Consider the following 62363-nt stretch of genomic DNA (forward strand, 5'->3'; position numbering starts at 1 on the left):
CATCCACCGTCCCCTCATTCTCTATCACCTGCCGCCGCCCCATCCTCATCTCCTACCACCGCCACCGCTTCCCCTCCATAGGATTGTTGCCGCTGCCCCGACCGCTTTGTTCTTGCAATTTGGGAGGAGGGGCTAGGCTAGGCGTTGAGATTATTGATTTTTCAACCCGTCTTGGTGTCGGTGTTTTCGAACCATCGACGAGTAAATTTGTATTTACGCGTCTGGCTCGGATGATGTGCTCGGAGGACACAAGGGTTTATACCGGTTCGGGCGAAACGTCCCTACGTCTAGTTCGCTGCTGCTCGTGTTAACGGTACTTGGTTTGTTGTAGGGGTTATAAACAGACGAGATAGGAAGAGGATCCCAAGTCTCTAGCGGAAGGAGTGAACGGGTGCTGAGAGCTCGCTTGTCGCTCAACCGTGTGCTCATGACGTGCTCTTGTGTTTAGACCTCTTTGTTAAGATCTCGATCTGCTTTTATGGGGCGCCCTGCTTCCCCTTTTATCGGCGAAGGCAAAGCGCAGGTTATAGAGGAGAAAAATGAGAAGAACGAGAGAGAGAACAAGGCTTCCAGGGTTGTCGGGTCCTTCTCCTTCATGCGGGTCCTGCCGATCCTGTAGATGTCAACAGGGACGGCTCCATGTTGTGGCCATGTTCGTCGCTGGCGCCATGCGCAGGCGTCATATGCCGGTTATGGCGTTCCACTTCGTCCCAACGGACGTCGTGGTGAACTGACGCGCATGTCAGCGTCTGTACGAGGATCAGGCAGAACAGCACCGGCACGTCCGACACTGTTCTTGATTTGAATCCCCAGGTATGGCCCGTCATGACAACGTGTTACATCTACTCGTGCCAACCTCTTCTCTGGCGTCAGAGTTTTGACCCAGGCCCATACGCTTGGACCTGGAGTGGTTGGCGACGGTATGGGTCCCCATCGGACAAGACAGAACCCGTGTCCTCGAGGTCGAGTGAGATGGAGGCCGTGACCTTGGGCGAGACGAAAACTATGGTAGAACCACCCGAAATAACACACCATCGGAGGCGCTCATCTTCCACCAGACACTAAGCACCCCGATAGCAAGCTACATCCGGCGGGTTTCATCGAGCACACCCCAAGGGAAAGCCCAAATAATCCACATTTATCTCTCAGGATCCAATAATGAGAACGAGTTTACATTACTTAGTCTATTTCAAACATCCAGTGTTCTTAGAAATATATTATTATAGGACCAAATTTAGAGTGCGGAAATTAACAATGGAATGAAAAGAAACATCTATCAATAATATATAAGGATCTGTCTGTGCCCACCAGAAGAATCCTTCACACAATGGCTACTCCTCAAGCAGTACCTGCAACAGGGGTAAATAAACCCTGAGTACACAATATACTCGCAAGACTTATCTGACTGGTGGGAATAATTTCCCGACTCCAAGGAATATGATAAGCTTTATGGTTTGTTGGTTTCCTTTTTGCAGGAAGCAATACTAATAGTGCATCCTTATGTAAATTTATTATTAGCAGTCATGATTATTTCATTATCTAGCCATTCTATGTAAGCACATGTTCTACTTTCAAGCAAGAGTTGAGCAAACAGTTTCATTTCACCACCTTTCTCCTTTCAGTTCTTACTACGGTGCTAGAGTGTAGACAAGTCGTACCAGATCGCTCGGCGATTCACGAATCAATGTGCCCAGCTGGGTACCCCAAAACATACGCCCCGCTTGTACTCCAGGCACAAGTAGGACCAACCCACCACTCTCCTATCATGGGGTCTTAGTCCCCGTCCAAACTTGGACTCCAAGCCCCCACTCCTGAGTCTCAGACTCAGTGCGGTGCTTAGACCTCTACCATCCCCGCCTCCAATCAGTCGGTCCAAAAAGAGCCAGAACCCACAACAAGAGAGCAATAAGCCTTCCCTACGCCCATACACAAGTATGTTCTCGGGATAATAAGTCTGTGACTTACCTAGAGTCCAATGCAATGGCTGGTCCTTAACCGACATAGACAGGGAAAAAGTGTAACCAAGCTATGCCCTGTTGGCCGCATGACACAACCTCTTACACCCACTAATATCCAAACCATATTCCTGCCCGGTCTCTATTTTTTCTTTCCACCATTTTATCATGAGTGATCTTAATAATCACCTTTTGTGAGTAACGACAGGTTACTCACGCTATCGAAATCCTGAGCATAGCAGCTACTCGACCTATACTAGTAGGACTCATAGGTAGATATATCTATGCATGTAGTTTTCATAAAATGCCAATAACGTAAATGCACATCATATATATATTCAGTGATCATTCAAAATAAGGGTTATGCACCGGGGCTTGCCTTGGGTAGGCGGAGTGTCAACAAAGTCAGCAACTGAAGTCTCTGGGGCTCCCTCCTATATGAGAATCTCCTCCTCGTACTCCTCAATGATCTCCTCGTATTCCTGCTCATCCACAGGCATGAACTCTACCAACTCGTTATCTACATGCATGAAATGATGATGCAACACTTAGTAATACGGCAACAGCAACTCTTAAAATAAGAATGCATCTATCAAGCTACTAAGCTACCACTACCGACTAAGACGCTAAGTTGGCTATCATTTCCACTAAGCAGGTATGAAAAATTTCATGTATTAACTTAGCAACTAAAAGCATTCTCACTCTTAACACCGATTTACTATATATATAATAAAACAAGGAGTATTAGCTACCCTATTTATCAACATATTCTAAGGCTACAAAAATTACAGTGAGCATATAATAATACAATGAACCTACTGTAAAAATTTTATGGTCAAAGTTATTACCAATTTGCCATAAAAATTCCTATAAATATTAAGCTAAATAATGCTAAGCTTTCCTAAATGAATTAATGAGTCTATCATTATCATAGATAACTGTAAACCAACTACAACAGATAGATCACATTTTTGTGAACCTAACAAATTTTATTTCACTAGTTTTGGACACCTACAGAATTTACTATAATTTTTCAAAGATCAGCTCAAAACTAAATTGAATAATCCTTTACTAATTCACTGGAAAAAGGAAAACTGAATTCAACCCACGCGGCCTGCGAGTGAGCGGCGTGGCCCACTCCTATGCATCACGCGTGCGCACGCGCGATCCACTGACACGGCCCACGCGGGCGCAGCCCAATAGCGCGGCGACGGCCCGCAACAGGGAGGCCCACGCGCGCCGGTCAATTTGCGAAAACACCCTCGGGCTACCCCGTAATAGCGCGAGCACTAAGCGCACTATTCCTTCAGTCGGGGACTACGCAAAACGGCCCTTGCAACAATTTGTCTTCACATCGGGGGGTCCCTGACCTGGCCGCGCACGTCGGCGCGGCGACCGATGGCACCGACGACCCCTATCAGGCAACCGGGACCCACCCAGCCCTATCTAAGGAGTTGGTACTTGCCTAGGCGCGAACGTGAAACGCTGGGCGATGAAAACACGAGCCGAGACGCCATAGTAAAATCGGACCACGATGGCGGAGCTCCTACAGCAAAAGCGGTGAGGTGCCAGTGAGCTACAACAACGCCGGAGCAGTAGGGGTAGCGCGTGAGCTCAAGGAACTCACCACAGACCCAGTTGAGGTGGTGGTTGGGCCGGAGGCGCCCCGAGCCAAGCTGGCCGCGTGCGCACGGACGGTGCGGTGGTACACCGCAACGACAAGACCACGTCAGGGGCATATAGGAGGTGGTAGCAACTCGACAAAGGTGCGCTAGGTGATGGATAGGTGGAGGCGAGGCTGGCGGTGCAATAGATCGATAGCAAGCAGCTCTAGAGTGGGGGCTTTGCCAGCGACGCATGTCGATACGGTCTTATCAACCTGGCGGAAAGAAAGCTCCAAATTAGAGCATGGCACGGCAAGGATCAATGTAAGATGGGGTCGAGTGGCTGGCTGACTACACAGTGAAGTCATGGGCAAGGTTAATTAGACTGAGGTGACTCCACCATGCCGAATTGAAGGTGCGGTTTTGACGACCATGGCGGCAAAGGAAACAGGGGAAAGAGCAGACATGGCTTGGCTCATTGTTGCTGTGGCAGGACATGGCTGTCAACTCGTAGTTCAAGCGCGCACGTGCTACAGGCCATTGGGGGATCAGTGAAACATGCTCAGGAACGGTTGGCCGCATTGCCATAAATATAAGCCGACGGCGGCTCGACCATGTGTGCCGCAGTGGCTAGCACCGGACTAGGGGAAGGCAGCTCGGATGTGACGGCAATGGGCAGGCGGGGCAAGCCCACGCGCGTGCAGACGTGAAAGATTGGTAGTAGAAGTGACTGTGCGACAGCGGTGATCGGAGCATAGCGTGACCGTGGATGCAGCACAACACGACAGCGAGTAGCTGCGGCACCGTGCGGTAGCAGCCAGGATCGGCCAAGCCATAGGCTAGCCATGGCTAGGCCGAGGACGGCCCTGACACCGACAACGCGACCATGCGCTCGTGGCTTGACTTGAAATTTCTGGATCATTGTATACAGGTCAGGAGAGTGAGTACTGTGAAGATGAGGAGGTTATTAGCAAGGTACCAAGTCTTCTAAGCATATGTTTGTTTATCCTTTATTGTTTCTTATTATGTGTCAGTATGCTATTTAGCAAATTTGGTGTCAATTCTGCTTGTATTTTTGCCTAACGAGGCTTTCAGGTTGCTAATGCTGCACATATAAAGAATCCAACAACGTCGGGAACACCTCTGTTAGAGGAACAAAAGCATCTAAGAGAGTGGTGGTACCTCAGGAACAAGATGTGCCTAACAGAGTCACTAGGTAGAAAACAAGGTATCTAGCCTTGGCTTCAAGTCCAGACCCACAACAAGTGATCAACTTAGGCCTGCCAAATGCCACACCCACACATGATGTGTTGTTTCTAGCAGTGATCCCTCCGTGCAACAGGACTTGGTTGACATTATAGATGAAGGCAAGTGATTGTATCTACCTTGTGCAAACAAATCACTTTTCATTATTTGCAAATTTCAATGCTAAATATGTATGCCATTGTCATAAATTTACCACCTTCTAAATTTAGTAGTACTTCTAAATAGTTTTTCTTTATTCTCATCTATTCATATCCATAACCTTTGAATTGTACATGAATTGACTAGTTAAAAAATTGCAGTCTGAATCTATGCTGTATTCATGCAGTCATTTAGTATATACATGAGTTGCATGTGTACTGCAAATAGCAACTACGAGATTAACACTAATATTATATTGTTGTTTGGTGCACTTGCTGCAAGAAAAGATCCAGATAGGATAAGAGGAAGAAGCGCAGGTAGAGAACTAGATAGGCTAAGTAGAGGATTATGCATGAAGTTGGCAATCCATGTTTCTGAAGGGAACAGACGGCCAGAGGTGCCTATCCAAGCTGCCAAGCTTGCATTAGAGGGTGGGATCACACTTAGGCAGCACATACCAATCCTTACACACTGGAAGGAGTACAAGAAAAATGAGTCACATCTTGAAAACTACATTGGAAAAATTGGTGTAAGTTAAATTCAATTTTGCTGATTTCATGAAAGTTCAATCTATCCTTTGCATTCGCAAATTCTAATTTGCATGCTCTTTACTAGGCCCAATTCACCATTGACACCAAGAGTGAAGCAATCCAATATGCATGTGCTGATTTGCTTAAGCGTGGACAATGTCAGATGAGGCACAAGCTGAAAAAAAGTACTTTGATGGGGTACCTGCAAGTCAAGTGAGGACTACATCGCCGGTGAATCATATGAACTGACAATGAATGGCAGGCCTTAGTGCAAATGTGGCCAAACCCAAAGCACAAGGTGCGACAAACCTCCAAATTTCCTGAACCTGAACTTAGATACAGTAAAATAGGAATTAAGATGGCAAGCTGACACTTGTCTTGATCTATTGCTGGTTTTGTAAATCATCTTATCTAAACCTGAACCTTTAGCTAATTTCTATGCTAGGAAAATTTTTAATCAGGTAGTTGTGACATCCGCATGTGACCGCTTTTGCATTCAGTTTGAGGTCAATGTTGTCCCTCTGCTCCTATTTTAGGGACCATTAGAAGGGTAGGCCTAGGTGCAGTGGTGAGAGCTGTCTCACTGAGTCACCAGGTCACGGGTTCGAAGCAGCCTCTCCATAGATTTTGCGGGGGAGGCTTGCCTCAGGTTTTTTCCCTTCACCTTCCCCACTCAGGTGGGAGCCTCCGGCACTAGGTCTACCCTTTTTTTACTCTGTGGTCTTAGGTTCTAGCGATTTTCTCCTAGAACCTCTAAGAAGCAGGACATATCTATTAGTTGACATATGCTTTGAACTTATGTTTATTGTTTTACTGTAACTTCACTTCTGTATTTGTCCTATGTGTAGAAACACTTAATCAAATGTTTCATGTACAGGAAAGGTGCTTGAAAAAACCAACAAAATCAAGAGAAGGTACATTTACTATATTGTAACAGGATCTCGGTGTTACATTGCACAAGCCCATCTCATGGTAAGAAACTAAACAATCAATGATAAGTAATGGATATATATTGATTTTTATATCAGCCTAATTGTTTGTATTTCTTTGCAAATAATTTAGAGACAAGCGAAATACAAAGATGTACAACCTACTGCTATTGATCTTTTCAAGGACTTCCACTGCAGCAAGAACAAAGGATTCAGTGAGACTATCAAGAAAGCTATTGTGAGTGACTGATTCCCTTTTCTTCTCTGTTCCCATAGTTTTGCGTATATGTTGCAGATTGCTTCCTTCTTTGCTACATGATGTACATCTGAAAAAATAAACTGCACACAAGATTTAAGTCTCTATTGTAATTTTTTTGCTAGGACTGATATGGAAGCGATCATGGCCTGAACCAGTACAAGATGAAGAGCAACCAAAGTCAGTGAACCATGTTGTTTCTCAAGTTGTGAAATCAACTACATTTCTTCAAGTTGCATGAATTCAACCAAACTCCAACAATAGCTCTAAAGGTGGCACTTCCTCAAAGGTACAAGTGCAGTCAAGTCCCTACCATGCATGCTCTGAAATTATTTTCTTTATAGATTTGTGCTTCATCAAGACATAGACCAGATTTGTGCCTCATCAAGATATATACCTAGTTGTGATTTAGGAATAAATACCTAGTTGTTTAGTTTGATTCTACTAGTACCTAGCTGTCCTACTCTTGCACATGAATTGTTGTCCCTTAGTTGGGCATTTACATTTGACTTAGGAATAAATACCTAGTTATTCAGTTTAAATCAACTTGTACCTTGCTATCCTACACATGAAAGCAGTAAACTCAATTTGAACCTACTTGTACTTAGATGTTCAGTTTGCACATAATAATGTCCAGTAAACAAATATTTTGCCTTGCTGCCTTAAGTGGTTATTGCTTCTAAGAGAATAATAGATGGTTTATTTCATAGTAAAGCCACCGACATATTTATGGTGTTTATGCACAGGTGCAACAGCTTCGGGCTGAGCTTGAAATTGAAAAAAAAAATCAAAAGAAGACCTTAGGCATGAGTTCGAAGCCATGAAGAAAGAATTAGAAATGGCAATGGAGACTTTAAAGAAAGAGTCAGAAATGGCAAGGGCAAAACCGGCTGAGGAGATCGAAAAAATAAAAAAGGCATCACAAGAAACCATGTCCTTCCTTCGTCAAATGCTTGGTCCTAGGGATGGTTGAACTTGGTTTGGTTGATGGTTGTTTGCCCCTAGTATTAGTAGCTCTAACTTTTGAACCATGCTGCTGGTTTCATTGTTTTGCAACCCCTCTGAGAAGTATTGTGTGACCTTTAAACTTTGAAAATTGTGGCTGCTATAATTTTGCTCAGGTGCATCATATGGTTTGTGAGATGTATTGTGGCCTGTGAACAAAACTAGTATTGTTGCTTGCTGTTGTTGTCAGTGGATATGATCATTGAAACATGTATTGTATGACCTGCTACTGTAACTTTGGTTGGTGAGTTTGAACTTTAATTAATTAACTGTTCAATGATATGATTAATTTGTGACCTACATTGTATTATGTATTTGCTTATATTGATCTGTGTATTATGTATTGGCTTATATTGATCTTGCCACGTGGCATCATGGCACTTAATAGTTAGCGACAATTCTTCCTAAAACAATGACAATAGCCATTGTCGCAAATTTAGTGACCAAGCAGTATTGTTGAAAGTTTAGCGACAAAAAAAAAACTTGTGTTCGTCACCAAAGGTATTTAAACACGTCAGATAGGCGACAAATGAGAATTCGTCGCGCTCATGTCACCAAATCCGTAACTTGACGTAAATTTAGTCTTCAACGACAATAGTTGATTGTCGTAGAAGGTCAAGTGTGTTGTAGTGTACTTGCTCGCTAGCGCTTCATCTACGGCCAATAGAATTGCAGCTGAGCTAGCTATTTGATCCCCATTGGGGACGCCCTTACTACTCTCCTCTAGCTCTGAGCATATCGACAATGCTAGTGTCATGGCAAGTCACCACATGAGGTTGTTTGTTGAGGCGACCGTCCTCATTGAGTCGTCGTGCAAGTTTGTCAGAGGAAAGACCCTGCTCGTGGCAATGGACCAACAAAGCAGGTGGAAGGTGTTTGGCTACGAGATCGAAACTCAGTCGACAAAGCAACCGTCCACCTCCCTTACCCACCTACGGAGCACCAGCTTTGGCCTCACCTCCTCCACTGTTGTGGATACCATGTGGCCCTCGAGGTCTATTTGGACATACTCCATCTGTCTTGAATATATAAATTTCTATAGTTTTCCTAAAGTCGAACTTTTCAAGTTTAACCGAATTTATAGAAAAGAGCGGCAAGATTTATGACACCAAATAAGAGTGTCATTAGAGACATCATAAACTATAGTTTCATAATATGCTTATTTGGTATTATAAATATTTATACCTTTTCCTATAAATCCTGCCTGAACATAAAAAAAAGTATAACTTATACGGCTCTCTATGAATTGATTTATTCATGGACTACCGAATGAATGGAGTAGATGACACCATGTAACGAGTTTAGTGACCTGAAATGATATTAATTTTAAGAGTCAGGGACCTTAATATTGATGCCCCCGACAAGTTCTAGACATACCTACCAAAATCACGAATTCGCAATACTATACCGCGCACCTGGCCAGTGATGATTGATGAAAACGACAGATGCGTGAATAAGCTTTTATATTATATACACCCTTCTAAAGTGTGATAAATGTGAATGAAAGAGAAAAAGAAAAGGACTCTGCTAACAAAGGATAAATCCTTCTTCGGCCTTATTTAGATGCCATCCAAATTCCAAGTTTTTACACTCTCTTTATCATATTAATTTTTAGCCGTTTATATGGAGTATTAAATGTAAGTAAAAAAAATAATTAATTACACAGTTTAGTTAGAAATCACGAGATGAATCTTTTGAACCTAATTGTTTCACGATTAGACAATATTTACCAAATAAGATGAAAATAGTATTATTTATCAGGTTCAAAAAATCTGCAAAGTGAACGAGGCCTTGATTAGTATCATTTTCTTGCATGCATGCATATAATAAAGACCGACAGGACAGCTCCGATGTGTTGTTGGTACCGCGAAAAGACCGGCCGGGCCAGCGCCAGTCCGAGAAGGCTCGGCCGTTGGCAACATGCCAAATTGCCTTCAAATCACGAATTCACAATCGCAACAGTATGTACCACGCACGCACGTCCTGTAGCCTTCTACTAGGCGCAGTGCTGTGATGATTGATGACAAGGACTGATATGTCATATGTGAAAGAATATGCACCTATCTATCTATATCTACATGCCTCTATCATCACATATATACCTAACCCAGGCCTTGTTTAGATCACCTCCAAATTCTAAGTTTTTTCATTCTCTCTCCATCATATCAATTTTTGGACGCATGCATGGAGCATTAAATGTAGGTAAAAAATAACTAATTGCACAGTTTGGTTGTAAATCACGAGACGAATCTTTTGAGCCTAGTTAGTCCATTATCGGACAAAGTTTGTCAAATACAAACGAAACGTGCTACAGTGTCCAGGTTGCAAAAATTTGCAATCTAAACAAGGCTCCAGTGAGGACATATATAAAACAAAAAAGACCCTGCTGTTAGATTGATCTCCCAGCCAATAAGTCCAACGGCCTATTGGGCCTTGGTCACGCGCCCTGATCGGAGACGCCCAACCCTACATGGTTGGTGGGCCCCCGTCGCACTGCGTTATATAAAGTGGTGGGGGCCGACGGCTCAAGGTACGAGGTTCACCGTGAGCCGCAAACCCCACCAACAAACCCTAGACCGATCTGAGAGGGCGCGCAGCCAGCGACGGGAAGCTCCACTGACTTCGCCGTCGCCACTGCACTGCATCACCGTCTCCACTGCGTCGCCTCTCCTCACCGACCGTCGCTGCCCGTGTGCTGCCTCCATCAACGAACCAGCGATGGCCGGATCGAGCTCCAACTCCACGGGATCCAAAATGGTCTTAACAATGGTATTGGAGCCTGTCTAGTCGTAGATCTGGATCGGGGAAGAAGAGAAAATCGAACCCTAACCCTAGATCGGGTACGGGAAAAGTCGGAAACACATTGAGACACGGTCTCAACAAAGAACCCTAACCCTAGCCGTTCGCCAGCCTAGGGTGTAGATCTAAGGTTTTGGAATCAAGAAACCCAAAACAAAAGAAAGATGGATTTCAATCCGGACAGAAATGACTCAAACCCTAACCCTAAAGAACAGATCAGGGTTTGGCGAAAAGATCAGAATGGCCGATCCAAATCGGATCGGGACAGTGAACAGCTTCGAACCCTAAACCTAACAGATCGGCGCAGTGGAAGGGACCTACCTGCCGTTCTCTCCTGCCGACACCACTGTCGTCGTGTGGAGAAGAAACCGCCACTGCGCGAGCACAGAGAAAAGAGCCGCGAGCTCTGGCCAATAGGGCACCGTCGCAAGGCTACTCGACGACGGCGTGCTCAGCCATGGGTGAGCACGCGCGTCGGCGAGAAACTTCACGGCGGCGCCATCTCCATCTTCTTCCTCCAGGCCGCCATGGGCGGACACCACTGCTGCTCGTCCTTGGGTGGTGCAGGCACACAAAGAAGGGGGAGAAGGGAGAAAGAGAAAGAGAGGCCGGGGGAGCAACCACGGAATAGCTACGGCGGCCGGCGTCCTCCGCGGTCGCGGCACGGTCACCACCGCCGCTGCCGTTCTCGGCACTAAGAGAGATAGGCAGCAGAGAAATGAGGCTAGGGTTTTTGGGTGGGCGCCGGCCAACGGGGTTTTTATCCCTGCAAAATCGACGGACGACCGTCGGATCGCGACGAATGGTGGCGATTGATCGGGCCGGCTTTTGGCCCAGGCGGTCAAGGACTTTCCCGGCCCAAGCCCACGTTGCGGCCTGGGCGCGGGGGAGCGCGCGCCGCGCGGCTAGGCCACGGGCAGCTGGGCCAGTGAGCGCGTTTCTGGGCCAAAATGGCATATACACAGTATAGCTCATGATTTTGTTTATTTATTTTTCTAGAAACTGTTTACTTCATATTTGATGAGGTTTTGAATAGAATTTGATGTAAATCTCTGGTAATTTTGTCCAACGATAATTTTGTTCGGAGAACTGTATAATATTCTAAGAGTTTCTAGAAAATAGAATTATGAGATTTATTAAAGTTTTCGTTGCGTATTTAAAGTTATTATGGACTTTTAATTAAATTCGAACCAACGGGAGAATTTGATTTTAAGAGCCAAGAGATAAATATGAGTTGATTATAATATTGTTATTTTCTTACCAACGTTGTTAATAGCAATATTATAATTTTAATGATTATGCATTATTTCTATTTCTGCCCAACGGTGATGTAGATTTAATATATAAAACAATTATATGTTTTAATTATGACCAACGTTGAACTAAGGCATGCAGTTGTTGTTGTTATTATTTGTGTTCTCACACTATTTGAATTGTGTTTTCAGGATGATACAACTTGATGAGTTGTATCAAAGAGATCCCCACTCTAAAAGGGGATAACTACATTGAATGGAAGAAAAAGATCGACTTGGCCTTCATATTGGCTGAGGTGGACTGGGTAGTCACCACACCGTGTCCCAAAGAACCTGTGGCACCGGTGAGGGAGGCAGATGAGACTGATGCTGCATGGCAGAACAGAGAGCGGGACTTTGCTCCCATAAAGATGTCTTTTGACCTTGAAAATAGAAAGTGGGTCACAGCCAATAAGAAATGTTTGGCTATGATAAAGAATACAATTGAGCCTGCAATAGTGGGCTCAATTCTAGACTGTGACACGGTCACAGAGTACCTAGAAAGAATAAAGAGTCAGTTCACTGGCTCTTCAAAGACACATGGAACCCAGCTGATCAAGCAGCTGGTCACAGAAAGGTACTCTGGTGACGGCAGTAGCATTAGAGAGCACATACTGAGAATGAGCAATTTGGCATCTAAGCTCAAACCAATGGATTTGGCACTCAAGGATGAGTTTCTTATTCATTTGATTTTTGCTTCTTTGCCCAAAGAATTTGACACCTTTGTTGTTAATTACAACATACAGCCTGAAAAATAGGATTTAGAAAAGCTCATAGCCATGTGTGTGCAGGAGGAGGAAAGAATAAAAGTTTCACATGGTGGTACTGTCAACTACCTAAAAGATAAGAAAAAGAACTATAATAACAGCTCTTCCTCCAAGTCATCTGGAAAGGGTCCCATGCAACAGTATCAGAAGAAAAATTCCCAGTGGATAAAGACTAGTGTCTCTACTGTAAGAAGACGGGACATTATAAGAAGAATTGTCCCGATTTCTTAAAGATGATTATGAAAAATAAAGGTGAGAACATTATTACGTTCGTAAATGAATCCTTGTATGTCAAGTTTTCAAAATCTACTTGGTGGATTGATTCAGGTGCAACTATTCATGTTGCTAATTCATTATAGGGATTCTGTTCGACGAGAACTTTGCAAAGAAGCGAAAGTTTCATTAAAGTCGTAAATAGAGTACAAGCAGATGTTGAGGCCGTTGGCGATCTTCCACTAGAGCTTGCTGATGGCTTCATACTTTTTCTTAGAGATGTTCTTTATGTACTTTCTTTGTAAAGAAACTTGATTAGTGTATCAAAGTTGGACCATGATGGTTATGATTGCCATTTTGGAAATGGCAAATGTTAGATATTGTTTAATAATAGATGTATTGGTCTTGCCTTCCGACAAGATGAGCTTTATTTGTTATCACTTCGTGAAAATGTGAATTCCGTATGTGATATGAATGAGAATGAATCCTCATCGAACAATACAAACAGAAAACGAAAGAGAGCTCACGATGCGTTGTCGAAATTATGGCACTGTCGTTTAGGCCATATTTCGAGGGAAAGAATAGAAAGACTAGTTAAGAATGATATTCTTCCTCCATTAGAGCTCTCAGATTTAGAACAATATAGAGATTGCATAAAAGGAAAGTATGTAAAGAAAATTAAGAAAGATGCCAAACGAAGCGCAGGAATTCTACAGATTATTCACACAGATATATATGGTCTTTTTCCTGTAAAGAGTGTGGATGGTTTTGATTCATTCATAACATTCATAGATGATTACTCCCGTTATGGCTCATTTATCCAATTAAAGAAAAAACAGAAGCGTTGGATAAATTTAAAATATTTAAAATAGAAGTTGAAAATCAGCATGATTTAAAGATTAAGATAGTCAGGTCTGACCGTGGGGGGAGTACTACGGTTGGCATACCCCATATGGACAAGTTTCTGGACCTTTTGCAAGGTTCTTACAGAAGAATGGTATAATCGCCCAGTATTCAACATCGGGCGAACCTCAGTAGAATGGAGTAGCTGAAAGGCGTAACCGTACCCTGATGGATATGGTGCGTAGTATGATAAGTTATTCCACTTTACCGATGAGTCTGTGGATGGAGGCGTTAAAAACCGCCATTCATATTCTCAATAGAGTATTAAGTAAGTCGGTGCTCAAAACACCGTATGAGTTATGGATAGGAAGAGTACCCTCACTTAACCACTTGCGTATGTGGGGGAGCCCTGCTGAGGCTAAAGTTTTTAACCCAAATATTGGGAAGCTAGATCCCAAAACAATGAGTTGTCATTTCATTGGTTACCTAGAAAAGTCAAAAGGTTTTCGTTTCTACTGTTCAGATAGACATACAAAGTTTGTGGAAATGAGACACGTTGTCTTCCTAGAGAATGAAATGATGAGGGGGAGCTTGGTAGCTTAAGAAATTGACCTTGAAGAGAAACGGGTGTATGCACCCACTCCGATCATTCATGAGCCATTTTTCTCACTACCTGTTGTTGCTGCACCGACAGTACAAGACACCGTGGTGTCAGCACCTGTTGTTATCCCGCCTGTGGCAACAATGAATAATGAGGAGAAACCTGTCCCTCAGGATCCTATAGAACCTATTGCCACACATGAGGGGGAGCAACAACAGCCTTAAACAGAAAATGTGCCAAATGAGGAGGCCCCTAGAAGGTCTCAAAGAGTTAGAAAATCAGCTATTCCTACTGATTATGAAGAGTACAACACTGAGGAATTTCAAATGGAGGATGATCCCACCTCATTTGAAGAAGCCATGGAAAGTGATCATTCATCAAAGTGGCTTGAGGCCATGGAAGATGAAATGAGATCAATGAATGCAAATAAAGTTTGGGATTTGGAGATAATTCCTAAAGGAGCCAAAACAGTAGGCTGTAAATGGGTCTACAAAACAAAACTTGACTCTCAAGAAAATATAGAGAGATATAAAGCCCGACTTGTGACAAAAGGCTTTACACAAAGAGAAGGGATTGATTACAATGAGACCTTTTCTCTAGTCTCATGTAAGGATTCCTTTAGAATCATAATGTCATTAGTGGCACATTACGATTTAGAATTACATCAGATGGATGTAAAGATGGCATTTCTCAATGGAGACTTAGAGGAAAATGTTTACATGGTACAACCGAAAGGTTTTGTCATGGAAGGAAAAGAACATTTGGGATGCCGCCTAAAGAAATCCATTTATGGATTAAAACAAGCTTCAAGACAGTGGTACTTGAAGTTTGATCAGACAATAAAGAATTTTGGGTTTAAAGATAATGTTGAGAACAATTGTGTCTACACAAAGTTTAAGAATGGGAAGTTTATCTTCCTTGTCCTGTATGTGGATGATATCTTACTTGCTAGTAGTGATGTCAATCTACTACTGGAAACAAAGAAGTTTTTGTCCTCAAAATTTGATATAAAAGATCTTGGTGAAGCTTCGTTCGTTCTAGGGATCGAGATTCACCAAGATAGAAGTAAATGGGTATTAGGACTATCACAAAAAACATACATAGAAAAAGTCTTAAAGAAATTCAGTATGCACAAATGTAGTCCCTCACCTGCTCCTATAGTCAAGGGCGACAGATATGGGGATTTTCAATGCCCCAGGAACCAATATGAGATCGATCAAATGAAAGTGGTTCCATATGCTTCAGCTGTCGGAAGCTTACAATATGCTCAAGTATGCACGCGCCCTAACTTGGCATTTGTTACCGGGTTACTTGGCAGATTCCAGAGCAATCCTGGAATAGAACACTGGAAATTGGTAAAGAAAGTCTTGCGTTATTTGCAAGGAACGAAAGGCATCATGATGACGTATAGAAGATCTGATTCACTCCATATAGTGGGATATTCAGATTCTGATTATGCAGGAGATAATAGAAAATCCACATCTGGATATGTGTTCACTCTCGCAGGGGAGCTATTTCATGAAAAAGCTCAAAGCAAACCGTCACTATATTGTCCACAATGTATGCCGAGTTTGTAGCGTGTTATGAGGCAACAGGGCAGGTGAACTGACTAAAGAAGTTTATACCCGGTTTGAAGGTGGTTGACGACATCAATAGACCACTGAAGTTATACTGCTATAATAATCCAGCAGTACAGTATGCTCACAACAATAGGTCAAGTGGTGCTGCCAAACACATTGACATAAAGTATTATGTTGTGAAGGATAAAGTCCGGGATCAAATGACAAGTCTTGAGCATATAAGTACCGAAAAGATGCTCGCGGATCCGCTTACAAAAGGCTTACCACCCAACGTGTTCAGAGAATATGTAGCCGGCATGGGTTTAAGGGAAAGCCTATGATTCCTGGACTATAAAGAGCCCAAAAGTTAAAGTAACTATTTCACATCAGAGACGTACATTGTAGCTGTTAAATCTATCGGCAATTGACCGTGATGATGAAAGATGCTCTATGCATCATCTGTGAAGAAATGAGTAAGGATAAAAGGATTGAAGTTTAAAGTTTAAAGATAAAAGTAATAGTGAGATCAAGGGGGAGAATGTTAGATTGATCTCCCAGCCAATAAGCCCAATAGCCTATTGGGCCTTGGTTACGCGCCCTGATCGGGGGCGCCCAACCCTACATGGTTGGTGGGCCCCCGTCGCACTGCGCTATATAAAGTGGTGGGGGTCGGCGGCTCGAGGTACGAGGTTCACCGTGAGCCGCAAACCCTACCGACAAACCCTAGACCGATCTGAGAGGGCGCGCAGCCAGCGACGGGAAGCTCCACTGACTTCGCCGTCGCCACTGCACTGCATCACCGTCTCCACTGCGTCGCCTCTCCTCACCGACCATCGCTGCCCGTGTGCTACCTCCATCAACGAACCAGCGATGGCCGGATCGAGCTCCAACTCCATAGGATCCTAAATGGTCTTAACACCTGCAAGCTCAAAAAGAATAAATCGCCTATAGGAAATTAAAAGTATATCTTAAGTTTCTTTTAGACCGAAGGCTCATTGGCCTAGCTTCTATTGAAACCTTTAACAGAGTAGCTGCTGGAGATACCAGCTCTACAAGAAAAAGTCCAGACCCAAGTTACCAGTGCCAACGACACAGCAAACCACCACACACACCTAATGCAAAAAATAAGAAGAAACCACTGTTTGAACAGCGTTGCATTTACAAAAGCTAATTGGCTGATAACAGAAAGGGAAGTGAAAATGCCCGGGGTCTTCATCTTCATCAGCAAACGTAAGTCATCAGGCTGACAGCCCCTCCTCCAGTTTCTCCAGCGCTGCCTCCATCTTGCCGCAGTCCTCCATCTTCGTTAACCTGACCACTGTTTTAAGAAACCATAGGCTCTATAAGCAACCTGTTTAGGGGATTTAGCGATAACATTTGAGAAAACTAAGTCATTCCTGGACTTCCACAGAGCCCACCCTACGGCTGCTACTATCCACCACATAATATCACTGCTAAGATTGTCACACCCCCTCTCTCCCCAAATCTTGGTTTTTTGAAGTTGGGATTTTAGGCCAGCCTAAACTATCCCCACCCAGCACCAAGTCAGCATTGCCGATGGACATTGAAAGAGAAGATGGTTAGCTGATTCTTCTTGTCCACAATATTTACACCGTTTTGAGCCATCCCAATTCCTCCTCTTAAGTTGTTGGGCAGTTTGAATTCTATCGTGCTACGCCATCCAAAGAAAGATCTGTATCTTCAGTTTCTGGCCGATCAAAATATACTATGCTACTACCACTACGTAAAAAATGGTTTGTAGCAACGGGACAAATTTTTTGTAGGGGCGGCTGGTGATGGAGCCGCCCCTACAGTGGCGTGCTCGGGAGCCCAGGGACCAGCCGCCCCTACAAATGAAACGGCAGGGGCGACTGGTCATACGAGGCACCCCTACAAATGGGTCGGATTTATAGGGGCGGATCACTCGCCAGCCGCCCCCGATATTGAGATTTATAGGGGCGGCTCAATAACCAGCCGCCCCTACAAATGCTTCGATGAATAAATACTTGGCTTCAGCTCCTCATTCGAGAGGCTTCTTCTCACCCCTCTGTTCTCTTCGCTTTCTCCCTCCCTCGCTCTCCCGACGCCGACAGGGCGATGGCCGCTGGCACGCGCGGGCAGCGGCGAGGGCCCTCATGCGCCCGGCGGCTGCTGCTGCGACGGCTCTTGGCACCTCCTCCGGCGCGGCCCTCACTGGGCAGGGGCGGCGCGAAGCAGGGCGGCTCTCCACCGACGCGGCCGTCTCCGTACATGGGCGGTGCTGATCTGGCGCGAGGCCACGCGGATCTCCTCCTCCGGGGCGGATCCGCTCTCCCGAGCCCTCCCTCCCTCCTCTTCCCCGGTGGATCCGGTGAACAACGGCTGCGGAGGGCGCGCCGGCAACGGAGGCGGCGGATCTGCGGTGAGGAGTCGCATCTGCGGCGGATCTACGGCGAGGAGGCGGATCCAACGGGGCCGCACCAGATCCGGTTCTGTGTTCGTCGCGCGCCTCGCCGGCGAAGGCCGGCCATGCGCCGAGCTCTGGATGGGCACGCACCCCGCCACGCCCTCCTCGCTCGCGCCCGACGTCTCGCTCCGCGACTGGGTCGCCCGCAACCCCGCCGCGCTCGGCCGCGACGTCACCGCGCGATGGGGCGGCGACCTCCCCTTCCTCTTCAAGGTCCGTCCCGTCGCCTCGCCCTTGCCTCCGCCGTTCCCTTCCTCCCGTGCCCCTTCATAAAAAGAACATTTTTTTCTTGTCCGCTGAGCGGCTCCTCCGGCTGCTACGCGTAGGTGCTGTCCGGGTCTTGTCCGCTGAGCAGTTCTGGATCCACCATACACTACTACCACTACCAATAATAAAAAAAAGGGAGCATAAATCCTCTATGCTGCGGCTTGTGGTATGGTGGATCCAGAACCGATGCGCGGAAAACAACAGGTTGGGCAGCCTTTTTCCTCAACGGGGAAAAGTGTGAATATATATGGACGAATTTCCATGCGAATAACAAAGGTGATGGATGGATCGATCCGCCGGCCGAGATGATAGCTGAGGTTACATTTTCTAAGACGAGCGACGGATCGGAGCGAGAGATAAAAAAAAATCACGGAATCCTTATCGCTTATCGTCTCTCTAGCTCGCCAGACCCGGCCGGATTAGCCCGCCGGCCGGCGTGCAGCATTAAAGCACCGCCATATGCATGTGACGAGATGCTCCATGTACCTGGGTATATAGCATAGCATAGCACATAGCAGGCTTCGGCTACAATAGTGTCTGTGTGTCCCCTTGTGCAGCGAAGATGCGTCGATGCGAATGAATATTCTGCGCTGCTAACATAGTAACGTACACGTGAATCAATACATGCATTCATGTGTGCACGCACCAATTATACATATGTTTGTATAGTAGGAGTATATATTGGAAAAAAAAATATAAGTTTGGCCTCCCTCAATTATATCATCTTAATGGTTTGGAAAATATGTGGTGCACCATATAGACTACCGTCTAATATCGGAAAAGCCACGCACCACTGACTGGCTTTGACAGTGGCACTACTACAGATTTGATATCTTGTCCCGGTTGGGAACTGGTTTTAGTCCCGGTTTCCCAACCGGGACTAGCGATCCGAGACTAAAGTGTTGTTCTTTAGTCCCGGTTTGCCACAACCGGGACTAAAGATTCTCCCGGCTTTAAAAAAAAATAATGCCTCCCACCGCTGCGCCCCCTGAGATTCGAACCTAAGACCTCATGTACTGCTTCGCGCGAAGCTTACCACCCCACCTACACAACACATCTTACAATGAATGGGATGCTTTCCTTTTGAACTAACCCATTGGAGGACCTTTAGTTACGGTTGGTGTTACCAACCGGGACTGAAGGGTCCTTTAGTCCGGGTTGGTGTTACTAACCGGGACTAAAGGGTCTACCTTTAGTCTGGGTTGGTATTACCAACCGGGACTAAAGGTTGGAGGACTTTTTAGTCCCGGTTGGTGGCTCCAACCGGGAATAAAGGAACATTTAGTCCCGGTTGGTATTACTAACCGGGACTAATGGTCCTTTAGTCTCGGGGACAAAAAATGTCGAGGCTAATGCTAAATTGAGACATCGTTCTAAAGTCTGTTCTCTAGTAGTGTGGTTTCATATGACATGGCAGTGCGCCCCATATGGTAGGTGGTCTCTTGTTCTCTCCCTCTTCCCTATCGTGTGGACGCACCATAGACACGCTCTAGGACACGCTTGAGGAGCATTGATCTTTTCGTTGCATCTCTCGAAGTGGCACGGTGCGATTGGTGCTCTCAACGTATCTCACATACCTCCTAGTTGTTGGCAGTCAAAGTATGATTAGAGAGTCGAACATGGAACTAGAAAATCACGTGCAAATAAAAGGATAAAAAAGGACCAAATTTGGACAAAACTAGGGAAACCCTACAAGAAAAAACCAGCCTATTCGGTGTTGAAAACTGGCCTAGACCAGTTTTCAATAGCCTCCCGTGCAAAGCTCTGCAAACCAGCCCAAGTCATTTGACATTCTAAAGGCCAATTGTAATTTTCTTGTTAGAAACTTCTTTGATCTCATGGGCCCAGTTACTAAGCCCAAGGGCCTATTTGTGAGTACTTAAGGCCCAAATGTAATTTGTAAGTATCTATTTGTAATTGCTAGCCCCACCAGGAAGAAAATGGAAAATCCACCTCTCCCACCTCCCCTATAAAAAGGGAGAAGAAAAGGTGCAAGAGGGCTGGTCCATACTCACTCAGCTCTCTTCCTCTCGTTTCTCTCCATCTCTCTCTGTTTGGTTGCAAACCAACACTTTTTGCGAAAAATTTGTGCAATGGTAATAGGAAAAAATCATTGTTAATTGATCCTTATCAACAACGTAAATCATTCACCGTCGCAAGGGCAATCAGGCTCCCTCAGAAGCATCATCATAATTGATATGATTACGCACATAAATCATTCATAGATTTCCATTTTTAGTGACATGATCATGAATTTGAGGTCATCAATTTGGGAAATTAGGGACATCCATTATTTTACTTTTATATTGTCCTTTAAAATTTCAATTACAACTCAACTTCTATGTATAATCTAGCATCTAACAATCTAGCTTTTAAAAGTCAGCCGCATTGTGGGGTGCCTCCTCTGCGGGTTAGAACCCTCTTACGTCTCATCCACCTGAGCACCCTAGGAAACCCTAGATTCCCTGCTAAGCTATAAGAGCGAAGCCTTGCCGGATTCTACTCTCGTCCTCGTTGTCGTCGACTACCGCAGCCAGGAGGTGCCCCGTGGCCGTGGAGGTACGGTGGTCCACGCCGACGTCATCCCCAAGCAATTCAACCCTATAATTTATTCGCGTTGACAACAGGCATTTGAGATATACTAACTGCAAAAAAAAAACAGGAATACAGTGATCAAAAGAAGAAACGGGAAAGAAACATTTAGTTTGACAATACAAAAGAAACATAAAAGCAGTGACAAATGGATAGATCTTTCACTAGGACTGTGCTGATATTTCATGCATAGTAAAAATCCAAGTCAAGTGAGGGTTAGGATAGGATGAAGATGGCAGCGAGCGGATGAAGATGGCAGCGAACAGGTCATCAGAGAGGGACAACAACTCACGTCCGCCACCTGTACTCATTATCGAATCAGGAATTCTGGATCTGGGCGCGGGAGAGGAGTCACGTAGCATGAAGGTGCCGCAGGAGGTTTGATTTCGAGTTCAATCCGATCTACTCGAGCTAGAGGTGTGGACGAAGGTTCGTTAGAGCAACTCCAACAGCCTCTCATCTGCTCAAGCGAAATCCATTTTATCCTTGGCGCCGGTGCGGTGCTGCCTGGTGCAGGCATAGAAGTGCTTCAGCTGCTCTAGCGTGCAGAGCCCCAGTGTCTGACCAAGCAGCAAAAACATCCGGTTGATCCTCCATTCGTCCTCAGCCACGATCAAGAGGCGCAGGTTGTTCTTCTACCCGCACTTGTCGCAGTCCGGCAGCGCCGGGTACATCCACTCCGGCGGCGCGTGATCATCCATGGCCTCCACATTGCTGATGAGGAAGAGCTCCTTGAACTTGTGATCTTGTAGGAGATGGTCTTGTCAGCGTCGTAGCTCTTGCAGCGGACCGTGCCCTCGACGAAGGCGATCCCTCACTCGAAGAGCTCCGCGAGCGTCGGGTGCACTCCCATGGTCTTGGTCACCCATGAGAACAATTTTTCATTTCCTTGTCTTTGTTGATGGTGTGTGTTCACGTTCCTCAATTTTCCCTAGTGTACACATTCATCAATCTTCTCCTGCCAAGATAGATCAGCACATAATAATGCAACTATATATGCAAGTTCTCTAGCATCCGCTGAGGCTACAAAACGGTCGGGTCCAACAGACTCTCTTTGTCGTTTTCATTTTTCCCTCTAGCATACTCCAACGACAACGACAAGTTGGGTCGGTATCCATTGCTCAGTCCAACGACAAGCACTTGGAATGCATCTAACTCACCTTGCTTTGTTCGGGGACGATGGGTGTCCATGATCACCAAGACACTACGTCAGCATCGGCGAGCACGAGGATTGCACTAGAGGACTCCTTCAAGGGCGGTGTGGAGATCACACGTTGGACGAGGACGTAGAAGGGCGGTGTGGAGATCACACGTCGGACAGGGACATAGTGGTTCCGCTAGGGCATTGAGAAATAGCGACATCCATCATCTTCCCCCGCGGCCCAGTCTCTCCTCTTCTTCTTAGCGTTAGTACACTCATTGAATTCTTCTGCGATCTTCCTCTCGCTCACATCGTCATACATCGATGTGACAAACACTAGTTGCCACAACCTAACATGTGGTGTCTATAGTCATGTGAAATCACCTACTCCTTCTGGACTTTTTTCCGTTCCAAATTATGAGACTTTTTGGTATTTCTAGAATCATATAGGTTTTCCTATGTACTTAGATATGCATTGTATATGTCTAGACGTATAGTAAAAGCAATGCATCTAGAAAAACGCCCAAACATCTTATAATTTTGAACTATAGCTTGGAAAGAGGAGTACTAAATAAACTAGCTATAAGATTGTCATTTGTAAAGTATTAGTTAATTTCAAGTATAGACTGTCAGGTTTTGTGTTTCCAAGAGGCTGTAGTCGAGGGAGGTCAAATATGGTACAAGGAACTACATCGTTTGTTGGTGCGCTGGGGCTTTTTTTAGAGGAAGGTAGACTCTTATTAATTCATAATGTTTTTAGGTACGTGCAAAGTTTCTGGATGCCCAAGAAGCCATACATATCTCTCTGGTGCCAATTTACAAACGCTTTTAGCAAGAGCGTGCCTCACGATTTGATTGTCTACCTTCGTGCGTAAAATGACTTTCTGAAACAAAATGCTCATGGCTTTAATTTCCTTCAAGATAGAGGAATAAGCACACAAATTTTGCTTCTGAAGATTCATAATCACTTCCAAGCAATCTGAAGCTATTACACACTTGCGCACACCCATGTCCCACGGCAAGGAAGTTGCTTCATTACAAGCCAGAGCTTCCAAAGATGACGGATCAGTTAAACCATCAATGACCATAGCACAATCCCTTTATCTCCAGATCGCGCCACCGCGCCATATCAACATTAAACTTGAAGAAAGCTTCAGGCGGAGGTATCCATTTGGAAGCCGGTTGCTTGATTATTGTTAACTTGGTTGTTTCATTGTCCTCAGTCAATCCAGCTAGTTGAGATCATCAAGATGTTTTGTGATAAAGCTGAATGTTGATAATGGGCTTTGGAATATATCCTCATGTAACGCCTTTCTCCAGGCCCCACAGATCTCCCAACATATGATTAGAAATTTCTAAAATTCTTTTGCAGATAATGTTTCCTGCATAAAAAACAACCATATCTTTGGATTGTCCATTTCAGTTGCACCAATATGTTCAGTGAGATCCTCATCTACTAGAGCCCAAACACATCTTGACATTGTATTGTACAATAGAAAAGAGCATGACGCCACAAGTCAATAATAGCACCACATAATTTGCACCCACTTCGTTCACTCATTGACCTTTCTTTAAGAACTTCACCAATTGTTAAAGAATTATGGGCTAATCTCCAACCAAAAATATGAATTTTTGATGGTACCTTGACCTTCCAGAATAATTTCTATCTCCTTTTAGCTCATTCAGTGTCCGAGCTCTCTACATTGCCATTGAGCCAATCTTTTATTTGATTCCTATTATGAACAAGCATTCTGTAAGCAGATTTAACATAGAATATACCAGCAAAACATCGAGGTCACTATCCCTTTCCCTTACAGATTGCTGCAGTCCCAAGTTAGACTCGGCGACTCCCAAATCCCGAAGTCGCAACCAAGGCCGAGAAGCAAAACCAATATTTGCCCTTCAACCAGCCGAATTGCGTTGGGACTTAGAGCAATGAGGAGCTGGTTAGCTTGGGGAGATAGTGAGAGATCTCACACTGAAGATTCAGTGGGCGCACAGGAATCCCAGGCACGCCGGGGAAAGTTTCTCGAAAACACTGCCGCTCAAACCCAGGCGCAGGAGTTGTATTCACGAGAATTGGGGCTGGGGAGTCGCAGGCTGATTACGAGGCCAATGCTAGTTGTGGGCTCGCATCTCGCGGCTGGCGGGCCGGCCTGGAGTGCAGAAACGTTTTGCTGGGCGGAAAAAGTCAACATTATCTCTCTAAACTTTAGTGAAAGTTCACTTTTTCTTTCTGAACTCTAAAACCAGCTAAAACATCTCCCTCAATTTTTAAAATCGTTCATCTTACCTCTCTAGCCCTGTTATAAGCGGTTTTGAAGGTGGTTTTGTTTTTTTCTTTTTTATTTATTTTGGCTGAATATTTGAAAAATCATAGTAAATCACAGAAAATCATAAAATAGATCATCCAATTTTGTTGGACTCCGCATGAGTAGATCTACACAGTGAACATATAATATGGTATGCTTTAGTACAAAGTTTTTGCTGTAGCATTAGATCTATGCTTTTCTGTAATTAAATTGAATAATTTATAGCTGTAGTTTCTATGGTCCAATTGTGGTAAAATTTTTATGGTGGGCTAATTATTATATGCTTAAACTGTAGTAAAAAAATTTATACTCATTGGATCATGCATAACTTAGTTATATATTTTATTTAGATTTATGCTTGTTAAATATAGGCAAAATAGTTATTTTGGTCCTTGAACTATTACTTGAGGTTTAGTTTTATCCCTAAACTTTCAAAACGGTCGTTTTAGTCCTCAAACTCTACTGTTAGGCTCAATTTCATCCTAGAACTATGAAGATGATTATTTCAGTACTCAAACTTTACATTTTAGGCTCAATTTCATCCTAAAACTATAAAGATGATCATTCAAGTCCTCAAACTTTGCATTTTCGATCTTTAAACTTTTATTTTCAAACTCAACTTTGTCTATCGTTCTATGTGGAACGTTGTGCTGTTGCATGGTCAGCTTCAACACCACCAGCGATTGGAGATAAAAAAATAATATTCATCCAAAAACACTTTGGTGGCCATTAATAATTCTAAGCTGTTATTTTTACTGTTACCTTATAATGGTACCGTTTATATATATTCGACTATAAATAATTCTTTTAGAAGCAATTACAGCTGCTTCAAACGCTATTTATTCCTTAAGAATACATGGATATATTGAAACAATAGCAGATCTATAATTTTTCCTTAGCTACTTCTAATGTTAGGCTCAACTAATAACCAATTGTGTATAAAATAATATTTTTTATCCATTGGCTAAAAATAATTCATATTTAAGAATATTTAGATCTATATTTATATTCATCTTAGAATATGAATACAAATGTTGAAAGTGTGCTATCCGATACGGTAGCTGGGACGACGCTAGGGATGACTGTCCATCTCAAATCGCGGGTGCTGCTGGACAAATGACAAAGTTGTGTCAAAATGCATTTTGATAATTCATGGATGAAATTATGCCTAAAATATAAAGTTTTCTTTTTGGATAGACAAAATTGAGTTGAAAATAAAAGTTTAAAGGCCAAAATGCACTTTGGTAATTTATGGATGAAATTGAGCCAAAAATGTAAAGTTTGACGACTGAAACGATCATCTTCGTAGTTTTTGGATGAAATTGAGCCTAAAGGTAGAGTTTGTGGACTAAAATGGTCATTTTGAAAGTTTAAGGATGAAACTGAGCCTCGAGTAATAGTTCATGGACCAAAATGGCTATTTTGCCTTAAATATAAATAAATCTATAACTAAGATATACATGATCCAATGAGTATGACATTTTTAATACAGTTCACTCATACAATAATTAGCTCACCATAAAAATTTCATCACAATTGGACCATAGAAACTGCAGTTATGAATTATTCCAATTAATTACAGAAAAATATAGATCTAAAGCCACAGCAAAAACTTTGTACTAAAGCATATCATATTATATGTTCACTGTGTACAACTACTCACGTGGAGTTCAAAAAAAATAGATTTTTTATTTTATGATTTTTCTGTTATTTACTATTATTTTTTAAAGATTCAGCCGAAATAAATAAAAAAGAAAAAGACAAAACTGCATTCAAAACTGCTTATAACAGAGCGGTAAGATAAACGGTTTTAAAAGTTGAGGGAGGTGTTTTGCCCGGTTTTAGAGTTCATGAAAAAAACAGATTTTTATGAAAATTGAGAGAGGTAATGTGAATTTTTTCCTTCTGTGGCCCCTGGGCCTACGATAACGACTTCATGGGCTTGATCGCCATACGCCACTGACTACAGCCCAACAGGTGAGTACTCGCAACGGGCCCGGCGATGTGGCCCGATCACATTGGCCAACGCAGTTCACTTTTCGTTTTCTCTTCTTTTTGGTTCAATCAACAATCACGTGCTCAGGGCAAAAGGGATTAGGCAAGAAAACGCGTTCATCCAATCCAAGCTTCAAATATTAAAAAAAAACAAATTTACCGAGAAAGCAACAAAGCAAGCCACCGTGCTCTTCACACAACCAAGCAAGCAGTGAATGAACAGTTGAACACACATGAAAACTACAGTATTTATTTGATATGAATTTGATTCACACAATGGCGCAGCAACAGGCAAGAGGCGGCCTTTTTATTCAACTTGGACGCGTCCGCGACCGGCGACCCAGCGCAAGGTGAACTCAAGCGGAGGGCGGCGGGGGCAAGGGGAGGGCGGCGGCGGTCTTCTGGAACGCGGGGCGGGCGGCGATGTCCTCCCACCAGGCCTTCACATGGGGGCGGTCGTTCACGAGCCCGGCCTTGGGGGTCTTGGTGAGGTAGAGCAGGTAGGACGCGTGGTTGGCGTCGGCGAGCGTGAACTGGTCCCCGGCGAGGTACTTGTTCTGAGCGAGGTGCGCCTCGTAGACGTCGAGCACCTTGGCGAGCTCGTGCGCGTGCTTGTCCACCACCACCGGGTCCGGGGCCCCGCCAAAGAGCGGCCTGAAGACGAGCTGGAACACCAGCGGCGACGCGTTCGGGTAGAAGTGGTGCGACTCCACCTCCAGCCACACCTCCAGCTTCGCCGACGGCGTCGCCGGGAGCAGGGCCGCGCCCGACGACGCGTACTTGGTCGCGATGTACCGGTTGATGGCACGGGACTCTGCAATCAGGCATCCGGAGATATTTTTTTTGTTTTCAGACAGACGAAGTCCAAGTGGTCAACTGGAATAAGGTTTAGCTTAAATAAAAAAATAATAAAATGAAAAAAAAAAACAGGGATACTGTTCCTAGATCTGGATCTCGTTATTCAATTCAAAACTATAATCAACAGGCTACGAGGAATTATGTCAGTAAGAACAGAGGGGTGAATGGAGAGTTTACCGTAGAGGACTTCGTCTCCGTCGACGAGAGCCGGGATCTGGCCGAAGGGCTGTTTGGAACAACAAGCACGATGATGAGCGAGAGGAACAGCAAAGCAAAAGTAGTAGTAGCCGGAAGGGGAGAAAAAAGAAGTGTGGAGAGATGCACGTTGAGGGCGAGGAAGTCGGGCTGCTTGTGGGCGCCGGTGGTGAGGTCGACGGGGATGATCTCGAAGTCGAGGCCCTTCTCGTTGAGCACGGTGGCCACGCGCACCACGTTGGGCGACAGCGGCATCCCGTACAGCTTCAGCGGCGCCATCTCCTCCTGCTGCTTGCCTTCCTTCCTTTGCTGCTGCTTGTTTCTTTTCTTCCCAAGCCGGTCGCCGGTCGGTCAGTCTAACTCACGCGTCCACACTGCAACGGACAGGGGTAGGAGTTTCCTTGCCCTCCCGTAGCCCCGTTCTTTATAGCAGTAGATGAAGAAGACGGGTGGCGAGATATTTTCATTGACAGTGGCAGCTGCCATATTTTTATTGCGCCACCAGCACCACCCAGCTACTTAGAAGGGGTATCGAGAGGACGCGGTATTTGAATACTAATAAAAAAATAAATTATATAATCTATCAATATTTTAAATTTTTTAAGCCTAACTAATTCATCATTAGCACATGTTTACGATAAAAAAATATTGTCAAATCATAAACTAATTAGACTTAAAAGATTCGTCTCACAAATTAGTTATAAACTATGCAATTAATTTCGTAATTAGTCTATATTTAATACTTCATGCAAATATTTGATCCAAATACCCCTGGAACGGCGCAAATTCCTGTTCTCACATCAAAAATAGAGATGGGATTTTCTTTTTTCTTTTTTTTTAACTCAATGAACGATTATGACCTGCGGCTGGAGTACATAGGAGTAGATCGGTAGGTACAAGGCGTTACGGGCATGGAATCATGGGTGACGGACGCGTCGTGTCGGGAGGGAAAAAAATGGCGGACGTGTGGAGAAGCGACGAGACGCGTGTGGCCCGACCGGCGGGCCGACCCGAGGAACCGGATTGGATCGGGGTCGTTCGGACTTGGGAAGCCGGATGCGGATGCCGCAGATGCTTCGGTTGAATTCGCACATGGGCACGAAAGGATCCCTGCAGCCTGCAGCAGGGGCCTGATTCATCGTTTCTGGTCGTTGAAACGTCTCTCCGGTCGAGGTGCAAATGGATCTTTTTGCTTGGTCCCTGCCAAGCTCATCATACAGAAGTCGTGTTCCTTCTTTTTTTAGTACGTGCTGGTTCATCTTTCATAAGCTGCGAGAATAGGAACTGATGACCGGGAGAAATACATGAAGTTACGTAGAAGTCAAAATATGCAGTCGAAAATAACCTAATATACACAAAGCATTATGTAAATGCTAAAATTGTGAACTCCAAAATTGTGGCAGTTAATTACATGTGTACAATGGGACTTGTCAGTGAGGCATGCGCAATACAAAGAAATAATGAGGCTAAAGTGCAGTTGCCTTTTTTTTTTTGTCAAGCCATTCATATAACAGCGTCACACAACGTGTAAATGCAATATTGTGGAATGGTCCTACAAAAGAAAAACAAAAGCGTAGATCAGATCACTGTTGAAGAAAATCTAAGGCTGCATAAATTTGTAGTAGCCCGTATTGCAATAAAAAAATTGTAAGAATGGGACCATATGGTGGCAAAAATTCGTAGCATATGCAATATTAATGTACACTGTGAGGAAAAACATTTAGATTGCAGAAAAATATGAAGCTTCACAAACAATACTGAAAGGTATATGGAATCACTGTAGACACATGTGACAAAGTAATCCAAGTGAACCTCAAAAATCGAGGCACCAAGCAGAATAGACGCAATCACATCTCTGCACATTCCCATAGTCGAATTGGTTGGATAGCAGCATAGATCATCAGAAGCTTAGATGGATAGGCAAGGAAATTTAAAAACATTGACTGAAACGCCTCATGACTCATGAGACCTTACCTGGATGGGCAACAGCTGCATAAATTTGTTATAGCCTGTATTACAATATAAAATCGTAGGAATGGGACCATATGATGGCAAAAATTCCTAGCATCTGCAATAGCACTGTACACATGTTGGGAAGAACATTTGGTTTGCAAAAAAAAATAGGAAGCTGCAGACACCAAATGGAAAGTTTTAGGAAATCACTGTAGACACATGTGGAAAAGTAATGGAAGTGAACCTCAGAATTGAAGCACAAATCAGAATAGACGCAACCACATACATGCACATTCCCCTAGTCCAACTGGTTGTAACTTCCTTCTGTAAATCGGATAGATGCATAGATCGGCAAGGAAATCTGAAACTTACAGAAGCTCCTATAAGAACAATTGATTGACCGGTACGTACTCAAATAAATTCGATATTGATTGAAACGGTTCATGAGACCTTACCTGGGATGGGCGACAGCTGCATAAATTTCTTGTAGCCTGTATTATAATATAAAAGCGTAAAATTGGCACCATATAACTCTGTCTATGGCGGGGCGTCTTTGGTGTCCCAGCATAACAGGTCCCAAGCCCTGGTAAAAGAGGAGGGTTGTGTTAGGCGCGGCGAGCCAATGTAAAAACTTAACCACTTTAATGGAGATGAAACCCAAAAGAATTCTGGCATTCTCTGTGACAAGAGGGTACCACAAAAGCTAAAAGGCAAGTTCTATAGAACGGCGATTAGACTTGCTATGTTGTATGGAGCAGAATGTTGTCCTACAAAGATTCGACATGTTCAACAACTGAGTGTTGCAGAAATACGTATGTTGCGATGGATTTGCGGTCACACAAGAATGGACCGAGTTCGGAACGATGATATACGTGATCGCCTAGAGGTAGCACCAATTGAAGAAAAGCTTGTACAATATCGGTTGAGGTGGTTTGGCCATGTCCAAAGGAGACCTCTAGAGGCACCAGTGCATTGTGAAGTCCTAAGCCAAGCTAATAATATGAGGAGAGGTAGAGGAAGACCGAAATTGACATGGAGGGAGGCAATAAAAAGAGATTTGAAAGCTTGAGATATACCTAGAGATATATGTTTGAATAGGAGTACTTGGAAAGCAGCTATTGAAGTGCCTGAACCGTGACTTGGGGCTCTTGGTGGGTTTCAACTCTAGCCTACCCCAACTTGCTTGGGACTGAAAGGCTATGTTGTTGTTGTTGAAAAATGGGACCATATGTTGGCCAAAATTCATACCTTTTGCAATAGTAATTTACACATGTTGGAAACAACATTTGGGTCACACAAAAATACGAAGTTGCACATACCAGATCAGGAGCTATAGAGAATCACTGTGAACACAGATATTGAAAAGTACTGGAACTTAGAATTGAAACACCAATCAGAATAGACACAACCACTGACAAAGTGACAAACAGGGGCACTACATCAGCAGGTGTGCACTGCAAATATAAACCATTCTAGGTATTAATACACAACTGTCCGAACCAATCAAGCAACAGGCAGCATGAAATTACGCAGCAGCAGAACAGGTACTAAAATGCAGGCATACATGTCCATTCCAAATAGAAACCATGAGCAGTACCAATACATCACTAGTGGGGAACTAATCATGCAATAGGCAATGTCCACTATACTTGGAAAGTGTTCTTTGGCTTTGTCGCGAAAATTTCACTTGTTATTTAAAAGCGTAATTGTTGACCGAACCCAAAAGGAAAATGAACCAAAAGAACTGATGAAATAATACCAAGAAAATAAAAAGAACATTATATACATGGGAAACTTTCAATTTTGAGGTGTGACTTGGTTGAATACATGTAGCCTTGTTGAGGTAACCATAAAGGCATCACTTATTACTTGGTCCTAATTTTTATATTAGGGAAAAAACAGACTCATAAGAGAATCCAAACATATATAAGTACATTTAATCAAATGTAGAACGGTAAAAAACACTGCTTACCTTAGCTGTTATAATCTGGACCAGGTAACATCTGAAGAGTATATCCTCACTGAGCATTTTAAAATGATGTAAGTGAACAAAAGCACCATTTTCTTACGCTGAAACGATTGGCCGGCAAGAACTCACGATTATTTTTATGGCTACGAAAAGAAGATGTGGCACAATAGAGGAAACAGAGGACGAAAATTCGTTCATATCAATGAGGGTATGTAACTGGGAAAGAAACAGAATTCACCCATTATGTTAATAGGAACCACAAAACCATCTCAAATTATCTGTGTAGCACATGTAGTCAGAATGAAGCACCTGGGCAGCAACAAAGATATTTTTAGCCATTACAACACAGGGCAGGGTTGCAGCAGCAGCAGGTATTCTGTAACTGCACATGTGGTGAAATAATTTATATACATCAGAATTCATACAGAATTGTTGGCTATTTAATTGTGGAATACAAATACATGCACCTGTATACAATTAAGAAATCACAAAATCAAAAAACTAACTGTTGTAAACTGACTCATGGAGATACCCCAAACACATTAAAAATGGATTCTTCAGGGGAAAATAGATTGCGAGGGACCGAAATTACCAGGGCAGCTCTTTAGGCCATGTAGAAACCACATGGCAGCAAATGGAATGGACGTGATCATCGTTAGCAACTTCCGTACCTGGATATGTCAAATGAATGAGGAAATTAGCATGCTCAATCAGAAGATCTATGATTGGCAAAGAACTTTGTGCAGTATATCAGGTGCTGTAAATCGGATAACTGCATACGCAAGACGGAGCCGGAGAGGGTGGGGGGCGGGCTCACGGCGCCGCTGGCGTCACGGCTACCAGCGACGGCTTGGCGATCTCGAAGAGGAGGGCGGACGTGACGGAACCCCGGGAGGCAGACACCGAAGGGGCCTCGCTGGGGGGCTGCGCGACGGAGCCGGAGAGAGTGGGGGGCCTGGCAACGCCGGCGGCCTCACGGCTACCAGCGACGGCGTGGCGTACGCGATGCAACAGGTGGCGGAGCGCAGGGGCGACGCGGCGGCGGTGGTGGCTGCGGCGCGCAGGACGGAGGCGCGCGAGGCGGCGGCCGCGGGCCGGCGAGCGCCGCGACACTCGTCGGCAGGGCACCAGGTGGCGGAGCGCAGGGGCGGCGCGGCGGCGGCGGTGGACGCGGCGCGCAGGGCGGACGCGGGGGCTGGGTTTGGCTGGTTCGAGAAGGCTTGACTCGTGGACGCTTCTGGGGTGACAGCGCAGTCATTGACAACAATCGGACGGTGCTGGTGGGTGCACTGTTGTGGGCACAGTGTTCTGAGTCAGGGAGCTGTTGACGTATACAGTAGTCTGTGAGAGGGGGATTGGTATACAGCTATAGGATAGGATTATTATTATTATTACTTGCTGCGCTAATTTCATGGTTCAGACAGCTAAATAGACAGCGTATAAGATGGGTTGTCTGTTTTGCTGTCTATTAATTCTTTAATATTTTTATGTAGCCATGATCAAGCATAAACATGATTTATGTATACCATTGTGTTGCTCATTGATAAAAAGATCAGACATAAATAAGATGATCATGGTTGTAATATTTTTTTTAAACCATGAATATAAATGATATATTAATATATTTATATATAATAGATAACTTAATAAACAACTTATACAATAGGTTATTTATTTAGGCGTCTACAAACTTTTTAATACTTACATATTTACATATAAGTATATAACCATGATCAAACATGAATATAATTCATGGATATTATTGTGTTGCTTCTTAATACAAAATAAATCAAGCATCAATAAGATAAACATATAAACCTAATAAAGTTTTAGAAACCATCAAAATAAATAATATAGTAATATATTTATCTATATAATATAAACTTTTCTGCTCCTGAAGCAAAAATAAAGTTTGAGAGATTCTATTTTATATTTTGTGACCGGATAAAAAGTTTGTTGATCAAGTACAAACAAGAGCATTTATTTTTATTTGAGAGTACACAAGCATTTCAATTTGAGGATGATTTGATTGATGGGATGGCACTGCAACCAGCACGTGTGCAACGGAAGATTATCAGCTTGCCATGGGTGGATTTTAGCTTGTCATGGCATTGGCCATAGCGTGCGCACGCTAGATCTGTACAACGAGAATATGAGCTTCGGAGCACGAGGCCGGCGCCTTGCCAAACGACGGCAAGGTTCTCTTCATTTAATCAGGCAAATTTGCAACGAGCAAATTTGCATCGTTTCGTTGTACGTGCCCTTATCTGGCGGACGACTCATTCAACTGCAGGGACAAACACCTGGGCATTCTAACTAATCATCAAATGAGACGAAACAATAATTTATCCTAAAAAAAAAGGATTATACAGCACGCAACACAATCAATCAAACATAAGGACCCCTTAAGGATCATACAGCACACAACGCAATCAATCAACCAAACACAGGGGAATAATAGTTCCCGTACGAGCAGAATATTAAAAAAATCAGGCATAATGTAGAACGCTAGCTAATCTACCCTCTGTTCGGCCGATACATAAGCCAGCTGATAAGAGAAAATACTGTAGATTCACGAAATGAGTGAAAAAATCACTAAGATAACATTGTAGAAACATTGCTAGGCTATTTTATGTATTTTATTCATAAATAAATAACGATGCATTCTATTACATTCATCTGCAAATGGGTGTTTTAGCCCTTCCGCAGAACATACATCAGAGATATATTTACAAATAAAAATATTATTATCACTTGCTTAACCCATGAATACATTGATGATGATTATGTTGCTACGGTTGATCCGTTGGTTTTAGGAAATTGTAGCACTCCAGCTGCAGCATTTCTCCTCCGTTAACTGGGTCAAATTGGCATCTGTAGAAGCTGCAAAACCATTGAAAAAAAAACAAATATTTAGATTCAGATATATAGCTCCAGCTACCACGCTTATACTTGTAGAGAGTGACTGTTCGATTCCATGTTCTCACCTTCCATCCATACCAACAACTGCCACAGTATTCTTCTCATGTCCAAATGCAACAATATACTGCTCACCCTCATGGAGCCTGAATTGAGCTACTGACCACTCAGAGTGGAAATATTTCGGCAACACACCTGCCATTGATGGAAAATAACTGAGTAAGTATACGGCCTAATAAAAAAAAAGGCGATCTCACACAGCAAGGAGCTGCTCTTAACTTTGGATGGTCTCATTCCGTGTAACTAGCATATATACTCCCTGGTAGCATGCTAAAGCATCATGCCATCAAAAACAGAAACCCGCATGAAGCATACATCTTATTTTGAAGAGGGGGGAGGAAAGGAGTAAGATCAGAGCAGATGCAAAGTGTTGGATTCTATACTTCCAGCAAGATTATATGAACGATACTGGACACGATGAAATCCAAATAAGAAACCCAGTAAAATGCTCTGCATTCTTGTAATGATTTAGAATTTATTAAAATGGAAAATGTAACATATACTATACTAGACCTTAAGGTTTATTGTCCAACAAACTAGCTCCCGAAGTGCAATGCATAAATTTAGGAAAACATTTAAGATAAAACACAACTAATAATAACCTTGTATATTTTGAATCATATTTCTTAAAGCCTGTAAATGACATTCACAGTAAACCAAAAGGGGAACTTATCCCACACATTGGGTACCCTGACTCAAGCCGTTCGAATGGATAGATACAGAACTTACCTTTAATGAACGAAAGAGGGGGGCTTATATGGGGAACTTCAGGATCTGGAGCAGGCATAGGCTTATCATTTGCAGTCGATCCCACATTTATCTTTAAATTGAACACATGTATTGTTCCTTTATCGCTGGAGACAGCCAAATACTGCAAATTATTCGAGAAAGCCAAGCTATATATTTCTGCTCTATCAGCACCTCTCCTTACCTGAAGAAAGCAGACACAATTAGTAACCATATCCTCAGGGTCCTTATCTGTCCACTGTAATGTTAAGACTTCCTCACGTAATACATTTGTCAAAAGCTTGCGGGGGAAAGCAAACCCAAGAGAATGAATATATCAATGAGCAACAAAGGTTGGTAATAGCTATGCATAGAGATCCATAAGCAGGAAACTTGGTCAAGATCAGTCACAATCAGAACTCAGAAGCACCACACAGTAAAAGTTTATAATTTTTGTTCAAATCTAGATAAATTACAAAAACAGGTAGAAGTCAGGTCACTCCTCTATTGTAAGTATCACTAAGGGTGCCCCTCATGAGCGTTGAGAATGGGACAGTTCTGCAGTAGTCATCCAAGAGCTTGCATGCATGACTTTTTTTTCTAAAATAGTTCAACCCATTGGGAAACAGCCCCAGATGCCACAATACAGTTCTCTTCAACAAAAAAACACCTCATCCTGACCATGCTACAGACAAAGCTTTGTGCTTCCCCTGCACACTAACAAATTATCACTTTGCCAGAATCATCAACACAAATCCTGCCCTACCTGCCACATTGGGCATCTTTTTGGTGCCCTGCCCCAGGCGGACGCCGCACACGAGTGAAATCGAGGGTGTGGGCAACGCGACCTGAGAAGGGCACACAGGCAGGAAACGGAAGGAGCAGATGTGCACGCGTGGGAAACAGACGCGGGGAGACAACGAGAGTTTACGCGCATGGGAAATCGGAGCTACACCTCCCATGGGGCCATGACCCAGCCATCTAGCGTCAATCAAGAGAGGGCGGAGGAAAGAAGCAGCAGGTGGGAGGGAAGCACCTGGAGTCCTCGCCGGCAGCACCTCCTTCCAGCCACTCCCTCCCCTTCTACTCCACCAAATCTGCGACTCCTCCCTCTGCTCCGACGATTCGCCTCCTTGATTCACACCTCCACTCTCTGCTCCACCAATTCGGCCCCCTGATTTGTGCCTCCTCCCTCTACTCTGTGCCTCTGCTGCTTGTGCTTAGATATGAACTGCTCTGCTTGTGCTTGGTGCAACTGCTATCTGTTATGTGTAGGCATAAGTGATGTGCTTTGTGTGCATGTGTTTATGCTTCTCCACTATAGGTTAGGCTATGTTTATGCTTGCTACATGGGCTCCAAAATTGGCAGCAACAAGGTAAGTTTATTCTTCTCCACTATAGGTTAGGCCATGTGTATGGCATCGCCTCCCCGCACACCTTGAGCACCTAGTCATCTGGAAGGCGGTGGGTCGCCTCTCCTCGCCTTCCCGCCTTAATAACCATGATTACCTCACTGGGATCCCCATTCCTCAATTACGCCCATGCCATGGTCTTTGCTACCAGTCTCACTGCCAACATTGCTATCGTAGTATGAATTGGGGAGGTGAAATCACCTAGGTCTGCTTCAAAATACAGTGACAATAGTGTGGTTTTCAAAAAGAAACTTCGTGAGATTTGAATTGAAAAAAATGACCTTCAAGCAAAAAAAATGTATAATTTCAGGTCAAAGTTTGAAATATGAAGTTGAAATTTCCAATTTGTTTGGATGAAAATCCACCTTGCTGCGTTCATTTACTTTTACAGGAACCAAAACTAGTAAAAAAATGAACAGCTGAAAACATTTGAACCTGCTACCAAATTTTGATTGGTTACAAAGGCAACTGCAATCTTTCCGAACTTTTCTAGCATCAAGAAGAAATACTTGCAACACAAAGTCAGAAATTTTGTAGCATAACTGTTGTTACAGAGCAATAATTTTGTGAGGCATAGATTCAGGTTATAAATAATCAAAATGGCGAAGCCAGTGCGCTCAAACGCTCAAGATGTTTATCAATTTCAAATAACCATAAACTCATATTTTCACGGGCTCTTGTTGAGTTTCATTGTAAAGTTAACAGTATGCAAGCTGTTACACACTCCTAAATAGCTTCAGTTTACAAATGAACAAAGGCACGCGACAGCAATGAAACTGTGATTGCTTGATTTTTTTTGGTCAAGATCAGAAAAGGCTATGTCCTGTTTCTATTAATACCACACAGATCTCTGAGCTAGCCTAAAAGCCTACAGTTAACATCTAAAACCACTTATACTAGAAAGTAGGAAGTTGCTATTTAATCACACAACTTCAAAAGGAAACCATGTGCGCTGGTGCTACACAATGCTAGCAAAAAAGCACATGTGGTCGCATAGAACTACTATAGTTTCCCTTCCAGCAGCTGCTCAGAGATTTTCAAACTAGCGTAGAAGACTGCGGTTACTACTCAATGATCAGTAAGAAAACAATCTTGTGAGCTGCCAGCCTGGCACTATACGATACTTATCAAAAAGTAACACATTTGATTGCGGCATACGACTATTCTAAGCTCCCATTCAGCAGCTGCTCAGAGGTTTTCAAACTAGCATAGAAGACTGCGGTAACTACTCAAGATCAGTAAGAAAACAATCCTGTGAGCTGCCAGCCTGGCACTATACGATACTTATAAAAAAGTAACACATTTGATTGCGGCATACGACTATTCTAAGCTCCGATTCAGCAGCTGCTTAAAGACATGTTTTCCCCTATTTACTCGACAAAATCAGTTTTTATCAGTAGTAGCGTACTAACGTCACCTAACAGAAGTACAGAACTTGCATATACACAATACAACTATGAGTGTGTGACAGAAAGCTTACTTCCTGCAGGAGATTGCCTTCAGCTGCATTGTAGATTCTAACAAGCGTTCCCTTGGTGCTAGCAGTTGCAATGAGCCTCCCATCCTGCGACAGCGCGAAGCACGCGACACGGGAAGTGTGCGCATTGATAAACTTGGTCTTCCTCGCCCCATAGTGTTCCACCCTAATCTGCCCCTTCTGGGCACCGGGGCAAACAAGCACTATAGACCCAGGCTGCTGCGACACGGCGCAGAGGCCCTTGGGGTTGGGCGCCGTCTCGATCTGGTGCACGAGCTTAAGGTCCGCAAAGTTGTAGACGAAGATTTTGTACTCGAGGACCACTATGATGCGGTCGCGCCGGAGGCGGACGCCCCGGACGGGGGAGCGGAAGGAGAGCTCCCCGATGCAGCGGCTCTGGTGGTCGTCCCAGATCATGACCTTGTTGGGCGGGTAGTGCGGGTTATCGCCGCCGCCGACGAGCGCGAGTATGTTGCAGCGGAACAGCATCTCGACGACGCCGATACCCCCTCCCCCGGCGCCGGTAGCGCCGTCGCCCACGGCGGCGAGGTCCCGGCGGAAGATCTCGCGGAAGGGGTCGCAGTTGTAGATGCGGAAGCCCGACTTGGTGCCCGCCGCGAAGCAGCCGTAGTCCTGGTTGAAGGAGATGTGGAGAAGGTCCTTCGCTGCGGGGGAGGGCGCCGCGGCCGCGGCCGCGGCCGCGGCCACGGGGGCGGGGGCGGGAGCGGAGGAGGGAGCCGACGAGACGGACGAGGAGTCATCGCTTTCGCTCTCCTCGCCGCCGGAGGGGGTGGGGTCGATTGAAGTGGTAAGGGACGTCGGCACCGTCTCCGGCTCCGGCGCCTCTTCCTCGTCCTCCTGCTGGTGCTGCAGCGGCGGGTCGTCGGGGACGGGGTTAGGGTTCGGTGGGGCCAGCGCGGCGGCTGCGGGCGTCGCCATGGGCGGGGCGAGGGGCAGAACGGGGAGGTAGGTAGGGTTGCGTGAGTGGCCGCGTCACGGTGCTGCTGGGGCGGTGCGGAGGGTTAGCGATAGAGATCAGGGGTGCGGTAGGGTAAGCGGGGCTGGCGGTCGGGGTTGTTCACGGTGTTGCCATTGGTCGAGGTGGCTGGTCGTCCTCGGGCGGCTCGGGTAGGCGTGGCGGGGAAGGCAGCGCATACCTTTCGTGGCGTACGGGTTGCCGTGACCGTGTAGGGCTAGCCTCGAGTCAGCATGGTTAGTCTTTACAGGACCAAACAAACCGAGTTCCTCCTGTAAGGGGTCATGTTTGATTGTCTTTATTGTTGGTTTAATACGAGATAAGATTATATTTAGCTGTATGCATGCATCAAAGTTTTTGGTGTCTAACACGTGGCCTCCTGCACCATGCGGGAATCAAACCGTCCTATATGGAGAGGGAAGTAAACATTGAGAAGAAAGAGACGTGCGGGAAGGAGGAGGGCAAATGAACGAAAGGATGCAGGCGAAAGTTACGAACAGGGGAACCAAACACGGCTGCAATGCACCGAATGATATCGGATGGGGTAAAAATTGAGAAGAAAGAGACGTGCGGGAAGGAGGAGGGCAAATGAACGAAAGGATGCAGGCGAAAGGTGTGAGCAGGGGAATCAAACACGACTGCAATGCACCGAATGATATCGGATGGGTCTTCGGACGACGTGAGCGGGGCAACCAATCACATCCGTAGTGTATACTGCCCAGAATGGATGGGGGAAAACGAAAATGTTTCTGATTCAGGGATGCTCTACGCGCTCGCTTCTGATTTCTGATTCTTTTGGCTACTCTCATAGGTGTTTTTTTAAAGGAAAAGGATTCTATTGATAAGTGACATAATCACATCGTATTTAAATGTGAAACTCCGGACAAAAAAATACGATAAGTCCACTAATAACAATCTTCATCTTTAAATCATGTTGACAATTATCTTATTTCAGACCGTTGGAACTCAATAACACTGCCAACAGGATTATCCATAATGACAGGCACCTAAATTTGGAAACACCGCTTGATCCAACGGCACCAGAATTTTCCAGGACATGTCTGACATGTTGAAAGAACACCGACTATCTCATCGTCAAAGATGATCAATCCAGCTCCATCGGTAGCCCAGTACCAGCACTGTTGTAAGTCAGGATACCTGCCCAACCATCGTCAGCATGTTCGATTGACTGGTTCGTATTGTTGCTGGTTCGTTTACGTGAGAGAGAAGTACTGCTGACTGATTCGCGTGAACAGTGTTTATGTGAGAGGGCTGGCCAGCCAGCCGCTCCCAGCCAATCAGGTTGAGATCGGAATCCAATGAGCTAGTAACACGTAAAAGCGAACATGGAACTCGATTATCCCCCAGTCGCATCGACCCAGCAAAAAAAACATAAGCAACTTGAAGACCACCGGATTGGATGTACACTAGAGAGGAAGAGACCTCTATGATAAATAAGATCCAGTGAGCAATCAATGAAGATGATATTAGTTGTCATCCCATGAACAAGCTTTATTCAATTTAATCTAGAACTCTAAAGAGTTATATATTAGACTTAACGACGGAGGAGGTCCCCACTCCTCTTGCCCTTGTTGAGGGCATGAGGCCGTTGCATGGGGAGGAGGACCATGGTGATCAGGGGTGATTGTGGAGGTAACGGCGGCGACAGCAGAGTTAGGGACTAGGAGGAGGCGACAATCGAAGGAACGTGTCTTTAGAGTTAAAAGGTCGGTACACAATTGTTACTTTTCACTCCCTCAGTCCATAGAGAGGTGCAATTCTTATTTTTTTTTCTAAAGTCAGACTACCTGAAGTTTGACAAAAGTTATATAAAAATACTAAGATTTATACAAGTATCATTAAATTAATTATAAAAAATACTTTTATAGTAAACCTAGTTAGATAACATAATTGTTAATACTCTTGACTAAACTTAAGTTAGTTAACTTGTACAAATCTTATAGTTATATTTTTTAGATAGAGGGGAATACTTTAGGTGTTTGCTTCTTCTCTCCTGATAATCGAGTATTCGAGTTTCGTTTCCACACCTGCTATGCTCCATTCGCCCAACGTGTGATTTTGCCTATCTTTCGTCAAACATCATGCGACGTGATAGGCTAATTTTGCAGTTGCAGTTGCAATTGCTGAGTTTGCAGCCATCATAAATGAAGAGGCGAGTTGTTATTACTCCCTCCATTTTCAATTATAAGGCATTTTAATTTTTTAAATGCATTGTTTTTGCCATGTATTTAGACATACCCTATATCTCAGCGCATAGGGAAAAATAAAATAAAAAAAAACTAACGTCTTATAATTTGAATTAGTTAGCGTGCCCGTGCGTTGCTACGGGATAGCTAATATTTTATATTAAAAATACACGGATCGTACGATAAGATAACAATACTGTAAAAATTAAATATCAACGTTAAAGTTACAGTTAATCCAAAAAACAAAGTTTGTGAAATTAACAGTTACGGAGAGCGCGGCGTCACAGGCTTACCAACTCTATTTTATAGACCGTGAAGCGCCACGGTTAGGTTAATTAGCTTCAATGGTCTCATCATTTTCTCCATCACGCTCATGTTTGCAATTAAGGTATATGAAACATGGATGTCATTAATTTAGAACTGAAATGATATATAGCTATATAAAATTGTATTGTCTTTGTTCTACTTTATTTAAAAAAAATATATTATATACTTTCACTTTAGTTTTCTAAGCACTAATAATGAAATCATTTATATTTGTTCTGTTCAATTCAATAACCAAACAAAAATAACGATAATTATTTAGCTGATTTAATCAAACCCTAATTATGATGTATTTTTATATAGCAGGTATCCCGCGCGTTGCCGCGGGTTAACAGCCAGTTAAATTGGTGCCGAGAATGCCTCCTTACATGCTTTATATTATTCAATTTTCAGTGTGGAGAACATGTGGGTAAATGGAAAGAATATCAATAACCTTACAAAAGAAACTAATCGCTATATTGTTGTCAAAGATCTAGGGTGCACCACATTAATCATGTCTCCGGAGCATGGCGGGCATCCAGCAGCTATGGTGACGATCAGACGGACCTAGTACGGTGAACTGTTAGTTGTGCCTCACCACCCGAGTCATGTAAATAGAGGAGACATCAGGTGTGTGATAACTTCAGAAAGTATTATTCATGCCCATAAAATCGTGTTGAGTTTGTAATGGTGAACGCTGCATATTAATACAGGTACCATAGGAAAATATAATTTATAGAAGCATAGGGAAAGAGAAGTTAGATGTAGCAAACGAATGAAACAGTAGCATAATTATATGTATGATGCAATTTAACTGGTCAGGTGGAGCCGCTACTAACGCAGAGACAACAATTTTTTTTTTGCAATATAATCTTGCAATGATCATGTATAAGGAGTATAGCACAACTTCGACAGCTGAACACACGGAAGCTATCATAATATAATTGTTTAGGAATTTAGGATACAGTATAGTCATTATGTCCATGATGTAATAGCTATGATGTAGTTAAGGAAACCTTTGCTATGGGTAGCACAAAAAATTGGTAATATATCACACAATGATTATGAGAAGGATGTAGTGCTTGTTAGGGACTTCATGGCATAGGATAAAAATCGAGATATGCAGCTAATTAGGGAGTTGAATATGGCAGTAGAAGAGGTACATAGAATGTTCCAATTTCCTATAGCAATAGGCTACGGAACCATACATACAGAAAACCAAATAGGTCATTGTAGTTTTTTAAGGCAGCAGAATGGTCCAATTTTTCATGGCAACAGAAAAATAATAATGATATGGCGGCTGAAATCCTGATTAGCAAACCATCCAACCATGAAATTAACGATGCTCAAATTATTACCTTCTGGGGCCAGACTTGAAACCGAAATAGGATTGATCCGTTTTTTCAGTAGGCATGCTCTGATCCTGCACCTGATAAAATATTGTGGTTTTGAAGATTAGCTATTTGGAAAATTAATAATTATAGTGCCTCAACCTCATATCGATGAGATTACTTAGACACTTAACTTACTGATATCTAGTTGGGATGTACATTGACCATATGGTTGGAGCATGGAACAGAAACATAGATGCATCGATAAGATTCTTTGTTGTGGTTAAAAACCCTCAAATATTTAAGTCGCTTCCAAACTTCTAAACTGAATATATATCATTCACGGGGATGATGTATATGCAGAGCCAAATCGTCGTAAGGTACAGCTAGTGGCACCTGGCCAACAAATGTATGGTTCTATCAGGTTGTACCATGTCAACAAAAACATACAGTGAGCCTCGTAGCAGAGGTTAAAAAAGAATTGCCAATAAAATAACATCCATGAGAGAGCACATCAGAAAAAAGTATTCTTTCTATTATTTCGTGACTGCTTTCAAAGAATGGGTTCTAGGCTTGTATAGCATTTCAGCAAGGCAGCAAGAATTGCATGAACAGAATGAACATTTAGGCTAACGGGAAACCAAAGAATAACAATCTGTAAGAAGTATCATAACTCTTCCAACACACCATGATGACAGATTCATTGTTTTTGTGGAGATTGCCTGGAAAAAAGATTTCACCTATTATCTCGAGATGGTATCAATGGTAACTGCACAAATAATGATGATGAGAACTGTTAATAAGAAATCATAAAACTGAAATAATATTAGCCAAAAAAAGAGACTTGTTTAGGTTCAGCTCGCTGAACCAACAATTGTGAGCAGCGTCCATGTGGAAGTCCTCAATCTATGTAGATTGCACCCTAAAAAATAATAACAAATGCAAGCAGTGTGTATCATGTAAAATCAAATCTATGTACTCTGTTGCAACCCGACGAAAAGAAAATAAGCACAAAACCATGAATATGTTCCAAAGCACGGCAAAGAATTGCATAGTGTGTAAACCTTGAAATGACATATTCAAATAATTAAGGATGCAATCTGTGTACTAAAAGTATACAGCAGGAATGCTTGGAGGTAAGATGACTGTTTGCAGAGGTTAGGGATTGACCTAAACATCAGAAAAATTGAAAGGAACCTACAGACTAATGGTATCATCATGTTGAAAAATTCAAATGTTAAAATTATTGCTTGAAAAAATGAATTAGCTTTTGAGCAATTGTACTTTATCGGCATCATCAATGGATGATGCCACCTATTGGTTTCATCCATCAATTTATCACCGAAAGGAGATGACCTATGTGCATACTATGTATATTTTAGATGGCAGTTCATAGTGGTCAAACAAAAAAATATTTTATGACTGATCTTGGCAGCTGTTCAGAGGATCTGCATTCTTTGTCCTATCTTGAAATGAAATTAATTGGTAGATGTAGAGGATAAGGCTCAACTGACAGAAGTAACTACTACTCACCTGCTGGTCTGACAGTGGATGCCATCTCTAATGAAAATGAAGATCTTTTGAATATGAAGATCTGTAAATTCACACAAAAAATCAAAGCTTAGGCATAGATTGGAATACAAATAGCCAAATAGCATAGGTTAGGGTTTGGGCGCTCTGGTTTCTCGCAGCAGTAAGGGAATAGAAGGGGTGGGCATACTTGGTGGAGCGCCCGTCGAGAGGACCTGGGCACCCGGCTTACGGTGGCGCGCTGCTCGCCGAGACTGTGGGGATGCGGATAAGCAGGGCGCGGGCGTAGAGAGATGTCCCAACCTGTGCCCGCCGCAGCTGGTCGCACATGCGGCGGTGGCGGTGGTGGAGACGCGAACGGGGACAACAGGGGAGAAGCAAATGGGTAGGCGGTGGGTTTCTGCGGAGGCCAATGCAGCGACGACGGTGGCGGTGGCGGTGTAGACGGGGTTGCACGGGCGGAGACAACAGGGAGGAGCGGACGGGGGAGGGTGCGGGAGACCTGGATATAGGACGCGTGGTATCGCAAGTTGGAGGGGCGGACTGGAGGGATCGAACCGTGGAGAGAGGCTGCGGGAGTGCGGCGCTGGCGGCGGGGGGGGAGTTGAGTGGAGCGCGTGATGCAGTATTGCACGGACGGGGAGGAGGAGCGACCCTAAAAAAAGTCGAACCAAAAAATTATCCTACTTTTATTCTTTTTAATTGTAGGAGAATAGAGGAAGTACTGTACTAAAGAAAATGTATATCATCTGATTGTCGGGCTTTCAGCTACTTATGTTGCAGCTGCATACGGTTGCTCAGCTGCTGCCACTGCTCATTAGCTCAAATGTGTGCAGCCGCTGCCTAAATAGCACAGCGATCGGGCAGGTAGATTTATATTTAGAACAAAATCTTGCATGGAGAGTAGTCTAGGGGTATATAGACCTACCAAAATGAGCCCTAAACTGTACTCGTTCTCCGTGATGGTGATGGCGTTGTGTTGTATTGTATCTATGGCACGTGATGCCGCTTATAATTGCACCTCACTTGGTGTTCGCGTCATGCCGTCCTTCGACCATAAACGACAGGCGATCTGTTTGCATCCAAGTTGCCCGTCATCAAGTCGGAGAATTAAACCGATTCACTCGCGGACGGCGGATGGCAATCATGTCAAGTCAACCGATGAACCGGGAAAACAATGATTTTCTTTTTGTGAGCATAGAAAACAATGGGTACCTAGTCAGAACGAAACGGGGAATAAAAAAAAAACGTGGGGCGCCGCTCCAGTAGACAATTTGCCTCGGTGGCCATTCGTCAATCCGACCAATAAAATAGACCCAAATACGACCCACAAATCCGATGGCTCAGAGGCACTCGAACCTTAGGGCAGTCCCAATGAAAAAAACCGGTAGTTTCTATAACATAAGATGTCGCACCAAAAAAACACTGTTTTTCAACCCATAGTTTCTATGAGTAATAATTATTTTCTCTTTCTCTCTCCCAACTCTATCTTCTTCCTCCAATAGGAGTGCGACATGAGCTCCCTAGAAACTGGTGGTTTCTCCCCAATGGCGATTTCATGGTTTCTTGGTGCATTGGGTCAAGAGTAAACCTGGTTTCTTCATGAAGAAACCATTTCTATGATTTTTGTTCTCTTTCTTCATTAATTACGTTGCCATGTCAGCATTTTGTCTCCATGACAAGTCATTTAATGAGGATAGAAACCATCATCAATGCACCATCGGAACTGCCCTTAGGGTCGAGTGGATCGATCCACCCCTTCGGCTTCCTTCTGTTCTGTGCGGCGGCGATCCATCGCGCATCCTGCCGCAAGGTTCGCCATCCGGCTTGCCCGGCCACCAGCCTTGCTTCCTCCCTCGGCGCCTCCCCAAACTTCTCCAATCGAGCCACCCAAACACTGTGCTGCTCAAGTGTGGCGCGCGGCTGGTGCTGCCGGCATGGAGTAGTCCTCCAAGGCAGAATCCTGAGCCGTCGGAGATCATCGTTGAGGAGATCCTGGTGCGGCTGCCTGTCAAGCCCCTGGTGCGGTTCAAGTCCGTCTGCAAGGCCTGGGGCCTGGCGTGCCACCATCTGGGATCCCATCTTCACCCGCCAGCTGAGAAGATGTGCCGCCCGCGCTCGCCCACTCAGCTTCAGCTCCTCCACGCCTCCGGCGATCCCCGCCGCCGTCCTAGAACTGGAGTTGCTGTCATTAGCGAGGCGCACCTTTTCTCCGGGTCACCTTTTGCTTGTTGTGAAATTTCGCCAGAGATGAACGTGATGTACTCCTGTACTGAACTACACAAGGGGTATAATGTTTGTTTGTTCTTCTGTCCATGAGTCAACGCTAATAATAAACAGTTTATTATAAACTGATATTTGAGGTCCACGCGATAGGATGTTTCAGTTTTTAACAGTCTGTCTACTGCACACACATATGTTTTAACATAAGTCAACACATGGTTGTTGGCTGTATAAAAAACACATAGATTTCAATATAGGAAAAACCATGTGTTTTTGGACTAGTTAGCACATGGTTATTAGATGCCTAAGAAACACATGAATTAAAATACTGGAAAAAAACATGTGTTTTAAGAGAATGCAACACACAAATTCCATCAGACAAACAAGGCCCACAACTGTTGTTCAGCCCAATAAAGACATGCCAGAGAGGCCCACTAACTACGAAGACAGAGAGGCCTAGTTCAGCCCAGAGCCCAATAACTAAAAAGACAGAGATGACATCAGATCTCTTCGTGGAGAAGCCTCTTCGTTGAGATCAGATCTCTTCGTGGGGGCACAGGGGAAAGCCTCTGCCCTCCGTGGAGATCAGATCTCTTCGTGGGGGCAAGCAAAGCACTGCTCTGCGTTGAGATGAGATCAGATCAGAGCAGGGAAAAGAAGAATACAACCAGCAGATCAAAGATAAAGATCTCCTCTGCGTGGGGGCAAGCAGACCAGAGGAAAGGGGCAACCAACCAACAGATTGAAGGGGAACCACTAACCTCAACAGCCAAGGTAAGCACACTGACTTTCTCGTAAAGATATAATCCAAGATTGCTAGTATTTGCTGCAACCAAATTCAGAAATCAGAAATACAAATTCGCAAATTAAGGAACTCAGGAACCAAATTCAAAAATCAGAAATCATAAATAAATTTATATTCTCTATCTGACCCTTGTCTTGAAGGCAAGGTGCTAGCTATAGGTTGACTTACACCTTAGTAACAGAAAACAAGTATGAAAAGCAACATCAACATAGAATGGAGAGTGATTACCTCTTAGTGAATAGAGAGGCATGAAATCTTTAGCCATGCCATCTGCTTCATAACTGGAAGACAATAAGTACCATCTGGATCAGGTTCATTTTTTTAGATGAAGACATGGGTTTATATATGCAAAACCCCAAATCATAGGTGCCTGATATATTATCCTGATCCTGTTATCCTATGTTCACACTAATCAGAAGACTAATGTACCTAATGCATCTGACATTTGACGACAAGGCAAGAAGAGAGATTATCTTCCTATCACACCAATTACTTCATCTACATATTACTTCATCTAGATATATTAGGTTGAAGGATGAAAGGAAGCCAAACAAAATAAGTTTCCTCGTCGCTAAAGCAACATTTTTAGATTCCAGCAAAAGCTACAAACCTCACGAGGTCGTAGAGAAACACTTCCCTTATGGCTATAAAGGCTATGGTCCAACAAATCCATAAGTGCCTCAGCAGCAAATCCATAAGTGCCTCAGCAAATCTATAGTATGATAGACAAAATACTGAAATGTGTTGCCACAAATCATAAATAATTCAAGCCCCACGAATTCAATATATGTTGCACCTACAAAAGAAGAGCCCCCACAACCAAGCACACCATACCTGGAAGAGAATCCCAAATGAGCTTGTACCCACGACATGTTCTACCATGTAACTGATGATCTACATTTAAGTTCGGAACAAGAACAACACATGAGCTACTGAAGACAAGATGAGGCTACCAAAAGTAAGCAGTCTACCATGTAACTGAACCACGTTAGAGCAATATTATTTCTCATCAGGACTACATATTGCACATGTTGGGCACCATAATTGCTGAAAATGAAGTATGCAATTTACTACTTATAAATGTGCAATGAAGAAATGGATACTAAACGTAGCCTTCTTGTACACTATATGCAACACACAGTTAAAATATATGAGAGCTCCTACTATTCTACAGTATATGTATAGAATCAAGACCTAATATATAGCTGAATGATATCTCAGGGTCAGTACAAAAATGTGCACGTCTCACTCTAACTCAAAAAGACTTATCCAAGGCTATACACAGCTGAGTGGACCATGTCAATCTTCTAGCTTCACCGCTAAGAGCAAAAACATTCACAATTAACATGACAAGAAAACAAGGATAAAAAACTTCAACATAAAAGAGGAAAGGGGGTGTTACAAAGACATAAAAGAGGTGTGTGTTGCCACAAATCACAATTGATAAACTTCAACATGTGTTAGCACAAATGACAAGGACAAAAATGAGATGTGTGTCGGCACAAATCATAAGTAACAAAGTTGAAAGATGTGTTACCACAAATCACAAGAGTGGGCTCACTGTTATTTCTTGTTAACACTAGCTGAAGTTTATTTTGCTCACCAGCGATGTGCTCTTCGCATTCCTTCAATAGACGAGTAAACCTTAGTACATAGACAAAAATGTAGCACATGGAATTATGGGAGTGTTCATGTATAACTTTTATTGAAAAAAGAAGAGTGCCACTAACCATTTTCGGTAGTAGGCTTTATGCATCGTAGGATCAAGTTCAATTGCTTTGTTAGCATCCGCCATAGCTTCTGCAAGTTTAGTTAGTAATTCCTTTAGTCCTATACATTTATTGTGTTCAAAAACAAATATGCAAGCCAATGATGGAAGCATGAATAACACTACAAACTAGGCTTCCTATTTATAGCTGATTCTAACTACTTACAATAGTCCTACTGTGTGTTAGATGCATGGAATATGTAATGATGATAAACCTTCTAACTGGCAAAATATGAAATCTGGATGTTTTAACAGAACATGAATCTAGAAAGAAGAACAAGGCTGCAGGAAATGTTAGAGGCACAATATCAGATTCACAATTATGAGGATATGATTCGCCAAGAAGAAAGCAACAATGATGTAAAATTACTCCTAATTCAAAACAGTTGACACAAACAATAAATAAATGAGAATTAATGGCTTCTTCATTTTCTTGCAGGTTTCAATTGCTTCCCTTATGCAACTAATACAAGCACCAGTCGAGTTTGATCAACTACTTGAGGTAAGAAACACAATTCAATGATGCAATGAGAAACTATGTAAGTACTCATCTGCTTGCTTTTTTTATGAAGCAGAATAATATGTATGTCACAACAAGTAGATGTGATGATTATCCAACATCAGTGAAATCACAAGAAGCAATTAAGGAAGTACAGTCAGCTCCTTACCAAATATTTGCAGGCACAAATTATTCCAGTGACCTTTCAAATACCTACAGATACAAAAAGGTGAGCAAAATCATTGCTTAGAATAAAAAAAATGCCAACATAAGAAGGTTGTTTTTCGACTAGAATATATTTCAATGCAGGGAGGCTACACTGAACTTATGATGGAACAGATCAGGAACTCTCAGAAAGATGATCAAACTGACTAGAATATGCAGGTAAAATTTTATAATACCAATACACAAAAATTACAATTTAGACATGTAAATTACACACATATGTGCAATGTAATTTCAGCATAACAGTACTTTAATTTTAAGGCTTCATTATAAATTGTGCAGCAACAAGACTAGTTGTGTTATATTATAAATGGTAACCATTCTCATTATCAAACAAATAAAACAAAATATGAGACTTGAAGATCTAGATGGAATCTTTAGACCACAAACTGACCGGTCAATATTAGAGTCAAGGCTCTCATATGAGGTACATACAGACAGCTGAGCCATTTTGATTACATTTATAAGCAATACAAATATGTATCGGCATCAAAGTAAAACTTATCTTTACAAAAACAGGATGGAGAAATGACAATCGTCGTTGATGATGATGGAGCAACGACAAGCATAGCTGATGATGATAGATCTAAAATTCAACAATACCATTGGCAAACTGATATATTCAATAACATGGGCATTGATGAGGTACATAAAAATGATCTCTTCAACTATTTCAGTCCACACTGAAAAAATATATTTTATTATAAATCGCATTACTCAGAAACTGAGACTGCTGCTAATATATTTACAGGTGCAGCATGAAAATCAAGATGACCAACCAACAATGGGAGAAAATGACTTGAGGATCATAGCAGTAGAACCAACAAGTTCAGATATTACATCAACAGTAACAGGTGATAATGAACATGTAAATGGCAGCCAAGAACTGACAGAGGAAGAGATTAAAGAATTCATAAAAAATGAGCAGATTGCAGCATCTGAAGGCAACAATGCACCAATCAACAGTAAGTACACCCCACAGCCATCGATGGAATTTAAAAGTAGGGATGATGCTCACCATTTCTTCAACTTCTATGCGTTCCTAGCTGGATTTCAAGTTGCCATAACACATACAACAAGAACTCAAAGTAAGAAGAGAAATAATAAGGTAGTCAAAGTGACAATGAGATGCACTCATCAAGGAAAAGAAAAGGAACCAAAGTGTTTAGAGCAAGAAGAAGCTGAAGTAGACAAGGATGTTGGAAAGAAGCCGGTAAGAAGAAGGAAAACAAATGTTCAGCAGAAGTCAGATTGTCCTTGTGTTATGATGGTGAAAGAAGAAGGAGTTGTATGGAAGGTTAAAACTCTTGATTTGGAGCATAATCATGAGCTATGCCCTGGAGATAGGGATCAGCTATTTTTTGGTCACAAGTATATGATAGAAATGGAAAAAGGACTTATCAAGACTCTGAACGATAACAATATCCCAACTAGGAAGATGGTTTCTATTCTATCGTATTTTAGAGGGGGGGCTTATAACTATACCGATGAAAAAGAAAGATATCAGCAACTATAGGATAAGGCTGAACAGAGAAGTTAGAGGATCAGATATGACACAAGTACTGGATTATTTCAGAAAGAAACAAACTGAGGATCTGTCTTTCTTTTACAAGTTTGATTTAGATGAGGACAAGAGAGTGAGAAACTTGTTCTGGACAGACTGTTCTTCTATAAAATATTATGCAGATTATGGAGAATGTGTAAGTTTTGACACAACATATATGACCAACTGATACAACTTACCTTTTGCACCATTTGTTGAAATCACCGGACATGGGCAAAGTTGCCTTTTCGGATGTGCTTTCCTGCATGATGAGACAGTAGACACTTTTAAGTGGGTATTTCAAACTTTCCTTCAAGCAATAGAAGGAAAACACCCTCAAACAATCATCACAGACCAAGACATGGTGATGAAATCAGTAATAGAGCAAGTCTTCATAAACACAAAGCACAGAAATTGCTTGTTCCACATAAAGACCAAATGCTACAATAAGAATGTCAAGGTCTTTGCAGCAAACGAAGGACTATATGAAGACTTCGAAGATATAGTGAACAATAGTCTAACGGTGAAAGAATTTGAGCGACTTTGGAAGAGAATGATTGAGGAAAGCAACCTTTAAGGGAATAACTACTTTTCCAAGATGTGGGAAATGAGGAAAAGGTTTATCCCAGTCTACTACAAAAATGACTTTTTCCCTTTCATACAGACCACATCTAGGAGTGAGGCAACAAATGCGAGGTTCAAAGACAATGTAGGGCCAACCTATAGTATCATCAGCTTTCTGAAAGAGTACAATCGGATTGTTCATACCATAAATCGAGCAAAAAGGCTAGAGGACAGCAATAGCAAGCAGAAAAGGCCAAAGGAATTTATATTCGGCTACAGAATAGAGCAGCAGGCACAACAACTATACAACAGAAACATATTCAAAAAGTTTCAGCTACAACTGAAGGCAACATCAAGGCTGAACTACAGGGAAACTGAAGATGGAAAAACATTTGAGGTGTGGCAAAAAAGTAACCAGATTCAGGAGGTTCATAGGTTCAGGAGATATACAGTAAACACTGAACTAACACAAGGAGAAGAAGAATTTACCTGCATATGTGCAAAATTCAGCAAAGATGGCATACTCTGCTCTCATATCCTGAAAATAGTCAATGAAAAGGAAATCAGCACAGTTCCAGACAAATACTTCTTAGATAGGTGGAGAAAAAAGGATATGAAGGTATATGTTGAAAGATAAGAAGAAAAAACACTTGAAACAAGCTCATTATTGAGATTCAACATATTATCTAGGAGATCAACAATACTGAATTTGAAAGGATCAAAAAATAAAAAAGCCATGGAATACCTTATGGCAGAATTCGACAAGATGGAAATCAATTTAGATACAATGCTATGTGCTCAGCAAACAGGTGAAGCACAAAATGACCAGCAAGGAAATGAAGAAGGACAAACTATAGCAGCACAAGCTAGAGATCCACAGACTGAAATAGATGATCCAGAAAGATTTCAGAGAAAGGGAAGGCCACCTAAACCTGTCAGAATGAAGACACATATAGAAGAAATAAAGAAGAAACTAGTGGCAGCAGAAAAGAAGAAAACAAATGACACAGACAGTGCAGGTATAAAATTTAAGGACATACAAATAGAATTTGAATCTAAATGCAAAAATTCTTATTTATATGAACTAATAATGTTTTATAGGCTCCCCGGTGAAGTCAAAAAGAAAGAAGAGGAAGGAAACATCAAATGGTAGCACTGATCCTGAAGCCACACCACACTAAGGACACGGTGATCTAAGACATGCAGCAATTCACGATGATCAGCAGATAGAAGCAAAATTTAAGTAGCCAACATATTTATGTAATTTATGTAATGAGCATGATGTTACAGACATTAAATTAAATTATGCTTAGATCTAAAATTACATATGCTAAGAACTACAATTGCAGTGCATAATATCTGCAATTTATATTATCGGTGATTGCAATTGTGAAACTCCAATTTATATTATCGGTGATTGCAATTGTGAAACTCCAAGTAGTACAGACATTAAATTAAATCGGTGGTTGCCAATCATTGACAATTCATAAATTTTCAAATTTCCTTCAACTGTAGGATAACAAAACAACTAAAGACGATTTCTATCCTATCATTGTCATGGTCTGAACAAGCCTAATATACTGAACACACCAAAATGTTGTTGTTTTAGCTTCAAGCAGAACAGACAAGAAAAATCCCTGCGCTGGTCGCACCCAATTAGAATCTTCATCAGAAAACACTTATGAATGTTATCTTAGAAAATACAGAATATCAAACACAGTCAATAGTTGATAGGATGCTCATATTTATTTAGAAACCAACAAGAAGAATAGTAACAACCAAGCCAAATAATTGAACTTGATGACATCATACACTGTTGGGAGTTGGCTGCTTGTCATGAATATAGATAAAGTATTATCCATTCTCCTCCATTAACCACACACATAAAATTTGAGGGACAAATATATAGATTAGATGTAGTAAGCACCTACAAATGGTGTAACAAATATAGGCAAACAAAAGAAGCATAGGGACTAACCAAGATCAATATTTGGATGGCTTCAAGTAATTTTGTAGTGGCACTAGCTGATGGTTGTGAGCTTGTGTTCGACAACCGATGTGCCTGTCACCTCTATCTCTTTAGCTCGATTCTTTTTCAGATGGGAGCAAGTACATTCTCCTGCATGCAACCAACAGAGTAACTAGTGAATTAGTCTCACCACAAGAGATTACACAAATTTTAAATGACAATTTGATGAAAACTTTCTAGATTTACTTAGCCTTCACTTATTCAGACATACTTGCAGAATATATAGATCAACTAGCACAAAAATAACAAAATCACTGACAGATGAACAAGCACTGCATGCAAAACGAGATCTACAGACAGCACCAAAAATAGCTCCAAAAAAATAAAGTTAGCAAGTGGGCCTAACCAACACATGAGACCCCACCATTCCACTAACATGAAAAATAAAAAAGGCAACAAACAAAAGCAACCAGTATAACAGATCTGCAGATATAATCATAAAGTGCTACCTACAAAAAACATATAGTCTACCTGAAAAACAAAATACAGCTGCCAAACACATCAGAGCTAGCAAATACATCTACAAAAATGCCAGCCTTAGCAAAATCGCCACACCAAAAACTAGTAAACTTATATTACTGAGTGCTAACATAGGAAGTAGTGACCAAATAGCTAGTACAGGAAGTTCTGGGAACGAAAAAGGTACAGTCTTACATGATCTGCCTCCTTACTTGGCCAAAATAAGGTCCAATAGTTTAGCACCCTCACATAGTCTGCAAAAATAGAAGGTAAGACTTAAGAGTTGGTTTTGTGTATAAAGACAAATGGTTACTGTGGTGACTTAAGACTTAATATTTAAGAGTTAGTCTGCAAAACAAAGAGATGGGGAACATCTATTTGAAATCACAGGATCATTTATGCCATTATTAGCTATATTTTAGAACAAGGAAGGTCCTAGGTGTGTGCTGGCACAATCATAATAAATAGAATACAATTTTTACTATAGAAAAACAAAGACAAATATTTCAAATGTGTTACACAAATCACAAAAATAATTTTTTTCTATGAAAGGACAAGGACAAAAATACGGTGTGTGCTAGCACAAATCACAATAAACAAAGGACAAGGAGGCAAATAGTTCAACGCCAGCATATTGCATACGCTTAGAATTACAATTGCGGTGCCCGATACTTGCAATTTCCATTATAGCTTATTGCAATTTACTACTTATAAATATGCAATCAATAAATCGATACTAAACACAGCTTTCTTGTATAGTATAATAGAGTTAAAAGATGTGAGTTCATGATATTCTACTACAACAGCCACAAGACAGCCCAGCTATCCAAAACCATCAGCTACTAGTTTGAGGTTCAATTAGCTGAAGCCAGCATGCTAAACTATCAAATGACTTTATCGGGTAATTATGATGTCAAAAGAAATACAAATGTATTAGCAACCATCAGACAATCAAGTACACAAGTAGGAAATTAACATTAGGAGAATAGGTTAGCACATTAAACTGAGATAACAGAAATACAATGAGTGTATCGTACCGCCTTAGCCACCTTGTATTCATTAACAGCCTTGTGAGAAGTGTAGGAGAACTTGGTGTTAGGGCCCAATTCAGGGACAATAAAATGGCTATAAAAGTAGAAAAAAGTTTGTTAGAAAAATATTCAATACAAAATCTGAAACTGAAATTACAATTAGTAGCAGGCAAAGGACTTACTAGTTGGTGTCGAACCACTTGGTCATCTCCATAGCAGGGACAGTGGCATTGCCCCTGGCCATGGAGAAGTAGGTGTCAAACCCAATCTCTCCTCCAGTCCATGAGTAGCGCTCTAGGATAGCACCGAGCATGGCGGTGTGTGTTGACACAAATCACAATTAACAGATTTCAAGATGTGTTAGCATAAACAAGTCACAAGAGATAATTTGGAGCACACAATAACAGAGAAAGCACACACTAACCGGATCAGACATCATCTTTAGAAGGACAAGAGGGACCTCCACAAATCTCAAGCTTGTCCTTGTCTTCGCTATCAAAGGTTACTACACTGACACATAGTGGACAAAAATAACAAACAAACAAAGAAGAACATAAACTTAGAATAATGGTTCAAAAAATAGTTAACATCAAGCATCCAAACAAACCATCCAACCAAATATTATCATCCACTTTAGTTTAGCCTCTTGATTGTAGATTAATATTTACAACCATTTCAGCACCAACTATTCTCATCAACGTAGCTGCTTCTTTACAAAGTACCATGCACTCATAGCATGAACCTATACACTACATGACAGGAACCTAAACACAAGATTCAAACACAACACGCAGGTCATGCTCTCTTATAGTACTGTTCGTAGACCTGAGAAAAAAATATTAGAAACAAAAATCAATTGAGTACATGATGGAACAATACACAAAGTGACATTGCAACTAGTACTACCTCAGCATCATATTTCATCACTTTAGATCGACCATCTTCAGAACTATTGTATTCATTGAAAATCATGTCATTGATGTACTTGATACGAAGATGCCCAATATCAGCTTTACAAAACTTGTCCATCAAATAGACATTTAGCTCCCAAAGCTCTAGATTCTTCATCGCAAAGATACCACTATCATTACTAAAGCTGAAACAAAGATATGAGAAAGACAGGACAGAATATTATAAGCACCACACAAAATGATATGATCTAAAAAAAAGACTGTACACTACCTACTTCTTAGTCTGTTGAGGTACATCTGCATAGATTACTTCATATCCATGGAACCCAAAGTCAATTTGAACAACTTCACTCCAGACTGTGGTCAAGTTTGGTATCTAAAAGCAGGTAAAGAAAATAATTAGAGTGCAGATATATATTTTTTCTTATTTGAACAAAATTTCACATTACATTCAAACAAAATGATGTGAATCCATGTGCTGCTGCCACTTACAAATTCATCACGGACAGCTTTATGGAAATGTGAGTCTGCTCCAAAATGTAGAGTACATGAATCCAAGATTACAATCAATCTTCGAGTGATATACACAACAACCACATATCACCGATCATGGAAGAGAATTAGAAAATAAAGCTGACAAAATAACCCAAAATAAAAAGGAAGGGATTATTAGCACAACTGCAATGCACACAACATATGTGCTAAAGCTTAAAAAAATTAAAAGAATGTGTTACTCACATATTGGCTATTTGCTAATGACCTTGCACGACCAGCACCCTTAAAGCATTTCATTGCATTATCATATAGCTCTTTCTCCTTGCTATCATTAGGACCGTGATTTCCAATAAAATAGTCCTACAAAAACAGATTGGTCAATATTATTTTATTTGATATAGTTACCACATGTAATTGAGAGAAAAAAGAGAAACAAATGACACTTACACCAACTTTAGAGAAGAAATAATGCTTGTAAGAATTCTTAGGGTGTTTTCTATGGAATAACAATCTGCACAAAGCATTCACTACAAAGTAATGGACCTTTCCTTGAGGCTTAAGAGAACTTGCAAGTGCACTTAATTTCACAACCACTTGTCCATAATCGATTACTGCAAGACTGAGACAAATGAAAACAATTCATAATTACTTGATTCAAGTCTACTCAAGAGTGGTGAAAACGGTAAGGACGTTGTAAACATTGAAAACTTACTTGGAATGTTTAGTTTTTGCCATCTTCAAAACAACCTCATATATGTCAGTTTAAAGTCTGGAGACTGTTATCTTCGAATGAGGCATCATATAAGGGCTCAACTTGTATTTGCTTGGGATCACTGTCCTCCTAGGACGATGAATAGCTAAATTTGCACTAGAAGAGTACCAAGGACCTTGGTTTGAAAAGGACTCAGAGTTGTCTGATAAACCATTGCTTCCCATACTTTTTTGCAGAAATAGAAGTCCCACTTCGATGGGATGGAAGAGGTGTAGGTGCCTGCAAAATCAAGAAAAAAATATAAAGTTGTTTGAAAATCATAAACTAAAAATTGACATAATAGGTACCTCTATTATGTCTGATTTAAAATTGACATAATAGAGGTATAAAGAATGGGACAATAGAAATGCTTCTATTGCCTTCATTGTCTATATATACACCACTAGTATCGCTAAGGTACACTAGAGTATCGATACTACATGACTGAGAGCACTTGTACTAGCTATTACATGACTGAGAGCAGCCCCAACTACTAACAAATTGTTCCAAATTGATAAAACTACAAATCCCATTTTACAATGTCAATGTGTACTCTAGAAGGGCTGATTGCAGCTAGAGGAACAGGAGCAATTGATTCTTTAGGAGTCTTAGTAAAAGGTAAAGACTCCATTCGCACAAGGTCCTAATCAAGAAAAACTACGATATTAGTTACAGAAAAGAGGTCACAAGATATGTCACAATACAAAATTGATCCAATCTAATAAATAAGCTTACAGTTTCAACATTGTCATTTCTTTCGGTCTGAACAGTTTCCTGATTGCTCACATTATCGCCTCCATCAAATGGATTAGACCTCATCCGGTCAACAAACGTCCAACCATCTGATGCAGGGCAAAATTGGAAGTAGAAGCTGCTCTCGGATTGAACCTATCAAAGAGTGAAAGTAACTCAAGTGTTAGTACAATAAGACAAGTTACAAGAAACTCTTTTTTGTTCTATGACTTCAAACAAAAAAAACACAGAAAATACAAAACTCACATTTAGTTGGACATTCTGATGTGTAGTTGGAGCTTTAGAAGGTAGCACTCGGGCTTCTCTTTGAAGATTATCATCTAAAGTACAAGTTGTACCAGATACTGGACCGACAAGACGCCTCAGTTTAGGATCTTCAACATAATTTCCTAAATCATCCTCATCATCAAACATTCTAAAAGATGGCATGCTAGGACTATTAAAGTAGGGAGCATTATTCTTCATACAAGGTTTCTGAACAGGTGCTTTCCCTGCTTTATCAAATACTAAATTGGTAAAGAAGGTTCAAACTTACAGGTGACAAATAACAGATATTGCACATGTTAAATACCATAATTGCAGTATTTCAAATCTTCGATTTACTGCTAACAAATGTGCAATCTAGAAATAGGTACTAACTAGTACAATCCAAAGCAGGAGTTGTATTTTCAGCCAGTTGAGTCTCTTTTGAATGGCAGGGAATTGTTTTTGGGTCTGAAACATGCAAATTAGGATTAGAAGCATTTTGGACATTCTTCACTGCACAAAGACCTTGATCACTCTGATTCAGAGAACCAATAGGATTCCTTCTACTAGACGCATCTCCTGCATAGAGACCATGCTCAAACATGTGTCTTGTTTGTATCATAGATTTTGTTAAACATTTTTTCATCAGCAGGACAAACCTGGAGTGTTCTCAATCGTATCGGTCGAGGGTCTAGCAGCTCCACTAGTTCTTTCACCTACCTGAACAATGACAATTTAGTCAGCTCTAACAAAAAACAAAAAATACTTGAACTGAAATAAAATTGAACTAAAATAAACTGAATGTGATATGAACTAAACCAGACGCAAATACACACAAAAAAGATCCAAGCAATAATCCAGTAAACCAATGTGATCTAAACTAAAGCTAGTGCTTTACATACTAAACTGAAATAAAATCGAACACTGATGGATAGAGGCGATACATAGCCTTATGGTGTTCGAAAATAGAGCTGAAAATAAAAATTTGTGAGGTGCACACACATAAAAAAAATAGCAAAACACAGAAACTCACTTTTAGGTCAAGCTTCTGATGTTTGGTTCTAGCTTTAGAAGCTAATATTTGGGCTTCTTCAACAAGTACAGCATTATCCTTTGTACCTCTAATTCCAGCATGATCCAGTACACTTGCCTAAAATTCACAAATACATATTATTTACTGCTAATAATAATATGCAGTAGCAAGAACCCTTCAACTTTGTCACAATACATATTATCTACAAAATACAATCAAACAGACTGGTGCACCTACAACTTTGCTATAGTATGCAGTAGCAAGAACCCTTCATGGTATTAAACACACGAAATACTACATCAATGCAACAACAGCAAATAGCAAACTTGTAAAGGATTCAAAAATTGAGAGTTTCAGACATAGCAGCTGTACTACATCAATGCAACAGGATTCAGATAGTTTCATGCACAACAGTAGTGAAATGTTGAGAAGTATAACTATAAGCTACTTGTTTAGTTATGGCTGTAAGTAGTACATTGGATTAGCACTTGTTCTATTTCTTAAACCAAATAAATACATATAATCTAATGGGGCACTGGTGTTGTTAAATGTCCATTTACAGTAAAAAGCATGTCAAAACAAAAGGAAAATTTTGAATGCACATGATCCATCAATTTAGAAAATACAAAACAAAAGGAAAATGAATAAGATGTAGAAACATTGACCTCAACATAATCATCTTTTCTACAACTGAGAGGGGATTTTCCAAGACCTTGAGATAGTCCATATCGAGTCCCAGAAGCTACACTATCAGGAGTGGAAGTTTGTGACGCATAGTTTTTCCTCTTCCTCTTCCTTCTACCTGAATCTGCACCTCAAAAATATTCATAAGAGTATGAACAAGAGATACAAAGTTAACTCAATGCTGAAAAAATGCTACAAAAAACACTTTATGTACCTTGAGCTGATGAGTTATTGGAAGAAATAATTACAGTTGCCTGAGAAACACCACAATTGTTACTACCAAAAATATTGTATGCACTATCTGAATTAACTTTTTCAGTCACAGAAACTTCTTCATCATTATTTTTAGTAGCAGCAGCCATTGTCGGATCAACAACTTCCACATTAAATACACCGGCAGCAGGCAATATGGTATCCAAAACATCTTCCACAATGGTATGAGTTGAAGCAGCAGGCATTGGAGCTTCAAATTCATGAGCCATTGCATCATCATCTTTGTGACTAACATTGGCTGGAGAAGGGATTCCGGCAGCAGAATTCTCAGGCGGTGGATCATCATCAACTACACGACCATGACGGTTTTTCATGTACTGGAACATTGAGATGACAAGTTTATCAGGGCTCCTGAAACCATGTGCTGTGTGATGTTCTTGGAAAATGCCACACAAAGCTTCATTGTCCTATCATGTCAAATTAATAGTAATTTAAAATGGTAAAAATTGTGGATTCTACATATTAAAATAGCAATGAACTAAACCACACAAATATTAAACTAAATGAAATACTCATGAACATACTGAACAAGGCACCTACTTGTTCATCAAATAATCTACAATCAGTATACAGAGAATCCCTAAAAGAAGCACAAGCATCAACCGGTAACAAAGATTCAGCATAACAAGTTTCCTTAATAGATTTGACCTACATAAAAAATTACAGTTAGTCAGTCAGTAATCTAAACAAGAACAAAACAAATATGACAACACTTATAAAACTCAAACCAAGACTTACCAGGTGCTTTCCATACTTCTCACCAGACACACGATCATAAGAAGCATATTTGTTAATCATCGAGCCCTTCCAACAGAGGATCCTTGGTAGATTTGGGGGGAGCTCATTACGTTTTCCAAAGTTGACAAAATCAAGATAATAAGCCTACAAAAGATTTCAAAGACATCACTAAAATAGGGTACATATCCAAGACAAACAACAGAATATAGAAACACTTACAGCAAAAAAATATCTACAGCCACCAATAGTGCTTCTATTCTTCTTTCTGTAGTTTGAAATCGAAGCAAACAGCCAATCAAACACAAACTTGGACCAATCCCATTCTTTCACCTTAGATACACCAATTAAAGCACCAAGGTACTGCGGGCTGGGAAGAGTACTAGAGTTTGCACACAGAAAAGTGGACAAAGCAACAACCATAAAGTACCGAAACACATCATCATCTGACAAAGTGTCATCTAACAACTTCTCGCCAAAGGTCTTGATCAGAGGCAGAGAAGCCTCATTGATTTCTAAAAGAAACTTGGTCTTTGCAGAGTCATTATGATTTTCCCTAATGTCTTCACCACCTATTGGAAGGCCTAAGAAAAGATGAACTGCCTCTGCAGAAAATGGGATCACTTTCCCTCCAACAACTATGTCACAGCAATTCAAATCAACTTGATCTGCTATCCACTGCACAAAGCCTCTAGGTGCAGAACAACCGTCATACTCCAGCAAGGTACCGAAACCGTGACCCCGAATAATCTTCTTCTTACGCTCATCCAATTTCACAAATCTCTCCAAAATACTTACTATTGAACCTAGAGGATGCTCTCTCTGATGTACTTGCAGCAGCACTTGATTTCCCTTTACCCCTGCCTCTAACAATTCTGTTAATCTGAAAACCGATGCAAAAAAAATAATA

General features: G+C 42.0%; 2 protein-coding genes, 1 long non-coding RNA gene and 1 pseudogene across 10 annotated transcripts; 1 reads left to right on the top strand and 3 right to left on the bottom strand.

The window, feature by feature from the left end:
* Positions 1–26733: 26733 nt before the first annotated feature.
* Positions 26734–27969, bottom strand: LOC136459800 (glutathione S-transferase 3-like). The gene is made up of 3 exons (XM_066459648.1): positions 27693–27969; positions 27546–27594; positions 26734–27324 (listed from the first exon to the last, which is right to left on the bottom strand). The coding sequence occupies exons 1-3, from the start codon at positions 27840–27842 to the stop codon at positions 26867–26869; spliced, it is 657 nt and encodes a 218-aa protein (XP_066315745.1). The 5' UTR covers positions 27843–27969; the 3' UTR covers positions 26734–26866.
* A 467-nt stretch (positions 27970–28436) lies between these two features.
* On the bottom strand, positions 28437–32826 carry LOC136457073 (uncharacterized). Of its 8 annotated transcripts, none has more exons than XR_010759644.1 (5): positions 32266–32826; positions 32078–32156; positions 30836–31867; positions 29972–30099; positions 28437–29877 (listed from the first exon to the last, which is right to left on the bottom strand). It is a non-coding gene; the product is annotated as an uncharacterized lncRNA (long non-coding RNA). The 8 variants fall into 8 exon arrangements; XR_010759641.1 differs by having other exon boundaries at positions 30593–31867; XR_010759643.1 differs by having other exon boundaries at positions 29972–31701; positions 31795–31867; positions 32266–32825.
* Positions 32827–34102: 1276 nt separating this feature from the next.
* Positions 34103–39125, bottom strand: LOC136457074 (autophagy-related protein 18a-like). The gene is made up of 4 exons (XM_066457115.1): positions 38083–39125; positions 35194–35395; positions 34473–34599; positions 34103–34368 (listed from the first exon to the last, which is right to left on the bottom strand). The coding sequence occupies exons 1-4, from the start codon at positions 39016–39018 to the stop codon at positions 34278–34280; spliced, it is 1356 nt and encodes a 451-aa protein (XP_066313212.1). The 5' UTR covers positions 39019–39125; the 3' UTR covers positions 34103–34277.
* Positions 39126–49749: 10624 nt separating this feature from the next.
* Positions 49750–52690, top strand: LOC136461318 (uncharacterized; annotated as a pseudogene).
* Positions 52691–62363: the final 9673 nt, after the last annotated feature.

Source organism: Miscanthus floridulus, chromosome 6 (genome assembly GCF_019320115.1).
Source record: "Miscanthus floridulus cultivar M001 chromosome 6, ASM1932011v1, whole genome shotgun sequence".
NCBI lineage: Eukaryota > Viridiplantae > Streptophyta > Magnoliopsida > Poales > Poaceae > Miscanthus > Miscanthus floridulus.

Bases quoted from the DNA above. Each gene is read 5' to 3' on its own strand.
- LOC136459800 (XM_066459648.1), bottom strand. From the start codon at position 27,842: ATGGCGCCGCTGAAGCTGTACGGGATGCCGCTGTCGCCCAACGTGGTG. The intron at 27,595-27,692 runs GTGCATCTCTCC...TGTTCCAAACAG, and splicing joins CCGACTTCCTCGCCCTCAAC to CCCTTCGGCCAGATCCCGGC. The intron at 27,325-27,545 runs GTAAACTCTCCA...GCCTGATTGCAG, and splicing joins CGGAGACGAAGTCCTCTACG to AGTCCCGTGCCATCAACCGG.
- LOC136457074 (XM_066457115.1), bottom strand. From the start codon at position 39,018: ATGGCGACGCCCGCAGCCGCCGCGCTGGCCCCACCGAACCCTAACCCC. The intron at 35,396-38,082 runs GTAAGCTTTCTG...TGCTTTCTTCAG, and splicing joins AAGGCAATCTCCTGCAGGAA to GTAAGGAGAGGTGCTGATAG. The intron at 34,369-34,472 runs GTGAGAACATGG...ATGGTTTTGCAG, and splicing joins GTTGTTGGTATGGATGGAAG to CTTCTACAGATGCCAATTTG.